Source organism: Arachis hypogaea, chromosome 10, assembly GCF_003086295.3.
Source record: "Arachis hypogaea cultivar Tifrunner chromosome 10, arahy.Tifrunner.gnm2.J5K5, whole genome shotgun sequence".
In the NCBI taxonomy this organism is placed as follows: Eukaryota; Viridiplantae; Streptophyta; class Magnoliopsida; order Fabales; family Fabaceae; genus Arachis; species Arachis hypogaea.
Genome location: NC_092045.1, coordinates 23,695,836 through 23,767,924, shown reverse-complemented (window position 1 = coordinate 23,767,924; position 72,089 = coordinate 23,695,836). Strand labels below are relative to the sequence as shown.

The 72,089-nt window shown below is 33.2% G+C and overlaps 4 protein-coding genes across 21 annotated transcripts; all 4 read left to right on the top strand.

The window, feature by feature from the left end:
• Positions 1-9,534: 9,534 nt before the first annotated feature.
• On the top strand, positions 9,535-13,689 carry LOC112715388 (phosphoinositide phospholipase C 6). Of its 2 annotated transcripts, none has more exons than XM_025767144.3 (9): positions 9,535-10,073; positions 11,005-11,201; positions 11,301-11,436; positions 11,594-11,857; positions 11,951-12,162; positions 12,256-12,373; positions 12,721-12,873; positions 12,958-13,044; positions 13,244-13,689. In XM_025767144.3, the coding sequence occupies exons 1-9, from the start codon at positions 9,735-9,737 to the stop codon at positions 13,538-13,540; spliced, it is 1,803 nt and encodes a 600-aa protein (XP_025622929.1). In that variant the 5' UTR covers positions 9,535-9,734; the 3' UTR covers positions 13,541-13,689. The 2 variants fall into 2 exon arrangements, with proteins under 2 accessions (XP_025622929.1, XP_025622928.1); XM_025767143.3 differs by having other exon boundaries at positions 9,543-10,073; positions 11,948-12,162.
• A 10,927-nt stretch (positions 13,690-24,616) lies between these two features.
• Positions 24,617-31,119, top strand: LOC112715387 (phosphoinositide phospholipase C 6). 4 transcript variants are annotated; one of them, XM_025767139.3, is made up of 9 exons: positions 24,617-25,193; positions 26,870-27,066; positions 27,210-27,345; positions 27,558-27,782; positions 28,060-28,262; positions 28,993-29,110; positions 29,732-29,884; positions 29,989-30,075; positions 30,586-31,119. In XM_025767139.3, the coding sequence occupies exons 1-9, from the start codon at positions 24,879-24,881 to the stop codon at positions 30,877-30,879; spliced, it is 1,728 nt and encodes a 575-aa protein (XP_025622924.1). In that variant the 5' UTR covers positions 24,617-24,878; the 3' UTR covers positions 30,880-31,119. The 4 variants fall into 4 exon arrangements, with proteins under 4 accessions (XP_025622924.1, XP_025622926.1, XP_072060812.1 ...); XM_025767141.3 differs by having other exon boundaries at positions 24,618-25,193; positions 26,956-27,066; XM_072204711.1 differs by having other exon boundaries at positions 24,820-25,193; positions 26,965-27,066.
• A 2,992-nt stretch (positions 31,120-34,111) lies between these two features.
• LOC112715386 (uncharacterized) lies at positions 34,112-40,187 on the top strand. The gene is made up of 4 exons (XM_072204710.1): positions 34,112-34,858; positions 34,949-35,049; positions 35,153-35,267; positions 36,825-40,187. Exon 4 carries the CDS (start codon positions 38,814-38,816, stop codon positions 40,185-40,187), a length of 1,374 nt encoding a protein of 457 aa, XP_072060811.1. The 5' UTR covers positions 34,112-34,858; positions 34,949-35,049; positions 35,153-35,267; positions 36,825-38,813.
• A 21,760-nt stretch (positions 40,188-61,947) lies between these two features.
• Positions 61,948-67,357, top strand: LOC112715385 (ABC transporter B family member 17). 14 transcript variants are annotated; one of them, XM_072204706.1, is made up of 14 exons: positions 61,948-62,488; positions 62,644-62,759; positions 62,963-63,083; positions 63,268-63,327; positions 63,833-63,981; positions 64,490-64,544; positions 64,656-64,843; positions 65,692-65,809; positions 65,911-65,957; positions 66,069-66,234; positions 66,361-66,456; positions 66,531-66,648; positions 66,851-66,908; positions 67,084-67,357. In XM_072204706.1, exons 4-10 carry the CDS (start codon positions 63,315-63,317, stop codon positions 66,099-66,101), a joined length of 603 nt encoding a protein of 200 aa, XP_072060807.1. In that variant the 5' UTR covers positions 61,948-62,488; positions 62,644-62,759; positions 62,963-63,083; positions 63,268-63,314; the 3' UTR covers positions 66,102-66,234; positions 66,361-66,456; positions 66,531-66,648; positions 66,851-66,908; positions 67,084-67,357. The 14 variants fall into 14 exon arrangements, with proteins under 14 accessions (XP_072060807.1, XP_072060801.1, XP_072060810.1 ...); XM_072204709.1 differs by lacking the exon at positions 66,069-66,234 and adding an exon at positions 65,309-65,588 and having other exon boundaries at positions 61,977-62,488; XM_072204705.1 differs by having other exon boundaries at positions 62,008-62,358; positions 63,816-63,981.
• The last annotated feature ends 4,732 nt before the right edge of the window (positions 67,358-72,089 follow it).

The window sequence follows — 72,089 nt, the reverse complement described above, 5'->3', positions numbered from 1 at the left end:
TGTAATAGACTAAAATAAAAGTATCCACAATACTAATATATACAATAATCTTAAAGAGAAATGTACAAAATAGAGCAAAATAACAGAAACTAGGAGATAAGTGTCTGAAAGTGTTCACCACACATAGCTATCCACCGACGTAACAGCGGTGACCTCCCCACACTTAAGATGAAGCATCGTCCTCGATGCTAATGCTCGGGCTCATAAGGTGGTTGGTATGGTAAATAAGGATTAGGGGGTTGTTGCCAAGAAGGTTGGTCAATCCCTTGAGGCTCCTCCCATCTTTGATTGTTCCATCCTTGATGCATGTCACCATTGTAGTTCCCATTTCCTACAACATAATTTGAGCCAAACTCAGCCAAAGTGAGGATGAGAATTCATAATGGCAAATAAAAACAAAAGCTACAAAGAATAAGCAACAAAGTCCTAAACCTAACAAAAACTACCCAACAAACAATCCTCCCAATAAAAAATTTGGTTGTCACAAGTACAAACCCCAAATAAGAATTAACCGGAGTATTTGAACTCCGGGTTGTCTCACGATGAATTGCAATGAAGTGTTCTATTATTGGCTATGAAGGAACAAAGGGGTTTGGTTGATAAAGGGCAAGAAAGTAAATGAACAATTAACTAATAAAAGAAAAGAAAAATACTCTTGGCTAGACATAGGTAATTGAGGTCACCATCCTTGTCTACAAACCATATATTGATAATTATGAGAGGCCAACCTATTAAGTCTACTTTCAAAAGCCTTAAGTACGTAATATCTACTCCTAGGCTTGAAGTACGTCAAATAGGCTTGATCACATCAACCCATAAGTCCCAACCTATCTACTACTTAGATTAGTAGTGGGTTAGTGTCAATGAGTATCAAATTGATCACCAAGGGTTCTCAATCACCAATTCATTGAGATCGACGAGAATTGAGATAACCACGGAAATGCCACTGAGTAGCCTAAGAATTGAACTTGGTGAAATCAAGCAAAGCTGAATCGAAGAAGTTGCAAGTTCAATTCTAGGTTCAAGTTGAAGATAAAATATTTTCTAAAAATTTGGGCAGCATTCTGGCAGTAAATTAGACGTTCCTGGATGGCATCAATCAGCAAAAACAGCAGGATAATTCAATCACATGAAACAGAAATAGCACGGTATACCAACATCACTTAACAAAGCATGCAACATTCAAACAGATAAACACAAACGGACCACTTATCAGTTTTTCACAAAATTTATACTGTTCTCAAGCTTATAAAATCCTCTTTGATTTGAAACAAATCTCATCTTCATCCAAAATTTGAGGTTCGAGTTATGGACTACCAAAGTTCGTAAAAATCAAGTTTTCGTTTAAAACCTCAAACCTCCATTTTCTTTAAAATTCAACTTACCATTTTTATATCCATCAACACAACCTATCTATATCAATACCACAACAACCACCATAATAAACCATACCTCAAATCAATAATAACATACATACACTTTCCAAATGCATCAACCAAAATTATAACTTACCAATTCTAGGCTCATATGCTCGTACTCAAGTCATTAGTTATCAATTCATCAAATCACCAACTAGTCAACAAGCACCAAAATCAACACAACATCACTTTACCATTACCACAATAATCCTTCCATAACTACCATAACCCAATTCCAGAATATCATATATCAACCTTGCAAATATATCAACAAATTTGTCATCCACCTATCTAAGACATTCATATATTCTTTCAACAAGTTCATAGTCATAAATTCATCAATTCACATCCTGTTATCATCATCCACAACAATAACCCAATACACAACTCATAGTACAATTCAACAACAAGGATACTAAACATTAAACGCTTCTTTACATTCCAACTTATCCTAGGGTCATCTAGCCTAAGTTTTCACAGGGTATTATATATTAAATACGTGAAACCTAAACCATACCTTGGCCGATTTTCACGTTTGGTCCAAGGCAACACTTAAGCCCCACACATAGCTCCACAATTCACAAAATCACCAAGAATTGACACCAATCTAAGGCCTCCAATGTCCACAATTTCAAGTTCCAATTACATACACACTACCTAATACAAATATACAACACATATATACCCAAACTCAATATCTATTGGACAAATTCAGAAATTAGATAGAGTTATAGTTTCTTCATGTTACCCAAGCTTTGTAAAAGCATGAGTGAACGTTTTCCTCAGACTAATTGGATCCTAATACATCAAAAAGTAAAGAAATTCAACACCACTATATAATTTTTCAAAAATTGGAGGGAAGGAGGGACTGGAGTGTTAGAGTAACTTACCAAAGAAATTATTCCGATAGCATTGTAAAGCTCGACGCATTGGTCACATAGCCGCAAATGGTGCGGCAATCGGAGCTCGAATGAAGAAGTTATGGTGGATGAAAGTGGGAGTTAGGTTTTTGGTCTTCACCTTCCTCCTCCCATGGCTGCTAGACCGAAATGAGGAATGGAAGGGAAGTGATGAGCTAAAACTCATTTAAGTATTGGGTCCGGTTGGGCCCGGTTTAACCGGTTTGACTCGTTCGGCCCAATTTTGGGCCAAATTTTTCGAAATTAGTGTCAAATTTTTCGTTTTGAAGAGCTCTATCCTATTTTAATATTAGATTTACATTTCTAATTTTCTAATTAAAATTCGATTTATTGACTAATTATTTACTAATTTTAGTGGGGTTTACAAAGTCCAACCGGACAGCCATTACTTGCTCAGTCCAACAATCCTCATGGGATTGACCCTCACTCACCTGAGGTATTACTTGGATAACCCGATGCACTTGCTGGTTAAGCTGTGTAAAATCCTAATTCGCGCACCAAATTGCTATTTTTGTTGATTACTTGATTTTGGAGTCTGATTGCCAAGCTAGATCTTTTGTTGCTGTTGCATCCTTTTTTTGTTTTTTTATTTTGTTTTTGTTGACTATAATGATTATGAGTTGTTGTTTTTTATTATAATGATTTTGGAATAATTTGTTAATTTTTTGGATTAATTTTAAGCTGTTGATTATGATTTGTGATGAAGAATGTCTCTGTTTAGATGAAAAATCTCTTATCATGTTATTTCTTTTGATGTTGGAAAGCATAAAACTCAGAGCATCTCAGTTCCATTGATGAAATATTATAGGTTGGATTTATATATTTGAAATTATATATAAATTTTTTAATAATTTTATTTAATATTTAATAAACTGGTTGAACTAGTAAACCAATAAATCAGTGACTTTACTGGTTTATTGACCGATCTGGTTCTCGCAACCTTGGTAGTAATTTATCTCTTTTTCCTCGTCACCATCATAAGGAATTTTCGTTAATTCATCATCAGTATCGTCTTCATCATCCGGGTTAGCTTCATAAGGATCCATCATAGGATCCCTTACAGAACCCTCATGACTTTTAACATTATCTTCCATCATGTCGGCATTACTGTAATGACCCATATTTTTAAAAAATCTAAATATAAATAAGTAATAATTTATTTTATTAATTGAAGTCTCTTATTTTTTGGAAACTAATTTACTGAGAATAATTAAATTAATTTTTTTATTATTAAAGTTTAAATTAATTATAATTTATTCTATTAATTTAAACTATTTCTTAGAAACTATTTTATTAGCCAAATTAAATTAATTTTTATAATTATTATTATAATTTGAATTTAGATAAATTAAGATTATTATATAATTTTTTTATATTAAGATATTTTATATAATTGATTTTATAATAACTAGAGTTTAAATTAATTAAGATTTTTATATAACTTTTATTATAATGAGATATTTTGAGAAAAGATAAAAACTATTATTATTATTATTATTATTATTATTATTATTATTATTATTATTATTATTATTATTATTATTATTAACCACTATAATTAGAATAAGGATTTTTTTAATAATAATATTATTAAGTTCAAAATCTGCTGATATGAATAAATATTGGTACTTTTTGGTAAACTTAACTTTACTAATGCTTCATCGTATATCTTTTGTCATTATGTTACTAATGTCATTTATATTAGTAACTAATATATATTTAACCCTATATATATATATATATATATATATATATTACTTGTGTTTTAATATATTCAGTTTTTTTAAATATTCGTTTGAGATATTTATAACTTGAACCGCTGACTCAGTAGCTCCAAAACTTAACACCTAGCCTATGATCACCAACAATGATAATCATAATCCTTCCATATATTTCCCTTGGCCAAATTCCATAAGAAAATATATTCAAACATGGCTTGTATGCACGCACGCACACACATTAACTTGACATATATTAACATGACACATATTTTTAATAAAATTAATCACTATCGTCATCTTTTGCTTCATTTAGTTTCTTTCATCACCGAATCATAAGAAAATAAGAGAAAGAAAGAGAGAAACCGAGTGAGAGAGAGCGGGAACGTCATGGAAATATAAACTTTCGGGCTTCAATTTTTTGCGATCTGTAACTCCAATAAAAAATTAATCCGATTAAAGTTTTTGTATCTTCTTCCTCTACATATTGGTGTTACTTTTGTTCGGTAGAAGTTGACGGTGACGTAGCTCCCCTGCTCCTTGAAGTTCGGCCTTTTGGTATTCTTGGCGGAAGAATCGATTTCTGACATTTTTTTCTTTGGCATCTTGGTCAAAAAGTTTCTCCAGAGCTTCGAGTATTTTGATTTTGTAAGGAGGTAGGGTTTCAGTAAATTCTCACCGATTAAATTTATGTTGGATAAGTAAATGGTTGTTGTGATTGATTATTGATTGAGTTTGGTTGACTTTATATTGAATTTTGTTGATATATTATTATATGTGATTAAGCTTGTAATTCGGTCATATTTGTACTGCCCAAACCGTGATAATGAGATTGATTTGAGGTTGTTTGTATTAATTTTTTAATAAAATGGGTGAGATTTAATGGCCGAGAAATTAAATTAAAAGTTGTGAAAAATCGGTAACCAAAAAGCTCGAAAAAGGATTTAAAATCAAGTATATATTTTGAAAGATCATAAGAAAAGATTTTGGTTTTGAAAGAGTGTTTGTCACCAATACAAATATTATTTTCGAATATAAAAATGTAGTTTGATAAAAGATAAGGGGTTAAAAGATAGTAATTATATAAGTTTTGGGGGTACTTTGAGTAAAAAGTAAAAGTTTCGGAGTAATTCTGGTATTTTATAAGAAATCAGGATTATTTATAATAATATAAAATTAAATTAGTAATTTTACTAAATATGAAATTAAAATTAGTAACTTTATTAAAATATTGGGTTAAAAGATAAAATGTTTAAAAGCTTGAAGATGGAATATGATTCTTGAAAGCTTAAAGAATAGAACATTAATAATAAGCAGGTTTTGATATAAAGATAATAATGTTAATACTCTTTTATTATCAATACTAGCATTATTTGTATTAATATAATATATTAGTCTTTTATTTAAAATATGTTATTTTATTTATGATATAATAAAAGGATAAGCATAAAACTGTCCTAAAAGTTTTAGAAAGATAAATCTAAATTAAGAATCTTTGATTCACTTTCCATAAGACACATAGGAAAAGGCGAGGAAATAATGCGAAGATAATTTATATTATAGAATGATAAGAAAGAAAAGAAAAAGAAAGAAAAAAGATCAAAGAAATCTCTACCACAGTAGAGTAGAAAGTAAATAATAAAAGAATTTAAAGAATCTCTACCACAAGAGAGCAGAGAACATAAAAGAAAGGAATGTATTAATTAAAGGAATCTAAAAAATCTCTGTCACAGAAGAGAAGAGCACAGAAAAGAAAAAAATGTATTAACTGAAAGGATCTCTGCTACAGAAGAGAAGAGGACAAAAATAAAGAAAAATTTTTAAAACACTGTTTACCACAGGAGAGCAAATGCGACCTTGCTTGGGCCTTAATGCCAAATGTATAGTGGGGACGCCCACATACTAAAAATTATTTTCCAGATGTAAGCATATCGAAATACATTTAAAAGTCACACTGTATGCGGCCTGACTGTAAGACTTATATGAACACTATATGCATCTAGAAAGTCTGATAACGGTTGTTCAGATGTAAGCATATTGAAATACATTTAAAAATCACACCGTATGCGGTTTGGCCGCAAAACTTATATGCACACTGTATGCATCTGGAAAGCCATATCTGGGACTTGTGCCCGAGTAATGTCGGGAGCAAGTAGGCAACCGACATATGAGCTCATGACCTATGTAGGACTAGACATGCATCATGCTTGTTTGTACATATCTTTGTGCTATGTAACTCTGTGATTATGTGTGTGCTGCATGACTGATTGACTTCTGTATTCTTTTATTATTTATGCTTGTATGTATTCTGCTGTTAGTTGCGGTTGGTTAATAATAGTAAAATGAACTTAACTTCTAACCCCGAACCTACTAAGAACTCCCCAATTCTTACCCCCTATTTTCACCCCTTTTAGTTACAGGTGCAAAGGCTTATTGTAAAGCTGCGGGACCACAGAAGAATATGTTTGCGAGTTGAGTTGTTGTTAGAATTTATTTTTTCCTCACCTTGTTAGTTGAAATTTTATTCAAAGGGGTAAGTTTTTGTGATCGGTTTTGTATATATTACTATAAGGTATTAATAATATTGAGTATGTGAATATGTGTATTTGTTCTTGTTGGAAAAGTTTTAACTTTATAGTAAAAATGTTGACAGATTAACGCATAACGGCATAAGGGCTCAATACTAAGTAGATAATAAAAGAATTAGGTTAGTAACGCCTTAATTTTAGTACGATCATGACGTGCTGGAAGTTGGGTCGTTACAATTACCAAGTTCAATGTTCGAGTCCTCATGAGTACCTTCAGGTGGCATATTTAGATTGACCATCATCCTTTTAATATTTCGTCTAACAGATCCACTTAAAGGATTATCATCGACAGTATCCGCAGATAATCCTCGTCCACCAACTCAACGAGAAACACAAATAATTTCAACAGATGAACATTTGTCCATCGGTTGTGCCACAACTTTATAAGACATACGTCCACGTCGTCACATAACAGATACCTAATTCAAAACAACGAAAATATTTTTCAAAACCGTAGTCTAATAAACATAATAACAATAGAGCAAAGACAACTGTAACATGCCTTTTATAAATCAAATTGTCATCTACTTCGGTTGGATATTTGTAGTAAATTTTTTTCACTTTTTTTGCATGTTGTTGCCCAGCGAAATGCAATATCAAATTCTTCAACGCTGTTAGACTATTGACTTCTGGTGCCATGTACGTAATTATTTGTTGTCCAAACTTAAAAATGATTTGAACCTTTTTTATTATACACTATTTCACCATCATAATGAATAGATAATAATGGATTTATTGACATTGTAGAGAAAAATACCAAGATGAGGACTAAAGAGGAGGACAGAATTGTGATTTTGAGTTTTGCTCTCCACAACCTTCTTTTATTTTAGAAAGTTTACTTAAAGTTCGTCGGAAATCAGACAAACTTTATTAAAATTATAGAGTTCATTGGGTTGCGGCAAATTTACCTTAAATAAAAAACAATGCGTATCTAAAAATTTAAAGTTTGAATAACAAGTTTTTTAGAAATAATATTTTTTTAATTTATTTCAGAAAATAATCCTATATTTTAATTTTGTAGATTGTGGCGAAATTAAAATTTGTTTTTTATCTTAATTTTATAGTCACTATTAGTAAAATTGAAGAAGAAAAAATTATATCACAATTTTGCTAGTACCGCCATAAAATTGAAAAACGAAAAAGTAAAAGAGCTACACTAACACTGCACAATTTCTACCATTACGTATATCACAATTTTGCTGCCAAAAAAATTTTTTTTTTACTTATTTCATTTCAAAAAAGGATAGAGCCATGAAGAGATAAAATAAAAAAATATCGTTGCATCTACTTAGCCTTCTTTCTATCCAGATGCATAATTTCTCTATTTTTATCCAAAAAATTTTGTGTTTTTTAAGTTTTCTTAAAATTAAAAAAATCACAGAAATTTTAATAACAAAGAACATAAAAATTTATAAAGAATAACAAAATTTGTGAAATTGAACACAAAATAGTTACAAAATAAATTCTTAAATTCGATCCTTTTTTTTAGAATTATAAAATAGTTCTTTTTCTCCTCTTTTTCACACTTCGGTAAAAAAACTCTTCACTCTTTCTGTTCTCAGTTTCGCCCTGTGTCATGGAGGAATTTAATTCCGCAATTCATTCTATTTAAATTCACACTTTATATATTTTTTCAATATTTGCTATCAATAAGGATATAATTATTAAATTTAGAATAAACCACAAAAAATACACTTGAATAATTTTGTCACGGATAAAAATACACTTGAATTTTGTTATCAACAAAAATATTCTCAAATAATTTAAAAACGCGACAAAAATGTCCAACATTAAATATGCATTCTCAAAAAATATTTCAGAAATTGAATTTTAATGCGATTTTTTACAAACATGATTAAAAAAAATGAGATATTTTTATCTTTAAAATTTAGTGATTTTTCACTGAGTATATATTTTTTTGTGAATTTTTTTGTCAATAACAAATAATATTTTTAAAAAATCACAAAAAATATATAGTTAGCAAAAAATTACCAAAATTAAGAATAAAAATATCTAAATTTTCTAATTATTCTTGCAAAAAATTGCATAAAAAAATTCAAACTTTAAGACATTTTTTATACATATTTAATATCGAATATTTTTGTTATGTTTTTAAATTATTTGAGGGTATTTTGTTGATACAAAATTTGGGTGCATTTTTGCCAGCGACAAAATTATTCGAGTGTATTTTTGATAGTTTACCCGAAAATTTAAAATGGTTTAAGGACTCAATTAAAAAAAATATAAGAATTTAATTAAAAATTTGATAAAATTAAAAAATTGATAAAATAATTTAACTATATACTAATTATTATTGTTGTTGTATTTATTAATTAAAGAAGAGAGAATAGAAATTAATATGAAATAGTATTGACAGTAAAAAGAGAACTAGCTAAGAAATACAATAAATGTTCATTAGAATAGAATTACAAAATTAACTAACATTATACATGATAAATGCTAAAATAAAGGAAAGAAAACTTAATTTAAAACAATGATTTGAATCCTCTAAATTTTGAATTTGTACTTTAAAGGATAAAGTGTGATTTTCTATTCTTGAGTTTTGAATGATTTCTCTCATATTTATTCTTAATTCCACCTATGAAATAAATAGTGAGAAATCACACTTTACTCTTTAAAGTGAAATTCAAAGTTTAGAAGATCCAAATCCTTAAAACAATATGTGTTGTATTTGTATGCTAACCTCCACATTTTAATAATTTTAAAAATTGAAAAATAACTTATTTTTGAAAAAAGATTGAATAACTTTTTTTTTTAATTTCTTTTGACTGCAATTTGCGCATGAACATGTCCGAGTATCCATTATCCAATCACAGATCAAAGGAGAATGGCAAGGTAGGTAGTACCAATAAAATATATTTTATAAGAAGACAAAGAGGTTTTAAGGTTTTGACCGTTTTGTTGCCAATCAAAACAGAAAAAGAAAAAAAGGAGGGCTGTGTTTCCAAAGTTGACTCACTTCTAATTACTCTTTAAGTCTTATAAAGCTTCTTCACTTTATCTTCTGTATCCTCTGTTTCACTTCCAAATCATTTGAGAGAGGGTGATATTGATTATTAGCAGGGCAAAATGGTTAAGAAAAAGGAGATGAAAAAGGAGATCTACAAGTACAAGGTGTTGAATTTCTTGACCAGAAAATTTGAATTGAAAAAGCAAGAACCATCTTTGGACATTAAGGAAGCATTTCACATGTTTGCAAAAGGTGGAGAATACATGTCAAATGATCAGCTTCTAGGGTTCATGTTGGAGCATCAAGGTGATAAGAACTGCACCTTAATGGATTTGGAGGTGGTTTTGTTGCAAATTGCTGGGAATTCCAACACTACGAGTAGGGAACAAGGGCTCAGCCTCATGGAGTTCATCAATTTTCTGCTTCTTGATGATTTCAATGGTCCATTGAAAACTGAGGTATATGATCTTTTATCTTTCTAGGTATATGTTTGAATTTTGATGGATTAGATAGATGAGTGAATTAGAAAAATTTTGCAAGCCTGTTATTCATCTGCATTAGTTTGCTATTTTAATTGTTGTACACCATAGTAAGAATCAAAGAATGCCGATGCTCCTTGTATTATATATTTATATGCTAAACTAAATATTTAAATTTTTATTTATTACAAATATTATATTATTAAAAATATGGTCAATTAGAATAAGAAATTACTCTTATAAATCAAAATCAACTATAAAAAACATAGTAAATATATGATCAAGATATGCCATATGCCTAAGTAGTAAGGCGTGTATCACTCTTGACTTAATAGGAAGCGTTTAAGTAACATAAGAATACTACATTGTTATCCGATTATATACTTGTATTTGTAAGACTCCTAAACTAGTGAATGGTTGGGTGAAACACTTTTTGCTGGTGTGACGGTATATAATTGGATAACTACGTACTTTTTTGTTCTTTTTATACATTGATAGTATATGTAAAAATTAAATTCATAGTTTTAATACTTTTTAACTTAACCATGTTTTCAATGTACCATGCTATGTTTTCCACTTGTTGAGGGAAGTGCAATATCACAACTTTCAGAGAATGGAATGATTTATTTATTGTAGGACAAAATGTTGCAACCTAACTTGCAACAAAAACAAAAAATGTTGGTGTGATTGCAGAAACAAATGAGCTCTAAAATTTCTAAGAGTTACATAAAAACAAAAATCAATGATAGAACAAAACTTACATGCTTAGCTTACATAATTTACTACTTTGCTTATTATTGTGTTTTACTGTTTTCTATAGCTTTTCATAATGGATTTGCTCTGAGCCATGGTATTTAAGGTAAATGGTTTAACTTCTTTCTGATAATGTATAAATCATATGACATTTCAGGTTCACCATGATATGAGGGCTCCCTTGTCACATTACTTTATGTACACTGGACACAATTCCTATCTGACTGGGAATCAACTCACAAGTGATTGCAGTGACAAGCCGATTATTGAGGCTTTGCAACAAGGAGTTCGAGTGATTGAACTCGATCTGTGGCCATCTTCCAATGAAGATGGTATTAAAGTAGTTCACGGAAGGTACTATAAAAACTGATCTTGTGGAGTTATTAATGTAGTAAAGGAAGAACAAAAGTTCTTATACTTTTGTTTGATGAATTTCTTGTCATAACTGAGCAGGACTCTTACCACTCCAGTTTTACTAACCAAATGTCTGGAATCCATAAAGAAATATGCTTTTGTCAAATCTGATTTTCCAGTGATACTAACTTTGGAAGACCACTTAACATCAAAACTTCAGGCCAAATTCACAGAAGTAGGTATTCTTTTTGATTCATTCCCACCTAAACAAAGAAGAGAGAAGAAAAATAAAGAGAAAGAGAATTCATCTAATCATCTAGTTAAATAGGGAGCAATTCTTAGCTATTGATTTTTCATCATGGATTTAATCTTTGTTCTTTATGTCTATGCAGAAAGCAACTCAAATATTTGGAGACATGCTTTATTATCCCAAGACAGATTACTTGACAGAATTCCCTTCACCAGAATCATTGAAAAATCTAGTTGTTATATCCACCAAACCTCCTAAAGAATATGCTCATTCTAATAGTGTTATGGACAAGGGCAGCAATAATAACCATATGCAAAATGAAAGCGAACTGTCCTCCGGAGAAGAAGAAGAATTATGGAACGTGGAATTGCCAGATTCCATGGCTCAATTGACAACTGAGGAGAATGTGAGAGAACAATATATATTCATTTTTTTTTTAAGAAAAAGAAAATCGATTTGCTAGTTTGTTTCATTTATGTTTGTCTTTAATGCACAGCAGAATGTAAGTGATGAAGACACAAATATATGTGATTTCAAACCAAGCCAGCAAAATGCACCTGAATACAAACACTTGATTGCAATCCATGGTGGGAAATCAAAAGGTTCTGTGAAGGATCGACTGAAAGCCGATAGCGAAGTAGTTAAACGGCTAAGTTTGAGTGAGAAGAAACTCAAAAGTGCTTCTGAATCTCATGGAAAAGACATTATTAGGTATCTATAAAACTTAATTCAAGATTACTTGTAGCTGAAGGTTATTCTTATTTCTGTAACTGATTACTTGATACTCATTGTTATGCTTTGCAGGTTCACACAGAAAAATATACTGAGAGTCTATCCTAAAGGAGAACGCATCAAATCCACAAATTTTCGGCCGCATTTAGGGTGGATGTATGGAGCTCAAATGGTGGCATTCAATATGCAGGTTAGAAAGTTATGTCCAAGCCAAAATACATGAGAAGCTAGTAGAGAAACTTATGAAACATAAGTTTCTTCTTTCGGCGTTTTGTCTATTTTCATGCTATTTCATGCATTACTTATGAATTAGTATGATTTCTGGGTTTGATTTATGATCAGTCATATTATGATATGAATCTGTCCAAAATGGTGTCAAGGAATTTATTGCCAAAAGCATAACTTCTTAGGGATAAAGTTCCAAGAGTTTGGTCCAACAAATATCAGAATTCACATCACCAATTTTCATACTATGAAAAACTACTGGAATAGTGGAATGTAAGCCTTTTCAGTCATTCAATGTTTGTTTTCCAATAGGGGCATGGCAAATCGCTATGGTTGATGCAAGGAATGTTTAGAGCAAATGGAGGATGTGGTTATCTTAGAAAGCCCGAATTTCTGACCCGAACAAATTCACATGAAGACGAGTTTGATCCTAGAAGAACATTGCCAGTGAAGCAGACATTAAGGGTGAGTATAAGTTTATGATTCCTTCTATAAAACAATAAAATTTGGTTATTTCATGAAATCTTAACATTTTCTTGTTCAAAACAGGTAAATGTTTACCTAGGTGTTGGGTGGAGATCCGATTTCGGTGCAACACACTTTGATCTATTTTCTCCTCCAGATTTTTACACCAAGGTCAGTTTCATAATTCTCAATGTATCTTAGTAGCATAACTGATATTTCACCATTAAAATTTAATGCTATGCTTCATCATTGATCATGAATATTGTTGTTACTAACAACAAAGTATGTTCTTTGATTATTTCATCTTTTACTTTGGACTATACACCATTAGATACTTATTTATGATTAGAAGTAATCAAAATTTTGACAGGTATGTCTTGTTGGGGTGCCAACTGATTGTGTAAAGAAAAGAACAAGGGTAATCAAGGACAATTGGCTTCCTGTTTGGGATGAAGAGTTTGAATTTCCTTTAACAGTTCCTGAGCTTGCTTTGCTGCGGATCGAAGTAAAGGATAAAGACAAGGGGAAGGATGACTTTGCAGGGCAGACTTGTTTGCCAGTATCCGAACTGCGACTCGGATTCCGGTCAGTCGCCCTGCATGACAGGAAGGGAAAGAAATTTAAATCTGTGAAGCTTCTAATGAGGTTTCAGCTTGAAATATTTTGAATGAATTGTGGGCACATAGTTTATCTAAATGTATTGTGTAGTCTTAGGTTAGGATGCTTGAAAAGAATGTTGATATTTAACAATGAAAACAATATGGTAATACTAATATATTGAATTTGGATGTTCTTGTTCATTAAGATTTTGTCACACATGATTGCTGTTTGTTTGTGTACTTGTCATTTGTCACATGTTCTTTAACTCTGTAGCTTTCTAACATTTATTGTCACACAACAAAAAATATGAAACAGCTTTTTCGCAATTTATGGTAAAGAAGTATTCAAAGTTTCAAATGCATAATTATTAGTGATCACCATTAATCTCTTTCATGACAAAATTTTAAATGTAAGTTACAGAAGACAAAAATAAAAAAGAAGAAGATAACCAAAACAATAACAATATCATAGAAGAACATGATAATAAAACATAAAAAGAAAATTAAATATTGTGAAAAAATAGAACCGAAAATAATTTTTTTGTTGAAGAAAAAGAAAGAAAAAACTAAATAAAATAGAAAGAGGATGAAATAAAAGAAAAAAATCACGCGATCTTGGAAGCTACTGCAGTTGTCGCACAAATTTTAAGGAATCTGATGAGTTTGGAAAACTCCAAATTAATATTTGTGATGAACAAACATTATTAAAATATTTAATTGCAAAATTATTAATTTAATCTTCATTTAACATATGTTAATTAATAATTTTATGATGCAGGTTTCTAATTGGGCCGGAAAATAAAATGTTGCTAGCCCAAATTAAAACCAACAATCAGCCTTGTTACATGTTTTCTATTATGTGGCTGAATTGTTGTATTAAAAAGCCAAGCTCAATGTTTGTTGCAACTAAGCCCATATTTGATTTTGATGAAAGCCTCCTATGCTTGATCTGGAACAAAATTCACCAGGAAAGCAAATGCTACAAATTGGGCCAGATTTAATGTTGTTATTAACAAGCCCAACATTAATTTTTTGAAATGCTTCCAAGCCTAGTCCGAAACCAAGAAAGCATACAGGCTTCATGCTTTCCAACGGATTCCATTGCTTGCTAAGAATGGATTTCAAAACTTAATATGCTAGCATTAGAAACATGAGAGAGAATTTGACTTTGATTTGATGGGAATCATTATGATTAATGCTATACGCTACTCAAAGCAAAGGGAGTAAAAGCTATCCATCATATGCCTCATTTCATTTAATTGCTTTTACTTTAACTTCACATTCTCTCTCATCTCTTTCTCTCTTCTCTTCGGTCATTTACCAGGAATCCATGAAAGCAAAACTCACCGAAAAGAAGAAGTTGCATGCGTCAAAGACCATCAAGTTAATGATGGCAAGAAAAAGGAAACCAAAAGTATGTTGTGGCTAAGATAATCACCAAATGTGGTAAGATTTGGTGAGGTAATCTCGGATCCTTCATACTCAAAAAGAAGGAAGAAGATTCGGCCAGCAAGGTGAGATTCTTGGAAGCATGGCTTGTCTCTGATTCTACTCAACCACCACAGGAAGTAGCTAGAGTGGCGAAGTGATGGAAGAGGCAGAGATTGGAGCAGATGAAGCCATCATCATCATGAAGCATCAAGGGCCAGAAATCCATCTTAGAGAGGAAGCCAAGGATGGAGCGCTCGGATTGATGAAGAGTGATGACCAAGGAAGGACTAGAGGTATTTGCATGTTGGTTTTAGCATTAGTTACCTCTTCTCTCTCTGTGGCCGAACTGGTTTTGTTTTGAAGGAAAGGAAGCGAAGGTCGGGTGTGTGTTTCAACTGTGAAGACTTCACTTCTCTATAAAAGGGGTGAACAGTCATGGTTTGATTCAAGGAGTTAGAAGTAAGCAGTGAGAGTGTAAGGCACAGAATTCTCATAGCTAACTAAGCTTACAGATTTTCTTCTCCTTCAATATATTCTATTTTGTAATTTTTCTGTTTAATTTTGTCATGTCTTGAGTCTCATGGAAAAAAGCAAACAGTGAAGTTTGTATGAAAAAGTCATAGAGCGGAAAAAGGCAGAGAGTGCAAAATTAAAAGAAAAAGCCATAGATGTCTTAGAGTTCCTTTGTTCATCTATGTTGTGTTTTATGATTCTGTGGGAATCCCCTTGTAAGTTGGGTTAGCACTTTACAACTTGTAATCTGGATGATTATAGTGAAATTACATCATTGTTGTGATGGAGACTGGATGTAGGCTGCACTGCACTTAGCAACTGAACCAGGATATATCTAGGTGTAATCTTCTCTCTCTCCTACTTCACTTCTGTTTCTACTGTTCAAAAAAAAAAATCAAAATTGTCTCGTGCCAAGTGACGAGACAAAATGAAAATGTCTCGTGGCTAGGAACGAGCTAAAAATAGAAAAATCTCCTCTAAGTCCAGCAAGTGTAGTAAGCAGAAAAGGGGGCTAAGATTCAACCCTCCTTTCTCTTAACCACTGAAACCATCAGAATCTTATTAAAAAAATCTACTTTTAACTTCTTTTAATGCATTTATTTATTTAAAATGATTAGAACCATTTATATTATCAATGGTTTAGATTGCGTTACTTTTCTCTCTAAAGTAAATGAACAACTTTAGATGAGGCAAATCCATTTTTCAAAGATTTCACCATTAAATCAATCCTAATGGCTTCAATGATTTCTCATATAAAACAAAAGATAATGGAAGGATGTTTACAGATTGGATTGGAGGAAAATGAGTGGATTTAAGTGGACACGAACCAATCTGAAGTAATTAAAGCCGAGTGGGATTAATTTAGATAATCGGATATCCAATTGAAAATAAAATATAAAAAATAGAAAAAAATTTCTATAAATAATATGTAATAGGGTAAAGTATATTTTTTGTCTCTGAAATTTGACAAAAGTTTTAGAAATACTCCTAAGTTTTATTTTGTTTCAATTTTGTTCTATAAATTTTTTATTTACATTAAATATACCATCGACGGCTAAATTTTTAAAAAATTTAAGACCAGTCTAACAATAATGCATGAAAATTATGCTTCATTTGCTTGTGTTGAGGGTTGTTCTTATGAAATTATTGTTGAATTGGTCTTAAATTTTTTGAAAAATTAGTCGTTAAGGGTATATTTGATGTAAATAAAAAACTGTTGGGATAAAATTGAAACAAAATAAAACTTAGGGGTATTTTTAAAACTTTTATCAAACTTCAAGGACAAAAAATATACTTTATCCTATATAATAATAAAAAAGATAAATAAAAATAATACATCATTAAATTTATATTTAAATAAATATTATAATTTGACATTATCTAAATTTTGAAGTTTAACAAAATTGTATATATACAATAATATTTTATTTTTAAAACTAATATGATCTTATTCGAGTAATCGAGTTATAGTTCAAATTCCAAAATCAATATCTAAATCAATTAAAGTCGAATTTTAGTAGATCTAATCTGATTGTATTAAATTATCTATTAAAAATAAATATAAATTGGGTCAAATTAATTTTAGTAGGATAAAAGTGGTGAACACTAGATTAAAAATTTTGATAGAAGTTTGTCTCATGATTTATCTCAAATCATAATTTGAGTTTCTAAATTGAGTAAACAAATTCTGTATTGTTGTGATAAGATAGTCTGAGGTGGATGTCCATTTCTACAAGCCACATGTTTTCAAAAAAAATCTTATTTAATATAGTTTGAAAAACTACTATCATATACGCCTATAAATATTGATGAAAACACACACAAAAGCAATAAAATACTCTTCTCTCTCTTTCTCTAATTATATTCCTTTATTTTATTTGTTACTTCTTTCTTATTTATTTATTTAGTTATCTTACAACACGTTATTAGCACGAAACTCTAACAAAATTTTAGGAAGACTTCAGGTAACAAATTTTTATTATATCGAAATGCTTTTGATATATCTGGAAACAATTATTTATCATGGATACTATATGCTAAAATCCATCTTGAAATGGATCTTGAAGATACCATTAAAGCTGAAAATAATACATCCCAAAAGGATAAAGCCAAAGCTATGATTTTCCTTCATTGTCATCTTGACGTATGATTGAAAAATGAATATCCCACATTAAAAGATCTTGCAGATCTGTGGAAAGACCTTGAAGAAAGGTACAATCATGTGATACTTCCTCAAGCCCGATATGTTAGAGAAAACTTTCTCGACCTTCCATGCCTCGAATGTGCTCTTGCAGTAGCAATCGAGAAAAAGGATTTAAAAAATATTCTGAGCTAATTTCTTGCTTTCTTGTTGTTGAATGCAACAAGGAGTTGCTCTTAAGAAATCATGAAGTGCGCCCAGATGGCGCCGCCCCATTTCTTGAAGCAAATGCAGCAAATTATAACCCCAGAAGAGATAAATGACAAGATTTTGATAACAAGAAAAATTATGGAAGGAAAAGAAATCATGTTCACAAGAAAGGATCTCACCAGAAGTGGGATAAAAAAGAAATAATGGGCAAAGTGAATCAATTAAGGATAAATGCTTCCATTGTGGTGGAAAGGGTCATTGGTCATGTACCTGTCGTACTCCAAGGCACCTAGTTGATCTTTATCAAGCATCATTGAAAAGGGATGACAAAGGCAAGGAAACAAATTTTGTTTCAAATGATAAAAATTCTACCACTCATTATGATGTATTTAATTTCTTTAAGCATTTTGAAGGAAATATTGGCTATTTGATTAATGATGAAATAGTTTGATATATGTATGTGTTTGTTAAGTATTCATGTGAATAATTTTACTATGCATGTACTTCTACTCATTTTATTATTATTATTATCATTTGTCTTTGAAGAAAAATGGTAAGGACATATTCTGAAGATATTTGCCTTGCGGATAGTGCAAGTTCGCACACTGTTCTTAAAAGTGATATATATTTTACCCATCTTGTGCCAAAAGAAGAATATGTTAATACTATTATTAGCTCAGACAATGTGATAGAAGGCTCCAGAAGAGCTATAATTTTGTTTCTTGGAAGAACAAAATTCTTAATAAATAATGCACTATTGTCTACCAAGTCTCGAAGAAACTTGTTGAGTTTTAAAGATATTCGCTGAAATGAATATCATATTGAGACTATGAATGAGGGAAGTCATGAGTATTTATGTATCACAACTCATGATTTAAATAAAAATGGTATATTAGAAAAGTTGCCCTCACTTTCATCTGGGTTGTATTATATCAAGATTAGTACAATTGAATCACATGCCACTGTAAACCAGAAGTTTACTAGCCCAAGTGAATTCATAACTTGGCATGATAGATTAGGTCATCCGGGAACAACCATGATGCGGAGAATTATTGAAAACTCCCATGGACATTCACTAAAGAATCAGAAGATTCTTAAATCTAGTGAATTTTGTTGTGTTGCATGTTCTCAAGGAAAGTTAATTTTAAGACCATCACCAGTAAAGATTGGATTTGAGTCCCTTGAATTCCTAGAAAGGATTCAAGGAGATATATATAGACCTATTCATCCACCATGTAGATCTTTTAGATATTTTAAGGTCTTAATAGACGCATTTTCGAGATGGTCACATGTGTGCTTATTATCTTCTTGCAACCTAGCGTTTGCGAGATTACAGGCTCAAATTATTCAATTAAAAGTACAATTTCCAAAAACTCCAATCAAAGCAATTCGTCTTGATAATGCTGGTGAATTTACTTCCCAAGCTTTTGATGCTTATTGTATGGCTAATGGAATAAGTGTTAAATATAGAGTAGCTTATGTTCACACACAAAATGGGTTAGCAGAATCACTTATTAAATGCTTCCAATTGATTGCTAGACCCTTACTTATGAGAACAAATCTCCCAACCTCGGTTTGGGGGCATGCTCTTTTACATGTCGCAGCACGTATTCGTTTGAGGCCAATAAGTTTCTATCAGTTCTCTCCTATGCAATTAGCTTTTGGCCAGCAGCCAAATATTCCCATTTAAGGATATTTGGGTGTGTGATATATGTTCCCATTGCACCACCTAATCACACCAAAATGGGACCCCAAAGAAAATTGGGGATATATGTTAGATATGATTCTCCCTCTATAGTGAGGTATCTTGAGATACAAACTGGAGATGTATTTAAAGCCCGATTTGCAGATTGTCATTTTGATAATCAAAATTTCCAACATTAGGGGGAGAGAATAAGCTTCTGAAAAAGGAACCTAATTGGAATGCATCATCGTTGATGCATTTAGATCCTCGATCAGGGCAATGTGAACTAGAAGTTCAAAAGATTATACATTTGCAAAGAATAGCAAATGAGTTGCCCGATGCATTTTCCGATACAAAGAGGATAACCAAGTCGTATATACCAGCGGAAAATGCACCAATTTGAATTGATGTCTCAGTTGGACAAATTGCTACCGAAGCAAATACATGCCAAAAGCGTGGCAGGCCTCCAAAGACAAAAATTCTCGAAAGAGAAAAGAGGTAAATACTATTCCTGTTGAAAAAGACATAGTAAAGACACCTGCAGTTGTCCAAAATTTTGATATAACGCTAGAAGACGTTCAGGTACCTGAAAATTGTGAAAATGACGAGATCTCGATAAATTATGTCTTTATAGGAGAGAAATGGGACCGAAATAAGACAATTGTCAATGAAATATTTGCATATAATGTGGCATTAAATATCATGCTTGAAAATAAGGATCTTGAGCCAAGATCAGTCGAAAAATGTCGACAAAGAAATGATTGGCCAAAATGGAAAGAAGCCATGAAGGCTGAATTAGACTCACTTGCAAAACGTGAAATCTTTGGACCTGTAGTCCGTACACTAGAAGATGTAAAACTTGTTGGATACCGATGGGTATTTGTGAGAAAACGAAATGAGAAAAATGAAGTTGTACGCTACAAAGCTCGACTTGTAGCACAAGGTTTTTCTCAGAGGGCAGGTATAGATTATGAAGAAACGTATTCCCCTGTAGTGGATGCGATAACATTGCGTTATTTGGTCAGTTTATCTGCATATCATAAACTACATATGCATTTAATGGATGTGGTAACAGTCTATTTATATGGCTCATTAGATAGTGATATCTATATGAAAGTCCCTGAAGGATTAAAGATATCTAAACCATTCAATGAATATTCACAGGGGTTATACTCAGTTAAATTGCAAAGATCTTTATATGGTCTGAAGCAATCTGGACGAATGTGGTATAATCATCTTACTGAGTATCTGGCCAAAAATGGATTCAAGAATGATGATTTCTGCCTCTGTGTTTTCATAAAAAAATTGCATATGGATTCATTATAATTGATGTGTACGTTGATGATTTAAATATCATTGAAACTCCTGGGGAGATTCCAACAATTATAAAAATTCTAAAAGAAGAGTTTGAGATGAAAGATCTTGGAAAGACTAAATTTTGCCTTGGCCTGCAGATCGAGCATACAAAAGGTGGGATCTTTATTCATCAAACAACATACACAGAAAAGATCTTGAAGAGATTTTATATAGATAAGTCACATCTATTAAGTACTCCAATGATCGTAAGATCTTTAGATGTGGAAAAGGATCAATTCCGTCCTAAGGAAGAAAATGAAGATATTCTTGGTCCTGAAGTACCATATCTTAGTGCCATTGGAGCGCTAATGTATCTTGCTAATAATACGTGACCTGACATATCATTCGTGGTGAATTTACTAGCAAGGTATAGTTCTTCTCCAACCAGAAGACATTGGAGTGGAATCAAGCAAATCTTTCGATATCTTCATGGAACGGTTGATATGAGATTGTTTTATCCCTATGGATCGAAGTCACAATTAGTTGGCTATGCAGATGATGGATACTTGCTGATCCACATAAAGGGAGATCTTAAACAGTATGCCTGTTCACATATGGTGGAACAGCTATATCATGGAGGTCCACGAAACAGACGATTGCTGCAACATCCTCTAATTATGCCGAAATACTAGCGATACATGAAGCTAGTCGCGAGTGTTTTTGGTTCAGGAGTTTGATCCAATATATTCTGTCATCATGTGGACTGATTGATCATAAGATAGCTCCAATTGTTCTGTTTGAAGATAATATAGCATGCATTGCTCAACTTAAAGGTGGATACATTAAAGGTGATAGAACAAAGCATATTTCTCCCAAATTTTTCTTCACTCATGATCTTCAAAATCAAGGGACAATTGATGTCCAACAGATCCGCTAGCAGATTTGTTTATAAAGTCACTCCCAAAATTCTCCTTTGAAAGATTAGTACATGAGATTGGGACGCGCCGATTTCGAGACATTAAATGATGTCGACAAGAGGGAGAAACTGTACTCTTTTTTCCTTGGTCAATTTTTTTCCATTGGATTTTTCTTGACAAGGTTTTTAATGAGGCAGTCCCTATCACAAAAGATATTGTACTCTTTTTCCTTCACTAAAATTTTTTTTCCATTGGGTTTTCTTTAGTAAGGTTCTAACAAGGCAATAATCCTAAATGGTCATCTAATGGGGAGTGTCGTGATAAGATAGCCTGAGGTGGATGCCCATTTCTACAAGACACATGTTTCCAAAGAGAATTTTATTTAATGTAGTTTGAAAAAGTACTATCATATACGCCTATATGCCTCTGATGATAACACACACAAAAGCAATAAAATACTCTTCTCTCTCTCTTTCTCTAAAATTATATTCCTTTATTTTATTTGTTACTTCTTCCTTATTTATTTATTTAATTATCTTACAACATGTATATTAATATTATGTGTTATAAAAGACATTTAAATTTAATAACAAGTGTAAAACTCATATGATTAATTAAACCGGTGTTATTTTGACTAGTAGATAGTTAAAGTTGTCCTTGATTCGTTTTTTAAATTAGTCTTCAATTTTTTTTAATCAAACTGGTCCTTCAAAATTTTAAATTAACCACGTTGATCTTTTTGTTACTTCCTTTATTGACGACGTTAAAATTTACTAATGTGACACAGTAAATAAATATTTAGGAGTCTTAATTAACTATTAACATGATAAATTTATGAAATTAAATAAAATCAAAACTTAATTGAGAAGAGAACTTTAGGTATTAGAATCACTCAATTTGCGATAAGCTAAATATGACATTGTAACCATTGGACAATATACTTCCCTACTAAAATGACTTAAGACTATAAAAAAGGTTTTAACCTACCTTTCTAGAAGATTTTTTTTTCTGAAACTTCACAGATCATCTCTTTCTTTTGCTCTCCTCTAATTCTTCTTATTGTTCTTCGTTTTGTTTAACAATTTCAAACAAAAAGATTTATGAAATTAGCATTAGAGTGTTCTACTAGAACACCCAACAACAAATTTAATTAATCCTTATTCACTTTTAAAAGAGTTCATTTATCCTCGTGATATTATTGAAAGTCACAATACTTATTTTTTACTACTATTTCTCATCTTTAGTTCTTGTGTTGCTTATTTACTATTAATAAAAGTATTTTTCTCACAAATTTACTTACCTTTAATCTCTCGTAATAATCTTTCTTTACTTAGAGCTGGTTTGAGAAGTGGCAAAAGCTACTTTTTTTGACTTTTGAATTATGAAAAGTTACGATAAGTGTGTTTGGCACCATTTTAAAGAAGAGCTTTTGACTTTCCGAAAAGTTAATTTATAACTTTTGGAAGAAGTAGAAATAGATAACTTATCTCCTTCTCCGTAAGTCATTTTATCACTTCCGTGAAAAAAAATTGATTTCAAAACAAAAAAATCTACTTTCATTCTTGATTCTATGAAAAAATATTTCCTGTTTCTGCTGAAAATACTGGCCCTCCACCACCATTTTCACGCAAGGTTCCATCTTCTAGAAGCACTGGTCTTCCACCATCATCTTCACGCAATGTTCCATCTACTGGAAGTGTTGGCCCTCCACCACCATTTTCACGTAATGATTCATCTGCCGGAAGTATTGACCCTTCACCACCATCTTCCATCTTCTGTTCAATCTGAACCAGCATATATTCCTTTCAGGTATTTTTTTTTATCATTTTATCATTCTATTTTATTATTAAATTTGTATTGAACATTGTGTATGTTATGAAATCTGAATTTTAATTTTTTTTTACATGTGATTTTAATTTTATTTTTTTATATGTGATTTTATTTTTATACAATTTGGTATTATTTTTATAATTTTTTTTTATGTTCTTTCCCAACAAATTCATGAAAGTGGCTAGTCCGGAAGAAAATTTAAAGCTAATTGGAATGAACGAAATTATGTTATATTCATAAAAATATGTAAAGAAGAGATGGTGACTGGAAATAGACCTGAAACACATTTTAACAAAGTTGGTTGGGCAAATTTAAAAATAAAATTCTTGAAAGAGACTGGTTTAAATTATGAGTCTAACCAATTTAAAAATAAGTGGGAGGCTATGAAAAGAAAATGGGAACTATGGGCTAAACTAAAAGGAAAAGAGATTGGTCTTGGTTGAGATCCTATTAAGAAGACCATACAAGTAAGTGATGATTGGTGGGATGCTAAGACTCAGGTATGTTGCATTTTTTAAAATTATTTCAGAAATATCAATTTTAATATCCATTCTCTTGTATTTCAAAAATATCAATTTTAAAATCAACCTTTAATAATGGAAAGTATTTGTTATCATCGTTATTTTAATATCTATTTTCTTATGTTAAAAAAATTGTATTTTTTGAATTATTTATCCAAACGCTACAACTTTAAAATAAGGACTTCTATAGTTAAAAATCCAAATACAAAATAACTTATTTATAAGCTACTTTTAATAAAGGTCCTTATACTTTAAGTTCTTTTTCCAATACTTTAAGTTCTTTTTCCAAAAGAACTTATTCAAGTTATTTACCCAAACTGGACCTTAAGCTATTTTCATAAATCTATACCCAATTCAACTATCCGTAAAGATTAGCTATGATGAGAAATTGAGAACAATCTTCCTGGAACACTTTCATTAGAGCTGTTACATAGACATAAAAGAAAAAAAAAATAAATTAAACTTTAGTATATAACCTAATTAGATATAAAATAAAATAATTAACCATACTACATTTATAAAAAAATCAATTATTTTTATAAAATATATATTAAAATTAAGTAAATAACACATAAATATATACAAATAGTCAAATATATAACAACTTAACCTATAATATTTTTGTTAAGAGTAGACAATTACACACAAGCATAACCCAGAGACAGAAACACGCATGTCAAAGAAAAACACGCAAAATGGAAACAATATCGCGCTTCAACCGGCTTCCATTTATAGTCTCTCTCTCTGTCTCTGTCTCTCTCTCTCTCACAAAAACACATCCATATAATATAACCACCATATTCACTGCTGCAGCAGCAGCAACAATAAACAACAGCTTTGATCGAACGACAGCGTTTCATCGCGATGGCCACCCACACATACACCTACAAGCAATTCAGCTGCTTCAACAAGACCTTCACCAACACCGAGCCCGGACCTCCCTCTGACGTCCTCCACGCCTTCCACTCCTTCTCCTCCGCCGGCGCCACTTCCATGTCCGCCGACAACCTCCTCGGCTTTCTCACCGATCACCAGCGCGAACCTCAATGCACCTCCGACGACTCCCTTCGCATCATTCAATCGCTCAAAGGAGATCACAAAACCGACGACGGACTCACCCTCGACGACTTCTTCCACTTCCTCCTACGCGACGATCTCAATGCTCCCATCAAATCGGAGGTCACTTCTTTCTCTCCACCTCTTTCTTTCCCAAAGAAAAGAAAAGAAAAATTGTTAGGAAATATATTTTTTTTCCTTACACACTTTTTTAACAAAATACTCTGTTACTAACATAACATTTTATAATAAAATAATTAGTAATTTTTTCGTTAGAATATAATCAAACTTATTTTTGACGAAATAATTAAATATTTTTATGAATATTAAATATGTATTTTATGCGATAGCTAATTTGTAACTAGCATGAAAATTTTCCGCTTCCTTTAGGATATCAGAAAACTTGCATTATTAAATGAGTTAAATTTTAATAGAATGATAATGTAAATATTTTAGTACAAGATAAGATACAGTCAAACTTTTCTTTTCTTCCTTTTCTGGAGGGACATACTTGGATGTGCTTGCATAGTGCGTTGGAGATTAATCCGTATTTTTACTTGTGTTATTGTTGATGAATAAAACAGAATTTGGTGAAGCAAGCTAAGTTTTCTGGATCATATAGGATATTGTTTCTGTTGTCTGGAGTGATTGGTTGTTATTTACGCTTTGGTGCTTAACTAATTAACTGCCCCATGTTACGTACCAATGGCTTCAGAGTTCAGATCAGGGTGTCTGTCAATGAATTTTCTTGTTTAACTTTAATTCAATCAGAAATTGTCTCACATGAGGATTTTTTTTTTCCTGCTTTGTTTTCCTCATTCGGATGAATACATATTTTTTTTCCCTGGTTTTCAATTATCCGAATTTTCATTCAATGCCTCCTGTTTCCTATACAAAAGAAGCAGAGAAAACAAATGAGACAAAGATTGGTGAAATATTAAAGGACTACAGAAAACTGGGGCCCATGTAAACCACTTTGAAAAGAAAAATAATAAATGTGCCACCCTTGGAAGTATATCTTCTTTTTGTAATAGAAGTTTAAAGAAGTTTGTAATATTAAGAAAACAAGTTTTTAACTTTTTATTATTAAAAGAAGGTATAACATTTTGATATATACAAAAGTAGTGCAAATAATACATCTCTTACGAAAATGATTTTAGCTTCCTTCCTAGCCTTTACTTTTGGTTTCATTTCCTTAATTTCTTTGTTGCTTGGCCCACTGGTCACTTCTTTTTCCTTCTTATCCTCATCAGTGACAAAATTGACATTGTAAGTTATCAAATATCTTACTAACATTCATGAATTTGTGACTTGTGAACAGTACACCATGTATGGTCCATATCTTTTGATAGCACTTAGCTTGTCAGACTGAATTTAGTCAAAATTACTTGCTAAACAGTAAAGTAATTCTAACAATTTTAATGCTTGGTTTTCATCCCCCCCCCCCCCCCCCCCCGGTTCTGACTTATGAGCTTGTATAATTGTTTAAAATTACTGGTTCATTGTCCTTATCTTTGTTAAGGTTAAATTTATATAAGAAGGCAAACAGGAAAAAAAAATTGTAAACTAAGGAAAACTGGTCTATAACTATAAAAGAGAAGGTCGTTTAAGTGTTTAAAGGTATGTTTGTGAGTTTTGATTTTAGAAATAAAGGAAGCGAAGAGAAGAGAAGGAAAAGTATAAAAAATAGATAAGCTTTACGTTTTAAACTCTCCCCTTCCTTCCCTTTCCCTCCAAATCAGAACTCGCAAACACACCCTTTGTCTCTTATTGACAGATGGAATGATGTGATATTCCAGGTACATCATGATATGAATGCTCCATTGTCACATTATTTCATATTTACCGGGCACAATTCCTATCTGATTGGGAACCAACTAACCAGTGATTGCAGTGATGTGCCAATCATAGATGCTTTGGTACGAGGTGTGCGAGTGATTGAACTTGATTTATGGCCGAATTCAACTAAAGATGATGTTGAGGTTTTTCATGGAAGGTGCAAGCTGATCCCCACTTCAATATTGTAAAAGTTGGAAGACTATTTCCTTCTTATATTTATATCTTTATCTTGCCGTTTTGTGAGATACATGATTGCAACTGAATCAAATTACTTCATCAAATTTTACTGTGTTTCTGCAGAACTCTTACCACTCCCGTCTCACTAAGGCAATGTTTGTGGTCCATAAGAGAGCATGCGTTTGTTACATCTAAGTATCCTGTCATTATAACTTTTGAAGACCACCTTACTCCTGATCTTCAGGCTGTAGTTGCAGAGGTAGGTATCCATTTTGAGAAATACTTCTTGAACATAGTCATCGTCATAATTCGGGCTTGTGTATTGGTTGGATGGATTATGTTTTGGCATAGAGTACAATGAGCTATGTTAAAATAGTACTAGTTCTCCACTTGTGCTTCCTACTCAAGGATGAAGTTCATGTCCCTATTTTGTTATGAACTGAATGTGAATTTCGATCTTCATATGTGCAGATGGTGACTGAAATATTTGGAGAACTGCTTTATTATCCTGAGACAGATTTGCTGTCTGAATTCCCCTCCCCAGAATCGTTGAAAGGTCGAATTCTCATATCAACTAAACCACCAATAGAATATCTTGATTCCAAATCCTGTGACGAGGAAGATAAAAAACCAAAATCAACTGACAAAGGATCACAATCACCAGATGTTACTAATAAAGTGGAAACTGATGACAAAGTGAGTATAGAGATGAAGACTAATTTGGTTTTTCTCTTTGGTAGATCAAGGGAGCATTTATTATGAATTTGAACTGCCTAAATGCCCCCAACTACTGAAGTGGTAGTTTATTTATTGAGTAAATGTTCTTTTCGGTCGTTGACCATTTCTCAAGAACCGCTTAGACCAGTTATTTGGATAGTTGGATACCGATTAGGAATTTTCGAATTGTGGAGGGGGCACTTTGTCATTTAGGCCAGGGACCAGAAATGACATTTCCTCTGATTCATTTTGTCAGGATGTGGAAGATTTGAATGAAAGTGATGAAAAATCATACAAGGAGAGTGCACCTAAGTATAAACGTCTGATTACAATTCATGCTGGCAAATCAAAGGGTGATTTTCAGGAAGACTTGAAGGTTGCTGGTAAAGTTAAGCGTTTGAGCTTGAGTGAAAGTAAACTTGAAAAGGCTTCTGAATCTTTTGCACCTGACATTGTAAGGTAATTTTCCAAAATGTTGTGCTCAATGTAAATTCAGTTATTTCAAGTTAGATAAGTTTATGATATTTATGTTAGCTATGGTAGTTAATACAGTTAGAGTAGCTTTAGCTTAGGCATTAGCTGAATTAGCATAACTTGTATATAATGATACCTCTTGTACATTCACAAGTGTGGTAATTCATTCTCTTCACATGGTAGAATCAATACAGTTATTCTTTGTGCTTCACCACCACTTGATACCGTGTCTGCATGGTATCTGAGCCTATCCTGTGTTTGTTAGTTGGATCATACATACATGTCTAGTAATGTAAACTTCACGATTCAAATATCCAATCTTTAGTGTGAGGAGGGCTTATTAAAAGCCTCATATTGCTTAAAGATATGATCTCATTGATGTTGAAACGTGTTAGAGAATATTCTTTCTCGTCACTTGAGTTAACTTTTGAGGTTGAGTTTTATTTAATAATATAGGAAGCGTTTCAAATATTCAAGAAATATTGGTATTCTAGTGGCTTTAACCATTACTCTCTATAATAAAATATACACATGATTGATATCAATAGCTAAAAGCCTGAAACTACTTGAACACTAGTATTCTTTTGGAATACTTGAAAATTTTTCAATAATATAACTGTTTGTAACTCCAAAGCTTATAGTTGCTTTTTCTTTATGGTTTAGACCAACCAAAAATGAGACATGTTTCTTTTTTTTTTCATTAAATTCTTTCTAGGTTCACCCAGAAGAATATTCTGAGAGTGTATCCAAAGGGAACACGCATAACTTCCTCAAATTACAAGCCACACATAGCATGGACGCATGGAGCTCAGATGGTTGCATTTAACATGCAGGTTTGGACTTATACAGTATCTATTTTCCACTCTAGTGAACCGGTCTTTCGGCTTTGTTTAGCATTTATTACGTGTGTATGTACATTTATTTCTATCTTGCATTTGATAATTGTGATTACGATTACCAGTAATGATAATTACTGGTAATGCTATATTGATTTCCTTACTCGTGTGCGCTAGCCAGATAAAAAAAAAAAAAAACAGCCTGGTACACAAGCATCTCTTGTTAACACAAAATCTGGGAAAGAGCCACATTCAAAGGGTCTAATCTACGCAGCCTAAGCTGATAATTACATCAGTTGTTGTCTCTATGGTTTGAACCGTGATCTTGAAGTCACACCGAGACAACTCAACAGTTGCTCCAAGATTCTACTTTCATATTTTACATTGAATAAGCTACCATTTTGGACCAAGAAAGATTTGATTGCTGAAAATTCTAGTTATAAAGATGTACACTAACTTGATATCCATTAGTTCGACAAAATTATCAAATTCTTTTATGTTTTTTAGCACACCCTTTTGTAAATTATGTGATATTGTAACTTGTAAGATTCTTCACAAGTCACTCAATTTTCAACAGTAACGCTGAGTGCTGACATCTGTAACTTCCTTCTTCATTAGGGGCATGGCAAATCACTTTGGTTCATGCAAGGGATGTTCAAAGCAAATGGAGGGTGTGGCTATGTGAAAAAACCTGATTTTCTTGTCGAAAAAGGTCCGAATAACGAGGTTTTCGATCCTAAAAGAACATTGCCGGTGAACAAGACATTAAAGGTGATGGAAACCAATTAATTCCTTTGTTTCTAATACTTGGTGACAACTATCATCTGAAAAATTACTTTACTACTATCTTCTGAAAGTCTTCATTCACCCTTTAGGTAAAAGTCTACTTGGGGACAGGTTGGAGCTCAGATTTCAGCCTAACGGACTTCGATTCCCATTCACCACCAGACTTCTATGTGAAGGTATGAGTTTGCTAATTTGATTATACTCCAAATTTTGGAACACTAATCAACCAGCCACAGTTGAGATAGTTGAACATTTGTTTCTTGACTTTCTGTGAAAAGATCGTCTGACACCTTATTCCATATACTTCAACATTGATAAATGAAAAATGTTATGTGTATCTTTTCTATAGAAATCCTGCCAAGTTACACTCGAGCTCCCGTTGAATGAGGCGTAGACTCCATTTAGATTGAGTCCACATCTCATCTATCGGTGAATAGACTGTGACTCACCATGATATCTCATACTATATTTGCTGTTTGTGCATCAAAAGTCAGTCACCAAATTAACCACTTTGTATTTGTATATAAATAAATGTGTCATTTAATTTATTTTCAATATGTATTTTATATTTCAAATGGCTGATGTTTAGTGCACACATTGCAAAATTTTAGATCATCATGGCTAGGATTCTGAATAAGTGATACATAAATATTACATTTAACATCTTTTTAACCAAGTTGTAACAGATTGATATTGCTGGAGTACCTGCTGATAGAGCGAAGAAGAAAACAAAGACAATTAAAAATAACTGGTTTCCCGTGTGGGAAGAAGAGTTTGAATTCCCATTAAGTGTCCCAGATCTGGCTTTGCTACGTATACAAGTTAAAGAAGAAAATAGAACTGAGAAGGATGATTTTGCTGGCCAGACATGTTTGCCAGTCACAGAGCTCAAGTCTGGATTTCGTTCAGTCCCTCTCTATGATGAAAAGGGCGAGAAATATAAATCTGTCAAGCTTTTAATGCGGTTTCAATTCAAATGAATTATTATATAATATATAATAATGACCTAAATTATATAGTGATAGATATCGGATATGTTATTCATCATTGTTTATCCTTCTGATCATGTTACATATATAATAGATATATATTCAGGGCATTAGGCAGATGGATTGGTTTTTAGTGTGAACTTGACCTTTTTAGGCATATATTTGATCGACAGATAATTGAATTATTTTGAAATGTTACGTGGAATTTAGTTGGGATTGTGAAGAGTAAAATTCATATTTTTTCCGAATAAAATAAGATTATAGAATTATATAGATGGTTAAAAAAGCAAGTTGATATGGTGGTAGTTTGGAATTTTAGTCAAATTAAATGTTAGCTAGTTGTAGTAATCTTTGATTTAATCAAGGATAAGGAATATGGAGGTCCGGTAGCAGAGGAGTATCGGAGTTTTGAGTGGGATAAGACGTGGATGGTTGTGGTTTTATGGTGATGGAGGAGAGAAGATGGAGTTGATGATTCTCAAAGAGAGAAAGAAAGATGGTGTTAGAGGAATATTTTATTTTTGAGTAAAGACTTAACTCAGCTTTTGTCTAGTTTTACGAAAAATAAAATATTTATTGTCTAAAAAAAAGATATTTTAGTCCTTAATTTTTTTATTTTAAGATAATATAATTTTACTGTTAAAAAATTTGTTAAATAATAATAAAAATTAGTTTGTGGAAGATTTTATTTGTAATTTATAAAAATTATAAACTCTTACAAACTATTAATAAGTTTATTTTTGCAAAATTCTTTTATCGATAGTGATTAAGTGGATAAAGACCATTATTGAAAATGATATCATAAAAAAAAAATAATTGTAATACGAAAATTTTTAAAAGAGAAAAAATAGCATCGAACAAAAAACAAAATAAGATAGCATATATTTGTATAAGTGATGATGACAGTAGAGAGGATAACGATGATGATAAAATATCGTAACATAATAAAAATAATAAAAGTAGAGGTGATAATGATGAGGACGAAGAAGGTGGTAATCGTAATGGCCATAGTTGGTTATATTGTTGAAAAGAACTTTGTGAGGGTTTAAAACCCCCACAAATTACAAATAAAATTCCTATAAAAATAATTTTCGTTGCTATTTAACATCTTTTTTAATAGAAGATTCAGTTTGTTCTAAAATAAAAAATTGAAAATCGAAGTGTTCCTTTTTTTGGGAGAAGGGACGTCTTATCTTTCGTAAAAATAGACAACGACAAGGTTGAGTCTTTATTCTTCATTTTTTAATTATTTTTTTTCTTTTGTCATTTTTATATGTCTATGTATTTTGTTCATTCTCACCGAACACAAGATAGGAATAATTTTTAAATTCTATCTATAACCAAATACTAATCAGAAATAACAAAAATATTTTGGGTCTCTTCTAATATATTTTTAGCATGTACCAATGACACTTCTCATATCTTTTACTATAACTTGCATAAAATTTGTCTCGCTCTTATTCGTAGGTAGTAGAAAGTTAAACTCTAACTCATTCCTGCGAATACTCACCTCTGCGAGTATTCGCCTCTGCGGGTATCTGTCCCGTTCGTATAATTATTAAAATTCAACAAATAAAACTAAATTTAAAAATTTATATTGTTGATAGTATTTGATGGGTATGAGTGGCTTAGAAGAGGGGAGGTTGAATTTAGGCCTCATATTTACTTTTCTTTTTACTTTAGACCGGATGAAACTTTAGAGAATATGCTAAGCCTGCTTTTGTTGAAAGCTCAGGAGGCACTTTACTTTCTCTCTTGTCGATAGAAGAGTCAACAAAATTGTATGAGAGTAAAGTGGTTGTTACATCTTGCTAGTTAGAATAAGCAGGAGACAATTTTATTTTGTCTCTTGTCGATAGAGGAGTCAAAACAAAATTGTATGAGAGCAAAGTTGCTGTGATGTCTTGCTGGTTAGAATGAGTATGAGTCAATTTTATTTTGTCTCTTAGAAAATAAAAACAGAATCAACACAGAGAAAGAAAAGTGACACAGTCATATATCCTAGTTCAATCACCAAGTGCAATGTGACCTACATCCAGTCTCCCCTACAACAGTGATGAAATTTTCACTATCTTTCAAAGATTATAAACACCAATTTTCTTAGGATTTAACCCAATCATACCTGGGACAAACCCAACTTTTACTTAAGCTAGATTTAACTAGGTTCACTCCCTAGATTTTCAAACACTAAGTGCTTATCCAACTTAGTAAGGGAATCCCCCCAAGATCATGAAAATAAAACAGAAAAATGTATAAAGAATTTCTGAAATAATTATTTGACTTTTCTCTAAGTCTAACTCTTTTTATCTTTTTTTCTCAATGACTTTTTCCTTAATTCCTCATATTAATGCCATTTTTCATTAAAACAAAAAAGATAAAATTGAGAAAGCAGAATATTCAATAGAGAACTTTGTGCTCTCACTCCTTGAATCAACCTCAAGCCATTTATCCCTTTAATAGAGGAGTAAAATTTTCAAAATTTGAAACTTGGCTTAAGTAATTTTGACTTCTTCTTCCCTAACTCAGCAGCAAAAGTGGCACAGAAGAGAGATAGAATAACAACAGTGATTAAACCATACATGCATCCATTCCTATTATCTTTTCTTTCATTGCATCCATTCCTATTATCTTTTCTTTCATCCTTTTTCAAATACAAGCATGCTACATATACAAACATTTTTGGCTTACAAGTCTTACAAGTCGGCACAAGCCCAACAAAACACACGCGCATTACATTCCTACATTCAAGAGTAAATACACGCACGTTACTCAACCTGTAAGACCTAGAACTTTCGAAAAATATTACTATGAGTTAATTTCAATTTATATATTCATTAAAAATTTTACTTTTAGAAATGATTTCATTAAAAATAATTAAATCAAGTTTTGATAATTAAATTAAAAATTTTACTTAATCTTATAATTATTGAATAATTTTATATATTTAAATTATACAACTTAACAATCTTAAAAGAATAAGAATTTCACACGATTTAATTAAATAATTGAAATTTTGGAATTTAATACTCTAATTTTTATAAACAAAAAATAAATTATATTATTTCTAATTTTAAAATTAAAATATTTGATTAAAAGTAGATTAGTAAATTAATAATTAAGTAGTACTTTTTTAAAGTAATTTTAAGAGATCATATTAGATTTCAATTTTTATAATATGCTTTAACTTTATTAAAATTGACCAAACTTCAATTTATCCAAAATTCTTAATTTTACTTTTATCCTAAATTAAACCCTAATTCCCAAATTAATCTCCAAAAATCTTAATCCTTCTAACCTAACCCTAACCACCGCCAACGTTTCCCTTTTTTGACCCAACCCAGCAGCTGTAAAAAAGAAAGAAAGAAAGAAAGAGGAATAGTGAGAGTAAAGAGGGGAGAACGGGAAAGCTGAGAAGAGGGGGAAGGAAAGGGGACGGCGCCAGCGGGGCTGGGAGCCGCCGTCACCGTCGAGTCACTCAGAGAGAGAGAGGAAGAGCGCGCCAAGGGAGGAGCTGCTACCGCCGACCTGGAGCTCGCCGCACGCCCCGCCGCGTCGCCGTCTCGCCGCGTTCAGCTTCCCGCCGATTGGTCCATGAACCGCCATCAAGGAAGGAAAGGGGAAGAAGGGAACTGTCGCGGAACCTGTCGCCACCGCCGCCACCGTCATCGCCGTTTAGCTGCGGAGGAGAGAGAGGAAGGTTGCGAGGGAGCCGCCACGTCGAAGTTAGATCTGTCGCCACCGTTGAGGGTGTCACCGTCGCTACTCGCCGCTCTGAGCTGCACCGCCGCGACTGTGATCGCCAGAAACGGTGCTGTCGCCGTTAGAACTGCTTGAAGATTGCCGCTGCTTCTTCTGACTCTGTTCAACCCGCTGCCATCGCCGGGAAGACTCTGCCGTTGCCCGCCGGAGCTCCACGCCGCCGCCACTGCCACTGCCACCAGAAACCGCTACTAAGGCCTAAGTCAGTTTGGTAAGCTCTAATCTTGCCTCAGATCTTCTTTTCTGTTAAGTTGCTTGTACCGTGAGTTGTTACTGAGGTTGTTTGCATCGGATTATATAGTCACCACTACTGCAGAACCATCAGAGCTTTCGGCTGTTATTAGAGCTGCTGTCCAGTCAATTTGGAAGCTGCTACTGTGTCGTTCTATTCTGTTTATCATGGTAAGATTATTCGGTTCCGTTCTTGTTTATCGCAATACTCTATTATCAATTATATTCTAATATCACTCAATATCTATCCCGCGTTAATTCTAAATTATGTCAGATATGTGGTTGTTGTCGTGATCCCTGCGGTTGCTTGGGAATTTCTGCGGTTGCTGCCGATTAACATGAGAATAAGGATTTAATGGGTTTAATTATGCAACTTGCGACTAATCGAGGTAGGGTTTTTCTTAAAATCTATTTTACCTTACAGAGTTGTTACAAATAGATATTAATGTGAGAAACAGATGTCTATGATTATGATTGTCTTATAAATGTGGTTGTTTGCTGGACTGAATGACTGATTGCTTGATTGCTTAAGTAGTTTGTGATTGCTGAAAAGAAATTAGTTTGAAAGGTTATTTAGTTGAATTATTATGAAAAATGGTTTTCTTGGTTTTGAAGTTATTTTTGATAATGTAAACGAACCGGCTTTGGAAATGATTTGGTATATGAAACTGAATTAATTTTGGAAATGGTTTAATTTTGAGTTAGTTTGACTTTATAAATGATTTAGTATTTGAGCTGGTTTGATTTAAAAAAAAAGATTTATTATTGGTACTGATTCGCTTTAAAAACAATTTGATATTGAAACTGGTTGAATTTTGAAAACTGAATGAGATTTGGAAATGGTTGAGAAAAAGGTTTGAGGAAGGTTTAGATGGAACCCGAAAAGGGTGGCAGAATCCAAATTTTAGAGGAGATGCTGCCGAAAGTTTTATAAAATTGGAAGTTTTATTCGAAGTAATTAATTAAAAAGACTTGTTTTTAAACGTTACATGTTTTAAGATTGATTTGTTTATTAAAGAAAGAATCATGTTTTGAATTGGGATTGTTAATGAACGAAAGGGAAAGAAGGATAATGATGATTTTCTTTGAAATATGGTTTTGAATGAATTTGAGAATGAGATTTGGATTGATGAATGTTGAGAATGTTGAGATATGGATTGAGAATGTTGAGATATGATCTTTGAATTATTCATATGGCTTGAGAATTTGAATTATCTGAGATACGAGGTTCCTTGAATAAAGTACCATGGTTTGCCACCACGTGTACCAGGTTAAAAACTCGATACTCTGTTGACGCTACGACGTAAGTGTGACCGAGCACTATATAAATTCTCGGGAATGTTACCCCCATTGAGCAATATCGATTATTTGAGAAAATGCTATGCATAGACTCTTAGGGATGCACGTCGGGGGACAGTCTAAGGACAATTCAGACTTGTCGAGTTGGCTGGATAACCGACAGATGAGTCTCATCAGCCATAGGACAGACATGCATCATATGCATATGTATGCTTTGCTTGGGTTTGAACTTGTTTTTGTTTGTCTAATTGTTAAACTGTTCTTAACTACTACTTGAACTATTTGCTTTAAATGCTACCTTCTTGTGCTTTTCTTGTCTGTCTTGCCTGTGTTTGTCCTGGCGTGCCACATTTGAGAATGAATTTTGGTGCTGAATTAATGATTGTGTTGTTTGATTGCGTGGTTGGTTTCTGTTTGAGATTTTCTTATAAGAAAGGAAAGGTTTCGGATTTCTGAAAGATTAAACATTATTTCTTTAAAAAGGTTTTGAACGCTTACCTATTAGTTTTTTAAAAGATTTATAAGAAAATGATAATCACTGAGTTTGAAAACAGTTCTCTTATTAAATATCTTCTTATGACACCTTTGAAACTCCGTGGTGAGACTGTGTGGTTAGGTTCTCACCCCCTACAACTTTACCTTTTCAGGAACCGGAAGAAGAAGCATTAAGGAGAGTTGTACTACGTTTGGTTATATGCTGTTGTATTAATTAGATTATTTTTTTCCCTTGTCTTTGTTATTACAATTTTATAAGAGGGATAGGAGTTATATATATATATGTGTGTGTGTGTGTGCGCCTTAAGATAAAGTATTTATTTCCGGTTTTCAAAGAAATCAGCGATACGGTGTTGTGTCACAGGCTCCTATTTTAATATTAAGTATATAAAGTAGTCGTAATACTTCTTACTATCAGAGTGGCGCAGATGGAAGCGTGACTTTCTGGTAGTGAGGGTGTTACATTATGGTATTAGAGCGGTCTTTCCTGTAGAGCCTTGGGAATGGATTGATTATGCTTCAATTGCACACTCTGAGAGTCTGTCATGTAATAGGTCTTGTTTGAATAACGAGAATTAGAGTTTTATGCACATGACGGTCTATTGATTAATGCTATTAGTCTTGCATTTCATAATTCCTGGTATTAAGTTTGACCAGCTTAACTCTGGTGAATTATGTATACGTAAGCACTAATGGGTTATCATAGACGATTTGCGAGTCACAAATAACGCGAGTGGCGGGTTTTGGGAACGTTAGAAACTAAGTTCTAGAAATTAGTTCCGTTTCGACGTATAATCTTTATTCGTGCTTGACGTTATCTTTTTCTTTATCAATTGTATTAGAATCTCTAGTTCTTGATTTTTTCTTGGAATGTGTTTTAAATATTTTTCTACCATGTCTTGTCATTCATATATATCCTTGTTTGATTATGTTTCTAATTGTTACTTGAATCTTTAAGGAACATTCAACTTTAACATTGTTCATAAATTTGGTATTTGTTGATTAATTATTTGAAATCTTAAGAGTTGCGATTCATAATAAACTGATTATGCGATTTAGTTGTCCTGTTTTGTGTTCTACAACTATTGTGTGTCCTGCTCGGATTACCATCTTTGGTTTTATGTTTCTTTGTAAAAATGATAGAAATTGACCTTGTTTTGATAAAATGCATCAATTCTAGTAGTTTTTTTCTACAATTTTTATTTTAGGATCTCTTTTGAAAATAGTTTTACATTGGTCCTTTTTCTGTTTAATTCTAATTGTGACTATTAGTTGAATTCTAAATACGGCAACCTTTAATTTTATAAATACTTCCTCGCAAAAATGAATAATTTCTATATAAAGTTAAAGCATGTTTCTATTTAAAAGTACTACTTAGTCTTTATTTATTTTTACAAGAATACCTTACCTTAGCTTTTCTCATTTGAACATAATTTGATTCTTTAGCAACATTATATATATGAAAATTAACTAAGATGAAAATTAAACAAGAGAATTATGAATCTCTTTATGATGTCTGGGAGAGGTATAGAGAGATGCTAAGGAAATGTCCCTCGGAAATATTTTCAGAGTGGGTGCAGTTAGACATCTTCTACTATGGGCTTACAGAAAAAGTCCAGATATCTCTAGACTACTCAGCTGGTGGATCTATACACATGAGGAAGACAATTGAAGAAGTTCAAGAGCTCATAGATACAGTTGCTAGAAATCAGCATTTGTACTTAAGTAGTGAGTCCTCCATGAAAGAAGAGGCGAAGGCAGTATCCACTGGACTTAGTCCTCCAGAACAAGTTGCTGAACTCAATCAGCAATTATGTTATCTAATAGAACAGCTAGCAGAATTTAAGGAAACGCTACAAGAAACCAATGATGCTAACCAAAGTATGGAAAAACAATTGAATCAAACAAAACAGCAGTTATCCAGACAAATAACAGAAGGATGTCAAGCTGTTCAATTAAGGAGTGGAAAGACATTAAATGTCTCAACTCAAGGCAACATAAAGTCAAGGAAGGAACAACTGATAGAGGATGAGCAAACCACTGCCCAAAATCCTTCTGAGGATAGTACGAGCCCAGAGAAGAATAATTCTGTCATTCAAACGCCAGAAAAAGGTGAAAAATTAGCGTTAAACGCCTAGTGGATGCCCACTTCTGGCGTTCAAACGCTAGAAAAGAGTGAAAAACTGGCGTTAAACGCCCGTCCAACCCCTAATCCCGGTGTTCAAACGCCAATGAGGGATCAGACACCTGAAAGTGCTGATAGTAACCCTCCTAAGAAGGCTTCTCCAACCACCTCTGTAGGAAATAAACCTGCAGCAACTAAGGTTAAGGAATATAAAGCCAAGATCCCTTATCCTCAGAAACTCAGCCAAGCAGAACAGGATAAAAAATTTGTCCGCTTTGCAGACTATCTCAGGACTCTTGAAATAAAGATCCCGTTTGCAGAGGCACTTGAGCAAATACCCTCTTATGCTAAGTTCATGAAAGAGATCTTAAGTCATAAGAAGGATTGGAGAGAAACTAAAAAAGTATTCCTCACTGAAGAATGCAGTGTAGTCATTTTGAAAAGCTTACCAGAGAAGCTTAAAGATCCCGGAAGCTTTATGATACCATGCACATTAGAGGGTACTTGTACCAAGACAGCTCTATGTGATCTTGGGGCAAGTATTAACCTGATACTTGTATCCACTATCAGAAAGGTTGGTTTGACTGAAGAAGTCAAACCAACCCGGATATGCCTCCAACTTGCTGATGGCTCCACTAAAATTCCATCAGGCGTAATTGAGGATATGATTGTCAAGGTTGGGCCGTTTGTCTTTCCCACTGACTTTGTGGTGCTGGAAATGGAGGAGCACAAGAGTGCAACTCTCATTTTTGGAAGACTTTTCCTAGCAACTGGACGAACCCTCATTGATGTCCAAAAAGGGGAGGTGACCCTGAGAGTCAATGAGGATGAGTTTAAGTTGAATGTTGTCAAAGCTATGCAGCACCCAGACACCCCAAACGACTGCATGAGCGTTGATATTATTGACTCTCTAGTGGAAGATGTCAATATGACTGAGAGTCTTGAATCAGAGCTAGAGGACATTTTTAAAGATGTTCAGCCTGATCTGGAGGAACCAGAGAAAACAAAAGAACCTATGAAAACTCCTCAGGAAGAGGAGAAGCCTCCTAAACCCGAGCTCAAACCACTACCACCATCCCTGAAATATGCATTTCTAGGAGAGGATGACACTTTTTCCGTGATCATAAGCTCTGCTTTAGAGTCACAGGAAGAGAAAGCACTAATTCAAGTGCTAAGGACACACAAGACAGCTCTTGGGTGGTCCATAAGTGATCTTAAGGGCATTAGCCCAGCCAGATGCATGCACAAGATCCTATTGGAGGATGATGCTAAGCCAGTGGTTCAACCACAGAGGCGGCAAAATCCAGCCATGAAGGAAGTAGTGCAGAAAGATGTCACTAAGTTACTAGAGGCCGGGATTATTTATCCTATTTCTGATAGCCCCTGGTGAGCCCTGTCCAAGTTATCCCCAAGAAGGGAGGTATGACAATGGTTCATAATGAAAAGAATGAACTGGTTTCTACAAGAACAGTTACAGGGTGGTGTATGTGTATTGACTACAGAAAGCTCAATACAGCCACCAGAAAAGATCATTTTCCTTTACCATTCATAGACCATATGCTAGAGAAACTAGCAGGTCATGATTACTACTATTTTTTGGATGGCTATTCAGGTTACAACCAAATTGCAGTAGATCCCCAGGACCAAGAGAAAACAACATTCACATGTCCATCTGGAGTATTCGCCTACAGAAGGATGCCATTTGGTCTGTGCAATGCACCTGCAACCTTTCAAAGGTGCATGCTCTCTATTTTCTCTGATATGGTGGAAAATTTTCTGGAAGTCTTCATGGATGACTTTTCAGTATTTGGAGACTCATTCAGCTCCTGTCTTGACCATCTAGCACTTGTTTTAAAGAGGTGCCAAGAGACTAACCTGGTTTTAAACTGGGAGAAATGTCACTTTATGTTGACTGAAGGAATTGTCTTTGGGCACAAAATTTCGAACAAGGGAATAGAGGTGGATCAAGCTAAGGTAGAGGTATTTGAAAATTTATCACCACCTGCTAATGTAAAGGCAATCAGAAGCTTTCTGGGGCATGCAGGATTCTATAGGAGGTTTATAAAAGATTTTTCAAAAATTGCAAAACCTCTGAGTAATCTGCTAGCTGCTGACACGCCATTTATCTTTGATAAGGAGCGTCTGCAGGCATTTGAGACTTTGAAAGCTAAGCTGGTTACAGCACCAGTCATCTCTGCACCAGACTGGACATTACCATTTGAACTAATATGTGATGCCAGTGACCATGCCATTGGTGCAGCGTTGGGACAAAGGCATGACAAGCTTCTGCACGTCATTTATTATGCCAGTCGTATTTTAAATGACGCACAGAAGAATTACACAACCACAGAAAAAGAGTTACTTGCAGTGGTTTACGCCATTGACAAGTTTAAATCTTATTTAGTAGGATCAAAAGTGATTGTGTACACTGACCATGCTGCTCTTAAATATCTACTCACAAAGCAAGATTCAAAACCCAGACTCATAAGATGGGTGTTGCTTTTGCAAGAGTTTAATATAGAAATAAGAGACAGAAAAGGGACAGAGAACCAAGTAGCAGATCACCTATCCCGAATAGAACCAGTAGAAGGGGCGTCCCTTCCTCTTACTGAGATCTTTGAAAACTTTCCAGATGAGCAACTCCTTGCCATCCAGGAAGTACCATGGTTTGCAGACATTGCAAACTACAAGGCTGTGAGATTCATACCCAAAGAGTATAGTAGGCAGTAATCAAAGAAATTGATTTCGGATGTAAAGTACTATCTTTGGGATGAAACATATCTCTTCAAGAGATGTGCAGACGGAGTAATCTGTAGATGGGTGCCTAAAGAAGAAGCACAGAAGATCCTCTGGCATTGCCATGGATCACAGTATGGAGGACATTTTGGAAGTGAGCGAACAGTCACAAGAGTCATCCAATGTGGCTTCTACTGGCCTACTCTCTATAAAGAGTCCCGAGAGTTTGTATGTAATTGTGATAGTTGCCAAAGATCTGGCAATCTGCCTCACGGTTATGCCATGCCTCAACAAGGGATCTTGGAGATTGAGTTGTTTGATGTTTGGGGTATTGACTTCATGGGGCCTTTCCCACCATCATACTCAAACACTTATATTCTGGTGGCAGTGGATTATGTATCCAAATGGGTGGAGGCTATTGTAACACCCACTAATGATACTAAGACAGTGCTGAAATTCCTCCAGAAACACATCTTCAGCAGATTTGGAGTCCCTAAAGTACTAATCAGTGATGGGGGCGCTCATTTCTGCAATAAACAGCTTTACTCTGCTATGGTTCGATATGGAGTTAGCCACAGGGTGGCAACTCCATATCATCCACAGACAAATGGGCAAGATGAAGTCTCTAATAGAGAACTTAAAAGAATCCTGGAACAGACTGTGATTGACCGTAGAAGGGATTGGGCAAGAAGCTTGGATGATTCTCCATACCAGCTTGTGTATGGAAAAGCCTGTCACTTGTTAGTGGAACTGGAACACAAGGCCTATTGGGCAACCAGATTCCTAAACCTTGATGCCAAGTTAGCTGGAGAAAAACGATTGCTCCAGTTAAATGAGCTAGAGGAATTCAGGCTCAATGCTTTCGAAAATGCAAAATTTTACAAAGAGAAAGCAAAAAGATGGCATGATAAGAAGCTGTCATCCAGAGTCTTTGAGCCAGGACAGAAGGTTATGCTGTTTAACTCTAGGCTCAGATTATTCCCCGAAAAGTTAAAATCCCGGTGGAGAGGACCATATGTGATTACAGGTGTGTCACCATATGGATATGTAGAGCTTCATGATAATGACTCTAACAAAAAATTTATTGTTAATGGACAGAGAGTCAAACATTATCTTGAAAGCAATTTTGAGCAAGAATGCTCAAAACTGAGACTTGACTAAAGCTCAGTAATAGTCCAGCTAAAGACAATAAAGAAGCGCTTGCTGGGAGGCAACCCAGCCATTAACAAAGCTTATTTGTTAATTAAATGATAATTTTACAGGTTCATATTAATTATCTTCAAGGTAAAATAGCAATTGCATGAGTTCACAGAGTTACAGAAGGATTCAGAGGATAAAACAACAAAAAGAAGCTCACTGATGCAAAAAAGCCAGTAAAAGCTGTTTTGGATGTTAAGCACCCAAAAGAGGCATCCACTGGGCGTTTAACGCCAGTAGAGATAGCTATCTGGGCGTTAAACGCCAGAAAAAAGCAGCTTCTGGTCGTTTAACGCTAGATTTACAGCGTCCTGGGCGTTCAGAAAAATGCCCAGTGATAAAGGAGTTTCTGGCATTTAACGCCAGCTATAAGCAACACCTGGGCGTTAAACGCCCAGACCAAGCACCAACTGGGCGTTAAACGCCCAAAACATGCAGCAGTTGGGCGTTTAACACCAAGATTGTGGAAGGGAGGAAGTTTTTGTTCCCAACTTGATTTTTTTTCAAATTTTCATGTTTCCATCCATAATATCTTGCATAAACATATTACAAATCCTAATTTTTCAAATCCTTTTTCAAAGATATCAAATGTATCTTAATTCTAAACATAAATATTTTTCAAATCCTCTTCAACTTCTTTTCAAATCTTTTTCAAAACAAATCTATCTCTTTTTCCTCTCAAATCTTTTCAACTTATCAATATCTTTTTCAAATCTTCACAATATCTTTTTCAAAATTTAGATTTATCTTTTTCAAATATCTTTTATATCTTTTCAATTTTAAATTACATCTTTTTCCTATCATACTTATCTTTTACAAATCATATCTTCTATCCTATCTTTTTCCAAAAATTTTCGAAAACCCACCCCCTCCCTTTAAATCCACGTTCGGCCTCCCTCCTCTCCTTCACAATTCGAACTTGGCTCTCCCTCAATCCCTCTCCTTTCCTTTCTTTTGCTTGAGGACAAGCAAACCTCTAAGTTTGGTGTGTTTATCCATGATCACTAAGCCAATACCCACTAAGATCATGGCTCCTAAGGGAAAACAAACCACTCCAAGAGGCAAGAAAGAGAATATTCCAAAATCACTTTGAAATCAAGGGAAGTTCTTAACCAAAGAACATTCAAACCATTACTACAAAATAATAGGTCTAAGGTCAGTGATCCCGGAAGTTAAATTCGATTTGAAAGAAGACGAATATCCGGAGATCCAATAGCAAATTCGAAACATGAGCTGGGAAATCCTAGCTAATCCTAAAACAAAGGTGGGAAGAAATATGGTTCAGGAATTCTACTCTAATCTGTGGCAAACAGACAGGTAGAGAATAGCTGGAACCGCCTTCTATGACTACTGAACTCTAGTCATAGGGAAGATTGTTCACCTCTACCCTGATAAAATAAGAGAGATCTTCAAGCTGCCTCAATTGCAAGATGACCCAGATTCCTTTAATAGAAGAATGATGAGAACAGATAAGAGCTTGGACAAAATTCTAGAGGACATATACCTCCCTGGAACCAAGTGGACAACCAACACAAAGGGTGTCCCAAACCAACTCAAGAGAGGAGATCTCAAACCAGTCACCAGAGGCTGGATAGACTTCATTGGGCGTTCTATACTGCCCACTAGTAACAGCTTTGAACTCACCATCAAAAGAGCAGTAATGATCCATTGCATTATGTTGGAAAAAGAAGTGGAAGTTCATCAGCTGATTTCTTGTGAGCTTTACACAATTACAAACAAGAACTCCAAGGATGCCAAATTGACTTATCCAAGCTTAATCTCTATGCTATGTAAAGATGTTGGGGTAAAGATGGGAGTAAATGAGTATATCTCAGTCGAGCAACCAATCACCAAAAAATCAATGGAAGGACAACAAGTGCAGGACGACCCCATCAAGAGGAAAGCACAGGAGTTCCTCCCGAAAATCCCTCAAATTGAATACTGGGAGCGTCTTGAAGCATCTGTTACCAAGTTGCAAGAAGCTATGGACCAACTAAAGAAAGAACAGAAAAATCAAAATAGCATGCTTTGCAAACTGCTTGGGGAACAAGAAGAGCAAAGGCATGAACTGAAGGAACTGAAGCATTAGAAGCTATCTCTTCAAGGGCCGAGCACTCCACAGACTAAAGGAGCATCCACCTCCCAAAATAAAGGTTGTTGAGTCCTAATCTTAGCCTTAACTCTGTGATAATTGTTCTTATTAGGAATTTACCTTAGAAGTTATATATGAGTAGTAGTAATTAGTATATCTATTTTGATTTTATCTCTAATTAAGCTGTAATTTATTTTTCTCATCATCATCAAACATGAATAAATTAGCAGATTTTTAGAATAAGGAGGCAATATTTTTTCGAGTTTTTAATAAAGAAAATTCTAATTATTTATATGTGGTGGCAATACTTTTTGTCTTCTGAATGAATGCCTAAACAGTGCATATTTTTTATATTGAATTTTATGAATGTTAAAATTGTTGGCTCTTGAAAGAATGATGAACAAGAGAAATGTTATTGATGATCTGAAAAATCATGAAATTGATTCTTAAAGAAAGAAAAAGCAGTGAAAAAAAAGGAGCAGCAGAAAAAGCCAATAGCCATTTAAACCAAAAGGCAAGGGTGAAAAGGATCCAAGGCTTTGAGCATCAATGGATAGGAGGGCCCAAGGAAATAATTCCAGGCCTAAGCAGCTAAATCAAGTTGTCCCTAACCATGTGCTTGTGGCATGCAGGTCCAAGTGAAAAGCTTGAGACTGAGTGGTTAAAGTCGTGATCCAAAGCAAAAGAGTATGATTAAGAACTCTGGACACCTCTAATTGGGGACTCTAGCAAAGCTAAGTCACAATCTGAAAAGGTTCACCCAGTTATGTGTCTGTGGCATTTATGTATCCGGTGATAATACTGGAAAACAAAGTGCTTAGAGCCACAGCCAAGACTCATAAAGTATCTGTGTTCAAGAATCAACATACTAAACTAGGAGAATCAATAATACTATCTGAATTATGAGTTCCTATAGATGCCAATCATTCTGAATTTCAAAGGATAAAGTGAGATGCCAAAACTGTTCGGAAGCAAAAAGCTACTAGTCCCGCTCATCTAATTAGAATCTGAGCTTCACTTAAAACTCTGAGATATTATTGCTTCTTGATTCCTTTTTATCCTATTTTATTTATCTAGTTGCTTGGGGACAAGCAACAGTTTAAGTTTGGTGTTGTGATGAGCGGATATTTTATACGCTTTTTGGGGGTAATTTCATGTAGTTTTTAGTATGTTTTAGTTAGTTTTTAGTATATTTTTATTAGTTTTTAGGCAAAATTCATATTTCTGGACTTTACTATGAGTTTGTGTGTTTTTCTATGATTTCAGATATTTTCTGGCTGAAATTGAGGGAGCTAAGCAAAAATTTGATTCAGGCTGAAAAAGGACTGCTGATGCTGTTGGATTCTGACCTCCCTACACTCGGAATAGATTTTTTGGAGTTATAGGAGTCCAATTGGCGTGTTCTTAATTGGGTTGAAAAGTAGACATCTAGGGCTTTCCAGAAATATATAATAGTCCATACTTTGCTCGAAGATAAACGATGTAAACTGGCGTTTAACGCCAGTTCCATGTTGCATTCTGGCGTTAAACGCCAGAAACAAGTTGCAAATTAGAGTTAAACGCCCAAAATAGGTTACAACCTGATGTTTAACTCTAGAAATAGCCCAGGAACATGAAAAGCTCAACTCTCAGCCCCAGCACACACCAAGTGGGCCCCAGAAGTGGATTTCTGCACTATCTTTCTTAGTTTACTCATTTTCTATAAACCTAGGTTACTAGTTTAGTATTTAAACAAGTTATAGAGATTTATCTTGTACCTCTTGACATTTTTAGATCTGGACTTTGTACTCTTTGACGGAATGAGTCTCTAAACTCCATTGTTGGGGGTGAGGAGCTCTACTGTGTCTCGATGGATTAATGCAATTATTTCTGTTTTCTATTCAATCACGCTTGTTTCTATCTAAGATATTCATTCGCACTTCAATATGATGAATGTGATGATCCGTGACACTCATCACCATTCTTAATCTATGAACGCGTGCCTGACAATCACCTCCATTCTACCTTAGATTGAATGAGTATCTCTTGGATTTCTTAATCAGAGTCTTCGTGGTATAAGCTAGAATCCATTGGCAGCATTCTTGAGAATCTGAAAAGTCTAAACCTTGTCTGTGGTATTCCGATTAGGATTCAGGGATTGAATGACTATGATGAGCTTCAAACTCACAAGGGTTGGGCGTAGTGACAGGCACAAAAGGATCAATGGATCATATTCCAGCATGAGTGAGAATCGACAGATGATTAGCCGTACGGTGACAGCGCACCTGGACCATTTTCACTGAGAGGATGGATGGTAGCCATTGACAACAGTGATCCACCAACACACAGCTTGCCATAAGAGGAACCTTGCGTGCGTGAAGAAGATGACAGTAGAAAAGCAGAGATTCAGAAGACAAAGCATCTCCAAAACTCCAACACATTCTCCCTTACTGCGTAACAAATAATCATCTCATACTCTTTCACTTTTTACAATTGAAACGAAAGAACCCCATTGGTATCCTGACTAAGAATAATAAGATAACCATAGCTTGCTTCAAGCCGGCAATCTCCATGGAATCGACCCTTACTCACGTAAGGTATTACATGGACGATCCAGTGCACTTGCTGGTTAGTTGTGCGGAATTACATAGTGTGAGTGTAATTTTCGTGCACCACTCCACTCTGTTGCCACTGCCACCAGAAACCACTATTGAGGCCTAAGTCAGTTTGGTAAACTCTAATCTTGCCTCAGATCTTCTTTTTTGTTAAGTTGCTTCTACCGTGAGTTGTTACTGAGGTTGTTTGCATCGTATTATATAGTCACCACTGCTGCAGAACCATCAGAGCTTCCGGCCGTTATTAGAGCTGCTGTCCAGTCAATTTAGAAGTTGCTATTATGTCATTCTAGTCTGTTTATCATGGTAAGATTATTCGGTTCCATTCTTGTTTATCGCAATACTCTATTATCAATTATGTTCTAATATCGCTCAATATCCGTCCCGCGTTAATTCTAAATTATGTCAAATATGTGGTTGTTGCCGTGATCCCTGTGGTTGCTTGGGAATTTCTGCGGTTGCTACTGTTAACATGAGAATAATGATTTAATGGGTTTAATTATGCAACTTGCGACTAATCGAGGTAGGGGTTTTTCTTAAAATATATTTTACATTACAGAGTTGTTACAAATAGATATTAATGTGAGAAAAATATGTCTGTGATTATGATTGTCTTATAAATGTGGTTGTTTGCTGGACCGAATGACTGATTGCTTGATTGCTTGAGTGGTTTGTGATTGCTGAAAAGAAATTAGTCTGAACGGTTATTTAGTTGAATTATTATGAAAAATGGTTTTCTTAGTTTTGAAGCTATTTTTGATAATGTAAATGAACTGGCTTTGGAAATGATTTGGTATATGAAACTGAATTAATTTTGGAAATGGTTTAATTTTAAGTTAGTCTGACTTTATAAATGATTTAGTATTTGAGCTGGTTTGATTTTTTTTTTTAAAAAGAGATTTATTATTGGCACTGATTCGCTTTGAAAACAATTTGATATTGAAACTGGTTGAATTTTTGAAACTGAATGAGATTTGGAAATGGTTGAGAAAAAGATTTGAGGAAGGTTTGGATGGAACCCGAAAAGGGTGGCAGAGTCCGAGTTTTAGAGGAGATGTTGCCGAAATTTTTATAAAATTGGAAGTTTTATTCGAAGTAATTAATTAAAAAGATTTGTTTTTAAGCGTTATATGTTTTAAGATTGATTTATTTAGCAAATAAAGAATCATGTTTTGAATTGTGATTGTTAATGAACGAAATGGAAAGAAGGATAATGAGGATTTTCTTTGAAATATGGTTTTTGAATGAATTTGGAAATGAGATTTGGATTGATGAATGTTGAGAATGTTGAGATATGGATTGAGAATGTTGAGATATGATCTTTGAATTATTCATATGGCTTAAGAATTTGAATTATCTGAGATACGAGGTTGCTTGGATAAAGTACCATGGTTTGCCACCACGTGTACCAGATTAAAAACTCGATACTCTGTTGACCCTACGACGTAAGTGTGACCGGGCACTATATAAATTCCCAGGAATGTTACCCCCATTGAGCAATATCGATTATTTGAGAAAAGCTATGCATAAACTCTTGGGGATGCACGTCGGGGGGCAGTCTAAGGATAATTCAGACTTGTCAGGTTGGCTGGATAACCGACAGATGAGCCTCATCAGCCATAGGACAGGCATGCATCATATGCATTTGTATGCTTTGCTTGGGTTTGAACTTGTTTTGGTTTGCCTAATTGCTAAACTGTTCTTAACTGCTACTTGAACTATTTGCTGTAACTGCTACTTACTTGTACTTTCCTTGTCTGTCTTGCCCGTGTTTGTCCTGGCGTGCCACATTTGAGAATGAATTTTGGTGCTAAATTAATGATTGTGTTGTTTGATTGCATGGTTGGTTTCTGTTTGAGATTTTCTTATAAGAAAGGAAAGGTTTCGGATTTCTGAAAGATTAAACATTATTTCTTTAATAAGGTTTTGAACGCTTACCTATTGGTTTTTTAAAAGATTCATAAGGCAATGATAATCACTGAGCTTGAAAATAGTTCTCTTATTAAATATCTTCTTATGACAACTTTGAAACTCCGTGGTGAGACCGTGTGGTTAGGTTCTCACCCCCCTACAACTTTACCTTTTCAAGAACCGAAAGAAGAAGCATTAAGGAGAGTTGTACTGCGTTTGGTTATATGCTGTTGTATTAATTAGATTATTTTTCTTCCCTCGTCTTTGTTATTACAATTTTATAAGAGGGATAGGAGTTGTATGTTATATATATTATAAGATATTATGTAAAAAGGCTTGTATATGAATCTATGCCTGCTTGTGTTTTTTTAAGATAAAGTATTTATTTCCGGTTTTCAAAGAAATCAGCAATATGGTGTTGTGTCACAGGCTCCTATTTTAATATTAAGTATATAAAGTAGTCATAATACTTCTTTCTATCAGAGTGCGCAGCCGGCAGCGTGACTTTCTAGTAGTGAGGGTGTTACACAACCACTTTCTGTTTCCAAAGCGTGCTACTCACCATTATGAACGACTCTTCTTCTTCTTCCTCGATGAAAACCACAACTGTCATTTTTCTTCGTGTTTCTCCTCCCCCTTCTCTTCTTCCTTCTTCTTCTCCTCCTTCTTTGTGTTTCTCCTCCTTTTTCTTCGCGTGTTTCGTCTTCATCGTTGTGTTTCTCCTCCTTCTTTTTTTGATTTTGTAACATTATATATTTTTTTCTTCTTTATTTGATTTTTTCCTCCCAAAAAAAGTTATGAGAATATGAAATAAGAAGAAGCAGCAGAATATGAGGAGGAGAAAGAGGAAGAGTTCTAAATTATGTAGAACTCATGAGAATAAAAATACACCCAAATATCTTCATTTTACACCTAAATATCTTTGTATTACACCCAAATATCTTCGTTTTTACACCCAAATTTGCTCCAGATACAGAAATGAGTTATGTTACGTGTACACTAAAATCAGCCACCAAAGTCAGCAAGGGCTGCAAAATACACCCAAAATACACCACAGAAGGGCTGCAAAATACACCCAAAATACACCATATTAAAACAAAATCATGTATTTTTTATTTTGCAACATTATGTATTTTTTTCTTTGTTTGATTTTTTCGTCCCAAAAAAAATATGAGAATATGAAATAAGAAGATGAAGAAGAAAAAGCAGCAGAAGATGAGGAGGAAGAAGAGGAAGAGTTCTGAATTATGCAGAACTCATCATAATAAAAATACACCTAAGTATCTTCGCTTTACACCTAAATATCTTCGTATTACACCCAAATATCTTAGTTTTTACACCCAAATTTGCTGCAGATACAGAAATGAGTTATGTTACGTGTACACTAAAATTAGCCACCAAAGTCAGCAAGGGCTGCAAAATACACCCAAAATACACCATATTAAAACAAGCATAAACTATAGAATGTAAATACAACTATAAAACCATCATAAAAAATAACAAAAACCAGATTCATGAATCATAACTAAACAGAAACTAAAACAATTCAACTAAAAGAATAAGACAATTCACCCTCCGTCAGATGAAAAGTCATAAACTGTAAATACACCCAAACTTTTATAAAAATACACCCAAATATTCCTAATCTACACCCGAACGTCTGATATAAAATGGACAAGATTATATTAATTCTAATCAGAACTAGTACATTAGATTCAATTTAAACAAGGAAGAATTAACAGCAAATTTCACAGGAAAAGTTCACGCACTGGTTCATCTGACAATCTGAAGTTGAATTATCTATTATCTTTAGAAACGATTTCAAAGCTTGATGTAAAAAAAGAATGGAAATCGAGAATAACGAAAAAAGAGAACAGAGAGAGAAAAGCACGTAAATGAAAAGGGAGAAAGAGAAGGCAAGAAATTCGAAAAAGTAAACGAAATCCTTTCAAATATTAAAAATCTAAATCTGTTAGAGGCGCGTGAAACATATGTGTATAACAAGCGCGTTTGAGCATAATATCAATTAGAGAACTTGTAAGACTTGTATAGCAAAATCACTTGTATGTAGAGATTAATCGTTTCAAATATCTTTAAGGATATGAGCCATTTATTTGTGCTTTGGCTCTAAATTTCTTTCTTGTCCATGTAGCAAAGCTCCATAATTAACAAATTAATCATACACACACTTGAGCTTTTAACCTAATAGTTAATGTTTGGTCATCATCAATTAATTATTATTTCTTCAAGCCAAACAGTATTCATTTGCTAAGTTAGAGAAACTGTATTATTTATATGCTATGTTTGTTAGGAAATTAGCTGAGTTTGTAGTAGATAATTGGTTAGACAAGAATTGTACATAAGCTTAGTAGATGATGTAATTGTAGTTGGTTTTAATTGAGCCATTACTATTTTAGAAAGCTCTTTTTCTCTTTTCACTTTCTCTCACCCTTTCTGTTACGTTCTTCACCATCTCTTACTTGATTCATTGTTAAGCTCACCAAATGAATTCGGAACACAGGTTTTTCTAATGGTGTGGTGAGTGTGGAGTCATGGTGTAGAGATCAAGCTTCATTCGCTATGTTTTTCATTTCTCGCTCAACGAATCGACGGAATATTTGATTCTTGCTAAAATTGATGGCTAATCAAGTGGAGCGAGTTCAAATGCAATAGTTGGAGAATTAGATCTTAAAATATTGGCTCAATTGATAGCTCAAATCAACGTGATTCAAGCATCTGCGTTGAAGGTTCCTATGAATCCGAATCTAGATCCTTCAAATGAGTTCTACCATCATCCAGGAGAGAGTTCATGTACTCCTCTAATTACTAGTTTGTTAGATCATCACAACTATGATTCATGGTCTAGAGCAATATGGAGAGCTATTAAAGGAAAGAACAAAATCAGTTTTATTGATGGTTCACTTCCCTAAACCAAAGGGATCCTAACTTTAATGCATGGGATAAGTGTAATACCTTTGTGCTTTCTTGGTTGAATTTGTCATTGAATGTTGAAATTGCTCAAAGTGTCATGTGGATTAGTATTGTATCTAATTTGTGGCAACATTTGAAGATGAGGTTTCATCAAGGAGATAAGTATCGAATTACAGAATTAGATGGAACTCCTTTCTATGAAGCAAGGAGAGCTAAACGTCATCTCTTATTTTACGAAATTGAAGGCAGTTTGGGAGGAAATGGAGAATTTTTGACCTATTCCAAATTGTTAGTGTGCTATCGAATGCTCTTGTTTGAGAATAATCAGGAACTATAGGCAGAATACATATGTTGTAAGATTTCTCAGGAGACTGAATGATCAATATAGCGTCGTCAAGTCATAGATAATGCTTATGGATCCCTTGCCTAATATTGAAGATCTATTTGCTAAATTGCAACAACAAGAGAGACAACTACTTAACATGAATATTGTGGATTCCAAAGCACTGTTTAGTGCATTTGATCAACAAGAGAACCGTGCCAATTTTGCCGATGGCCAGGCTCAAAGAGGAAGGGGTCGAGGCAAAGGCAATATAGGCAGAGGCAATGTCAGAAGAGGCAGAGAAAATTCATCCAAGCTATGTTCTTATTGTGGTAAAACTGGTCACTTAGTGGATGTTTGTTATAAGCATGGTTATCCATCACATATGAAGTAGCAATTTAATTCTAATATTACCAACAATATCACCGCAGCTGTTGAAAATGATGAAGACAGCAATACAGTCAGCTTGTACAAAGAAAATGTTGAGGGACCAAGTACAAACTTTACTCCTGAGCAAAGGGAGTCACTGTTGGCTCTGTTGCAGCAACATGAAGCAAAAAGTCAACCAATTCATAGTGTGAACTAAGCAGTTACAGATCAAGGTAAAAGAGCATGCATGATTTCCTCGAAAGGTGGTACTCAATGGATCATCAATTCAGGGGCTACGACTCATGTCACATATTGCATCAATGCATTTCAATGCCATAAAAATATAAAATTAGTCAGAGTTAAACTCCCAAATAAATAAGTTGCCATATCATACATCTCAGGAATAGTCATTTTTTCTTCAACATTATATATTACTAATGTCTTGTACATACCAGATTTTTCCTATAATCTCATGTCTGTGTCATAACTTATTAATTTCCTAGATTGTAAATTTATTTTTAATAAACTTGGTTGCAAGATATAGGATCAGACTACTTTGAAGATAATTGGAGCAACTAGTAAGAATCTCAGGTTATATACAATAGAATCTAAACAGCTTCTCCACACACGCACTTTAGCCATGAATAATATAGCTCTAAATTTAGACTCTAGTCATGATTTAGATATAGACTCATGTAGTATGCATAGAACAGTGATAGGGGATACCTCAGCCAAGTTATGACATTATAGATTAGGACATGTTCCTTATGATAAGCTAGAAAGCATGCAACAATTGTACATAAATTTTCAACATTTGAATAAAGTTCGAGTTAAAGAAACTTGTGATTCAAGCCATTATGCTAAACAACAACGATTCGAAACAACACTTCACACACACATGCATATTTTGGTTTGTTGCATATGGATATTTAGAGACCGATTGTTGTTCCCTCAGTTAGTGGCTATAAGTATTTTCTCACCATCGTGATAGTCGATTCACTTGGATTTTATGCATGAAAGCAAAGTCAGACTCTAGTGCACTTATATAAAACTTCATGCAATTGGTTCAAACTCAGTTTAATAAAATAGTTAAGTGCATTAGATCCAACAACGGAAAAGGGTTCCAGCTAACTCAATTTTATGCTTCTAAAGACATATTGCATCAAACTTCATGCATAGAAACTCCACAACAAAATGGAATTGTGGAAAGGAAGTACCAACATCTTTTGGAAGTGACTCGGGCTATGCTCTTTCGTTCCTCAATTCTATTGTGTTATTGGGATTTTGCAGCATCCTATGCAGTCCACATTATCAATAGGCTGCCCACACCCGCTTTACACAACAAAAATTCATTTGAAAAAGTGCATAATTTTCTACCACATTTTCAAAACATTAGAGTCTTTGATTGTTTGGTCTATATTTCCACTTTAATTGCGCATAAAAAAAAAGCTTGATAAATGCGCTAAGAAAGGAGTTTTCCGTGGTTATAAACCAGGAAGAAAATGTTTTGTTGTTTTGGATTTACAGAGCAAGCAATTGAGTGTATCTAGGAATGCTATTTTCTATGAAAATATTTTCCCTTTCTCAAAAGACACTAATTTTCAGCTTGTTGCACTTTCACAAATCCTTACCTCATTTCATCCTCATTTCAACACTTGCAAATATGATGAGCTATATTTTTCTCACTTGGCACGTCACTAAATTCATCAGAATCGCAGGCACAATCTTCTAGTATTATACCAGAAAATCACTTATCTCCTTTGAATCACACATTTTCTCACACAAACACTCAGCACAATAAACCCTTTCAAAGATCTAATAGACTTCGGAGGCGGCTGCCACATTTATGAGATTACTATTGTATGCAATCTTCTCATGTTTCTGCTACTTCTAGCTCTTCTTTAAGGTATCCAATATCACATTATATCTCATATGACAACTTGCCTCATGCATATCAAAGAATTTGCATTAGTTGTATCATCAATGACTGAACCGACACACTATGATGAGGCAATTGCTCATGCTTGCTAGAGAGATGCCATCTCTACCGAATTGCATGCCTTGGACGTGAATAAGACATAGAAACTCACTATTCTACCCGCTGGCAAGAAAGTTATTAGGTGCAAGTGGGTATTCAAAATCAAATACAACTCGGATGGGAGTATTGAGTGACATAAATCTAAACTCGTTGCTAAGGGTTATACCCAAATTTCAAGATTTGATTTCTTTGATATATAGAGACTTGTGGCAAATATGGCGACACTGCGTATTCTTTTGTGTTTGGCTGCAATCTAGCGATGGTACCTCTACCAATTGGATGTTAACACCACCTTTCCTTCATGGTGAGCTTGATGAGGATGTTTACATGTAGCTGCCACCAGGTTTAGATGTTCCCACTGCTGGTCTGATCTGCAAATTGTAAAAGTCACTTTATGGTCTCAAGCAAGTGAGCAAACAATGGAATGCCTGACTCACTGCTGTGCTCATTCAGCTTGGTTACACTCGATCCAAGCATGATTACTCACTCTTCACTAAGTTCTGCGAGGCTGAAGTTACTATGGTTCTAGTCTACGTTGATGATCTAATTTTGACAGAAAATTGTATGCGAGAAATTGATTTTTTCAAGCAACAACTGGATGATGCCTTCAAGATCAAAATATAGGAGAACTTAAATACTTCAAAGGTTTTGAAATTGCTCAAAGCCACAAGGGCATTGCTGTTAATCAGAGAAAATATGTCTTAGATCTTCTCAAAGATTATATAATGACTAATGCCAAGCCGGTTACCACTCCCATGGACTATTCGATCAACCTTGGAAAAGACTCTGGTCTAGCTTATGAGGATGTCTCAGCTTATCGCAGACTCGTTGATAAATTGGTCTATCTCACTAGTACTAGACCAAATATTTTCTTTACCATTGGAAAACTCGGTCAGTACTTGGATTATATTGCCTAACACTAGCACATCATCAAGCTGCAATGAGGATGCTTAAATACCTCAAATCCTCACCTGCCACGTGTTTGTTCTTTTCAACCACTTTTGATTTGTCATTATTTGGCTACTCGGACGTTGATTGGGCTTCATGTCCAGATATATACTCGCCGATCGATCTCTAGTTATTGCTTTTATCTTAGCACTTCACTCGTCTCCTGGAAGGGTAAGAAACAACCCACCGTTGCTCGTTCTTTTTTGGAGATTGAATACCGGGCTCTTACACTAGCAGTTTGTGAAACACAATGGTTTTTTTTCATTCTCAAAAATTTTGGTTTTTCACTTTCCAAGCCCTTTCCTTTGTATTGTGACAGTCGTTCTACCATGTACATTATATTTTAGGATAACGAAACACATTGAGATTGATTGTCATGTAATAAGAGAACGGGTTCAATCTTGCTTGGTGAAATTTCTGCAAGTCTCTACTCGTGAGCAGTATGCTAAATTTCTTACAAAATCTCTCCCTCCAGTTTTGTTCTCCAAGTGGTTCAACCAGTTGGTTTGTTAGACATCTGCAACAATAAATCCCTTATGCAGGGGCGATGTTTTTAGTCCTTCCTTTCTTCTTCTTTTGAACACATACAACAGAGATTGATGAAAACACTAAGTTTGTCAAAGTAGGTTTTGTTTTTTTCTTTGCTCAAATTCAGTGTTTCTAATCAAGGGGATCCAGAGGAAGAAGATCCCAAGTAGTTCTTTACTTCCTAGAATCCATACAATAGAGTTTGATGAGTACATTACTTTGGTCAATCTTTCTTTGACTAATGTAGTGCATTTGATCAATGAGATTTGGAAGAAAAAGCTTTGGATGGTGAATTTTATTGGGTTGCTTTGGTTATGTGGCAAGTTGGCATGAATGCATCATCACCAACTTGAGGGACTATGTTTATAGTATTCATTTGCTAAGTTATAGAATCTGTATTATTTATGCTATGTTAGTTAGGCAATTAATTGAGTTGGCAATAGATATGTTAGAAACAAGTGACTAAACTGGAGAAAGAATGATATATTATTGAGTGTGTTCAAGTTGTCTACTCAAGTTGTCTAGAATGATACAATATGAAAGGATATTTATAGGTACTGAGAGAATCGTAATAATAAGGACGTAATCTCCTATAATAAATATTTAGATGTACTAAATAATACTAATTGATCCTAATTGATCCTAATAATATTCTAACATCCCCCCTCAAACTCAAGTGACAACTTGAGTTTGAAACTTATTTAAAACAACGAAATAAAGAGAAAAAAAAACTGCATAAATTGATAAAACGGGTGCAGACGAAACTGCCGGAAGGAAGCGCAGACGGAACTGCCGCTAGTCTGAAGGAAGCACAGACGGAACTGCCGCTTGTCTGAAGGAAGCGCAGACGGAACTGCCGCTTGTCTGAAGGAAGCGCAGACGGAACTGCCGCTTGTCTGAAGGAAGCGCAGACGGAACTGCCGCTTGTCTAAAGGAAGCGCAGATGGAACTGCCAGAAAGAAACGCAGACGAAACTGCCACAAGAAAATACAGACGAAACTGCCACGAGAGAAGGCAGACGTAACTGTCACAAGAAAACGCTGACGGGACTGCCACGAGAGAATGCAGATGTAACTGCCACGAGAGAATGCAGAGAGAACTGCCACGAGAGAATGCAGACGGAACTGCCACAAGAGAAGACAGACGGAACTGCCACGAGAGAAGGCATACGGAACTGTCGAAAAAGAGCGAAAACTATATGATTTTTTCATGAGAATAGGTAAGCAGCGGATGACAATTGTGTTTGATCATACGACTCGAAAAAAAACACAAGACAGAAAAAATAGGCTAGTCGGTAAGGTGAAAAAGTATCAAAGGAGTGACAAAAGGGAAAGAAGAATGACATAGAAAAAAAAATACAAAAGGTACGGTGATTTCACCGCAAGGGAAACAACCTATCCTCTTCAAGGAGGATACCATTGCTCTGATACCATGTTAGAAACAAGTGACTAAACTGGAGAAAGAATGATATATTATTGAGTGTGTTCAAGTTGTCTACTCAAGTTGTCTAGAATGATACAATATGAAAGGATATTTATAGGTACTGAGAGAATCGTAATAATAAGGACGTAATCTCCTATAATAAATATTTAGATGTACTAAATAATACTAATTGATCCTAATTGATCCTAATAATATTCTAACAAGATAGTTAGTTAGACAAGAATTCTATATAAACTTAATAGATACTGTAATTATAATTAGTTTTAATTGAATCATCACTATTTTTAGTAGTATTTTAGAAAGCTCTTTTTTCTTTTCTCTTTTTCTCTGTAACGTTTTTTTGTCATCGCTTACTTGATTTATTGCTAAGCTCACCAAATGGCTTCGAAACACATATTTTTCTCATATTTAACTATCATTACATACATAACATAAATTAAAATAAAAATTTAAATATAATACAATATTATTAATTATTTTACTAATTATTTCACATATATTATATATTAAAATTATATAACAAAATCAAATCTTAGCTTTTTATTAAATTGATGATAGCATGGAAATTTTAAGGTGGAGAGTGATGCTAGACTTGAGAGCAGAAAGTAATGTACAGGTTTGAATGGGATGCCATACCCTCTAAGTGAAAAATGAATCCATGTTGATGGGTGTCTTTCATCACATACATCCGCGCAAGGTGGAGAAATCACATCACAATTCAATTCAATCACTTACATTACATGTACTGCTGCTTCGCTTCTTTATTTATGGTAGAGCTGGGGTAGTGTTTGTAATAGATCAAATGTTATTAACTAACGAGCTAACTGTAATAGTTATTGGGTATTGACAATGCACTACATTTTCTAGCTACATAATAAGGAAAGATTTTAAAAAATGGGTAAAAGTGTTGCTGGTGGTTGTGATCATGCTAGTGGAAGTGGTGTTGTCCTTCTTGTGGATGTGTTAAGGGTTTAGGTGGTCATTGGTCAAGGGACATTGAATTTGGAGAGAAAGAAGGTGTAATTTTATAACAAAATATATATGTGTGAATTTTGCATATTAAAGTGGAAATTATTTATAGAAAGTGAAAACTCATCAACTTTTACTCTTTTAGTGCATGGATAGTTTCATACGGTAGGAGGCTACTCCTCTTGCATGTGCATGATTCACGATAGTGAGGAGCTTTCGGCTTGCTCCCTAAGTCGGGTTAGAATAAGATCTGTTTTGTTCCTTGGCCCAGGTCGGGTTGGTTTATAATTAATTTGTCTCTACAATAATTTTTTATGTGCGTCATACATAGAGCTAAAAGTGAATTAAGCTAACTCATGAGTCAGTTCGATTTCGACTCGTTAATAGTTTGATAAGTTGAGCTCGTAAGCCGGTAAATCGAGCTTGAGCTTAGAGTTGAGCTCATAAATGAGTTGAACTTGAGTTTAGATAAGCTCAACTCAGTAGCTTGTCAGTTAGCTCGATTATATATAGGTAAATCTCTCGTGACCAGAATATTAATGGCTAAAGATAACCAAGAATTGACCTTCAAATAAAATAATGACACCTGTTGAATTTGGTTTCACAACTTTTCAATATTTCGAAGGGTGGTTAATAGTGTGTAATAATTACTAAAAAGTTATCTTGTGGATAAAATTGTCATTTGAGATTATTTTAGATGTTGTTGAATTTTGGACAAAAATATTATTGAGTCATTATACAAAATAAAATTAAAACTGCTCAAATATAAGGTCTAATAATTTTTTGGCACAACTGTAAAATAAAGTTTATTTCTTTAATAATTTATTTCTTAATTTGTTTTTATTTCTCTAAAAGAAAATAACCGTAAAAAAATATTATGATACCCTAAAAATTTTATTAAGGGAACAAAATTAGTATTTTTTTGCGAGATATATTTGTAAGTTTTATTTTTTATATTTGTTTAAAAAATGGTTGGATTGTGAGAGTGGTCGGGTTTTTTTAATAATTATACAAAAAATTAATAACGAATTAATATAAATATATTAATATTTGTAAAATACATGTTATAAACATTAAAGTTAGTCACCAGTATAAAATATATATTAAAATATAAATACATATTTATTATTTATTATATATTACTGATTTTACAACTAAAATATGTTATATCTCACTTTTTCATTGTAATTAAAATTAAAATTTTTTCTCTAAAATTAAAGAGTTCTCTCCTTTTTTTCTCTTCCTTTTTCTTTCTCTCTCATTCCTTCACTCACTTTATATCTTATATATCATTATCAATTACTAATTATAAATTTAACAATCAAAATATACAACATGACATTCTCTAATTACATTCAAACAAAATTAAAATTTTAAAATTGAATATAGCTATATTATATATTATATTTATATATTACTAACTAATTTAATAAATAAAATGTGTCATATCTTACTCTCTTATTAAAATTTAAAGAAAATATTTTCCTCCAAAATTACTAAATCTCCTTCTTACGTTCTCTTATCTATCTCTTTTTTTTCTATTTCTCTCTTTCCTTCGCACTCTATATATCATTTATATTTTATATTAGAAATTTGACAAATCAAAATGTACCACCAAATATTCTTTTATTGTAATTACAAACTCCTACTCCCATTCTTCTTTTTTATCTTTCTCTCTCTTTTTTTCTCATTCTCTATTTTTCTCTACCATTTTGTTCTATAAAAAATAAAAATTAACAACCTAATATAATTTAAATAAAAATTTTTATTATATACATATTTTTTTATTTAGCTTTAAATTTTTACTACTTATCTTTCTAATCTATGTTTTTACTTTTTTTTTTCAAATATTTATTGTATATAATTTAAAAAAATACTAATATTGTGATTAAAAGTTAGAATTGATATAATTTTTTTTATGCTAATATCTAATTATATTTTGAGCAATGCTAGGGGGCCAGCAATTTGTGTGATTTAACGCCATCAACTAGTCATCAATGATAATTTGATGATGTGAGATTGGTGTGAGATTTCATCCAATGGCTCACCTTTTTCTGTTGGTTACATGCTGGCCAAAATTCAATAAAACTGATGGCCCCCTAGACTTTTCCTTATATTTTTATATATATAGAGTAACAAATATTATTTTTAAATAACAAGCATAAAAATTAATTATTTTTATTTTTACAACAAACTTAACACCTAATCAAATATAAAAATATACAAGTTAAATTCTTTCAAATTTTAGATAACGAATATTAAAATTAATTATTATTAGAAAATTAAACTCTTTCATATAAAATACTAAAAAACTTATTGTTAATTTTGGACGCTAAAGAAAAATTTTATTTTATTACAATAAAAGAATATTTGGCGGCATATTTTGATTTGACAAATTATTAATATAAAATATAAATTATATATAGAGTGCGAATGATAGAGAGAAACAGAAAAAAGAGAGATAGATAAGAGAATATAAGAAAGAGGTTTAGTAATTTTAGAAGAAAATATTTTCTCTAAATTTTAATAAGAGAGTGTCATATGACACATTTTAGTTATTAAATTAGTTAGTAATATATAAATACAATATATAATATAGCTATATTCAATTTTAAAATTTTAATTTTATTTGAATGTAATTAGAGAATGTCATGTTGTATATTTTAATTGTTAAATTTATAATTAATAATTAATTAATAATAATATATAAGAGAGATAGAGTGAGTGAAAGAATGAGAGAGAAAGAGAAAGGGTGAGAGAGGAGCAAAGAATTCTTTAATTTTGAAAAGAAAAAATTTATTTTAATTGCAATAAGAAAGTGACATGTCACTACTAGAAAACTTGTTATTACAGACGGAAATTTCCGACGGATTTTATCCCACGGAAATACAGAGGGAATTTCAGAGGGATTTTTTGTCGAAAAACAAAAAAAATAAATTAACATAAATTACAGACAAAAAAAAGAATCCGTCGATAATTCCGTCGAAAAAAATAAATTTTTTTTTTGTGGAATGATTACAGACGGATTTTCCATCTGTAATTAAATAGACAAAACACACATTTTATTAAATTATTACAGACAGATTTTCCGTCTGTAATTTAAATGAAATCCGTCGAAAATATTGAAAACCTAGTTTTATCACACTCCATTCACACCGCAATCCATTCACCGAAATATCCATTCAATCTCTATACCTAGTTTTCGAACGCTGTAGAAGGCTCATCCTCCAACTCTTCGCCCTGCACCCCGCCGCCCACAGCCACCGCAGTCTCTGCCGCCGCTGCAGCCACACAGCCCCCGCATCAGCCCTCGCAGCTCCCCGCAACCCCCACAGCCTCGTAGCCCCTCAGCGGCGCATCCACCGCAGCCCCTACACAGACACAGCCTCCACCGCCACCGTAGAAGATCCGTCGCCGTCGGATTCCGAGCTTCTTTTCGTTCCAGATCAGCGCTTTCTTTGTCAGATTCCCTTCGCGCAGCTGGTAGATCGCAAACCCTAACTTTTCTATTCGTTCGTATTTTATATTTTTCTTCAGCCGACGCTTCTTTTGCTCGTTACTCTCTCACGAAATCGGTGGTGGTGGTGCTGAAATCAAAGGACTTATATCTTTGGTGAATTTTGATACCCTACTATGCATTACTTTTTCTTTTGTGTGTGATAATTGATAACATTAGAGGGCCTAGTGGCTTTACATAAGTAATTCAGATTATCTTTATGTTCTTTCTTTTCTAATTTTTCTGGTGATTTTTGTGGCTGTTTCATCAAGTTTTTGATCAACCAGATTCGGGAAGCCAACCAAATGGTGGAGGAGTTTATGCTTGCTGCTAATGTTTCGGTTGCAGAACAAATTCTTAAAAGTTTTCCTCTATGCTCATTATTAAGGTTGTTTCCTGATCTGATTTTTTGAAATTAAGTTTTGGTATCTCAATATTCTTTTGGTATCTTTCTCTAGAACATGGTATGTGATATTGAGAATCATCACTTTCACAAGCATGTGAGGCTGTTGGTTAGAAATGCTAACCGACTTTACATATGAAAAGAAAGGTTAATTGCTATCTTCTAATTGTTTGTTGGTTTTTGTTCAGGCGCCATCTAACACCAACTAGAGAGATGCTTGAACCTTTGCTACGTACTGCTGCTGCAGTTGGCCTGCACTTGGATGTCTCGTCCTCAAAAGCATTGGCTGATTCTCTTGACCATGCTGTGGTAAATGGCTTTTCCTTGATATTTTTTATTCTACTTATCCATTTTTTTTTCATTGACATTTCGGTTTGCACTTTTTATATATGATGATGATGTCTAGTTGTATTGCTTTTTGGCTTTGTTAGCTCAAGCATTTGATATATTTGATCTTTAAGGTGTTCTCTCTCTTATCCAAACACTTTTTCAGGGTGATGATCCTTACTTCAACAAGTTAATCCGCATTCTAGCAACTAGATGCATGACTCAGGTAAATTGAATTTTTATGAGATCTCAGATTTTGGGATTGATCAAAAGAAGATAATTATATAATTGATGTATAGATTCATTTTTTATCTTATACAAAAATCAACTTTCATTTAGAGGAATAAAGTAATAAGATCAAATTCTAAACTTATTGGCGAAAAATTTCTAATATCTTGTTAAATCATTTTCATGAGAAAGTTAAATTGTTATGTATATAGGCACAAAAATGATTATAGTTAAAATAAAATAACTAAATTTTGAATAAAATATAACAACAAGAGCCATTTGTTAGTCCATACTCATCTATTTAACTAAGAATCTGACCAAGCATATATAAGTCTTTTTCAAGTATATATTTTAGTGCATTAGTGACATATGTAGCTTAATAAATCTCTATTAGGGGGGAAAAAATAAAAAATAGGGGATATATCTTTCATTTCATTCTCTCCAAAGAGAGCATCAAGTGAAGGTAGCAATAATGGGAAACAATAGCATGTTTCGTTATGCAGATGGTGTGGACAAGTTGTTAATGTTGTTTGGAACCATCGAAAGCATTGGTGATGGATTGCAGAACCCTCTTATGATGTATATTCTTAGTGATGTCATCAATGCTTATGGAGATAAGAATTCCAAATTGGGTATGCATGATGTGAACAAGGTGAGAGCTTGTTCATTTAGATTTAAATAATCTATATATAATTATTCTCTTTTGCCATACATATATTTAATTTTTCATGTGATATGTTTCATCTATTCTAATGTAATATTCATCTTTGTAGGAAATTGCTTTTTGTTAATCTCTTAGCATTTATTCAATTTAGAATTTACATTTCTCTTGTGAGAAATTCAAGAAACAATTTTTTTTTTCATTAGCTCTTCATTGATCTAAAAAAAAAGAATTTCAGCATAAGGCTTTCTTCTATGAGTTTAAGTTTTTGGGACAAATAAATTTAAGACAGATATAAAATAATTTGTATGTCTTTGTTCAATAGCATGAAATATTGTAGAGAAATCACGATATAGTATTAAAATTTTATACGAAAAAGTCTACAGTTTAATTTTCTTATCCTTTATTCCGAAAATTTTGATTTTTAGGAATATGATTAGGCAACAACTTTTGATATTTCCTGACTTCACCTTATTATTTATTTATGTTTTAATTTCAGTATGCATTGAGGCTTTTATTAGTTGCAATTGGTGTTGGACTTTCAGCTTTTGTAGGTAAGCTGCATAATTCAGAATTCACAGTTACCTTGATTTTGCAAAGCATAATTCAATTTGGAAGTTAAAGATAATAATTCCAGCTATCTATTTTGCTTTATGCGACTGCAGAAGGAATGTGTTGGGCAAGAACTGCAGAGAGACAGGCTTCAAGAATGAAAATGGAATATTTGAAATCAGTGCTGAGACAAGAAATTGGATTCTTTGATAGCCAGACAGCTGGTACTTCAACAACTTACCAAGTTGTCTCACTCATCTCCTCAGATGCCAATACCATCCAAGTTGCCTTGTGTGAGAAGGTTTTACTATTCACTTCTGATCTATTATGCTTTCCCCAAACTAAACTTGCTATCACTGCTATTTATATCATCACTTATATTTAAAGTCAACCCTCAATCGTTTCTTAATAAAAATATGAAAACAGATTTATTTTTCCATATTTGAAAAAAAAAATGATAAATTCATCTTTCATTATTTAAAAATTTATACATGTAGAGAAGGATTAATAATACGTCTCCTTATTTTTTTTATAAAACAAAAGATTAAAGGATGAATAAATCTTTGACTATTATTCATAAAGATATATAAGTATCTAACTAAAATTAAAGTGTGAATCAAAAGACTCATCAGAAGATAACATAGAACTGCAAGCAAAGGGTCCAAAGCTAGAGATAGGTTCACCTATTATTTTTACAGAGGCTCCTAAAATGATTAAGACTGCTGCTTCTGTTCCATGTTTTGGGGTTAATTCTGGTTTGGTCAAGCCTGGTGATGTTGGAAGGTACTTCAAACTCTTTCATTCATCTCTGCTTCTTTTAACTATTAATTTTCTCTTTTTATTTTTTATTTCTATGAATTGTCCAGACAAACTTTAGTTAATGATATTAGTTGGATAAAACTCTTTCTAGTGATACTTAATAATTTGAAACATACATTGAAAATAAAGCTTGTCAGAGTTTGTAGTTTAAGTTAGAGAGGGGGGACAAATCCGTGGGGGACAAATCCGTGGAGTTAGAGGCTGTTCTCAAAGAAACTGTGAATTTGGTAACATAGATCTGAATCACTATCATTTATTGGGTCTCTTTTGGTCTAATTGTTATCCTCATTGATGTTTTTTTTTGTTTTTTGTTTTGATGAATGAATGTAGGAGAACATACCTATTGAGGAGGTTTTTGAGAACCTGAGATGTAGTAGAGAAGGTCTCAGCAGCAAGGCTGCTGAGGAAAGACTCGCCATTTTTGGCCACAACAAGCCTTATTTTACAGGTAAGCCTCCTGATTGGCAAGACTTTGTTGGTATTATCACTTTGCTTGTCATCAATTCAACCATCAGTTTCATAGAGGAAAACAATGCTGGTATTTTACAGATAATGCTGCTGCAGCTCTCATGGCTCGTCTCGCTCCAAAAGCAAAGGTGTGGGATTCAGTGTCATTTTCTTATGTCCTTAATATTTGCATTGGATACTGGTATTGGATAAAACATGCATTGGATAAAACATACTGAATGATCTTTCTTCTATTTTAGAATGACAATTACAAGCCATTGATTGGTTCTTGAATTAAATAGTGAGAGGAATGTTGGATGAGGATTTTTCTTATCAAACTTTATCCATCACTTTTATAATTTTTCGGTCAAATTGAGAACTGAGTCATGGACTGTCCTTCGAAATGGGATTGCTTAATTTTCTAAGGTTACTTACAAACTCTCGATAACTTTACATAGATATGGTATTTTAATTATAACTTCTCTGAAGAAAAATATTGTAACCGGTGTTTATTTGATCCTTTTCAAATGCTTTTATTCATCTTATTTGCAGGTGTGTCTGGATCAATTAGCAGTCAATATTTGGAGTCCATGTGGAGCACAGTGGTAACTGGGATAGGTTCTTGGTCCACGGAGGTCAAAAGTACAAGTAAGTTTCTATTATTGAGTTGTAAAGATTTCAGAATTAAATTATTGTGACTATAATTGGAAGTTTCCTACCAGGTCTCCTGGGAATGCTTTTGTTGAAGGCGATGCTTCTAGTGCCAGCTACTTCCTCGCAGGTGCAGCTGTTACCGGTGGGACTATCACAGTTGTAGGCTGCGGCACAAGTAGTTTACAGGTATGTGAATCCAATGAACTCTTATGGCATGAATCCTGGTCAGATTATATTTTTCAGTGGAGACATTTTGCATTTCGCTTAAAAATGACCTGAGCTTCTCTTAACTTGATCCTTCTCTTAACTATAATTTCCCTAGTGTTGTTGAATCTTACGATGAGTTGTATTTGCTGAACCGTCTAAGGGTTTTTTGGCGTGTGTGCAGAATCATCCTGCTATTGTTGTGCCTAGGCTTCCTACTGGTTTGAATTTGTTTAGCCTAGGTGAGTTCTTTCAAATGTTCTTTTTCATTTCGCATTCTGTGAAGAACCCTTTAATTATTTTATTTTTGTTCTGATCTCTGTTTCCTTTTGTTGTTCTCTCTGTTTTTCTATGTTTTGATTCTTTGGCATAGATTGATTTACTCCAATTCTAATTCGGATTTTAATTCTATTTCAGTCAGGAGATGTCAAGATTAACTTTCAATGTGGAGCTTGATGCTGCTAATGCAACTTAGTTATCTATTAATATTTTAGATTATTCTATCTTTAAGTGTTAAGTGTAATTTGTGACATTCATGTAACATTGGGATGGTCATCTTATTTTTTTGGGTATTTTTTTATTAAGACAATGAGATATTAGTCAATGATGTTGAAAAATAACATCCAATTTTATAGGTATCATGTAATGAATATTATGTTTATTTATGTGAGTTTTGGCTTTCTTTTTTCAATTTACAGTGTTTGATGGAGTAAATTTAGAAAACAAATCTAAAGTATTCATTTTGCAATGGAAAAATCTAAAAAAAAAATTCTATTTTATCTTACTGACGGATTTATAGACGGATTTTCTGTCTGTAATTAGAACGAGATGATTTTTCAAAGTTCAAATTACAGACGGAAAATCTGTCGGAAAATCCGTCTGTAATTACAGACCGAAAATCTGTCGAAAAATCCGTCTGTAATTACAGACGGAAAATCCGTCGAAAAATCCGTCTGTAATTACAGACGGAAAATCCGTCGAAAAGTTCGTCGCCTTTGGGAAATGGATAGAAAATTTACAGAGGGAAAATTCGTCGGTAACTGCTAAAAATCCGTCTGTAATTTTCCGACGGAAAAAAATCCGTCGGTAAATAATTTTCGACGGGGCTTTTACAGAGGGACAAAATCCGTCGGTAATTTCGTCGGTAATCAAAAATCCGTCTGTAATAAAGACTAAATCCGTCTGTAAATCTGTCTGTATTAATCCATTTTCTAGTTGTGTGTGATACATTTTGGTTGTAAAATTAGTAGTATATAATAGATATAATAGATGTGTATTTATATTTTAATATATATTTTATATTGGTAGCTGATTTTAGTGACTAATTTTAATGTACACATAGCATAACCCTTTATTTAGTGAAGTTTTAGTCTTTCATAAAATAGTTAATTTCATTGAAAAAACTTCTACCGTAAATTTTACACGGAATCAATTTTGCAATCAAATCACAAAAATTTACTGAATAATTAATTTACAACTAGAAAGAAATTTCATTATTTGAACCTAAATTTAAAATAAAAAATTGTAATTGTTTAATTTAAATTTTGATCTTTTTAAATTTATGTTTTTTAATCTCTTTTATACAATTATATGTTGACATGTACTTCTTTTTATATTATACAAAAGATAATAAAAAAATATAATGGTACAAAATATTTACGAAAACACTATTATTAAACATATTATAAATAATATTGTCAACATATTAAAATAGCAAGAAAATACTTTTTAATTATTAAATTTTCTGATATGTTAATTAAGTTATTAAAATTTTATTAATATACCTAATTTTACAAATGTTAATATATTTACATTAATTCATTATTATTTTTTGTATAATTATTAAAAAAATGAACACTCCCACAATCCAGTAATTTTTTAAACAAATATAAAAAATAAAGCTTACAAATATATCTCGTAAAAAAAATAATAGTTTTGTTTCCTTAATAAAATTTTTAAGGTATCACAATATTTTTTACAGTTATCTTTTTTAGAGAAATACAAACAAATTAAGGAATAAATTATTGAAGAAATAAATTTTATTTTATAATCGTGCCAAAAAAAATTATTGAACCTTATACTTGAGCAATTTTTTATTTTATTTTGTATAATGGTCCAATAATATTTTTGTCCAAGACCCAACAACACATAAGATAACCTCAAATGATAATTTCATCCATAAGGTAACTTCCTAGTAATTATTATACACTCACTTAATCCTTTAAAATATTAAAAAATTATAAAACCAAATCTACCAAGTGTCATTATTTTGTTTGAAGGTCAATTCTTAGCCATCTTTAATCATTAGTATTCTGGCCACGGAGACTTTACATTTAATCTATATTATAGCTTTGTGGAGATTGCATTACCAATTTAAATTGTCAAATAAATATTCAAAACTTGATAGCTGATAGGTATAAGATTTAATGTTTTAGTTTGTTAAATATATGGATGCATTTTTTTTATTTTGTTATATTAAAATTATAATATTTTGATATAGAACTATAGATTATATTTCTGTTATTTGAGTCAACTCGTGAGCTCGAGCCAGTTTGTGAATTTTTGGTGAGTCGAACTTGAACTTAAAAAATAGATTCAATTGTTAATGAGTCGGGCTTAAGTTTGGTCTAACTCGACTCAATTCGACTCACTTCTAGTCCTAGTCATAGATATCTAGTCTGAGCCTGAAAATACTTAGGCTATTTATTTATTGGACCTATACAAGAACAAATGGGTTTAATTTTATATAAATAGATTATTTAATTTTAGTTATGTATATATTATATTAAGTCTCATATCTTTAATGTAATATCATTAGTCATTATACTACTAAAATAATGGTTAAATGTGCTCATAATTAAAATTAGATTAATGTGTAACAAATTAAAAATATTATGTACACATAAATTTACAATTAAATTATTTATTATTTATCTATTTATAAATATATGTTATTTTTTTAAATATTATTTTTATTATTTTGAAAGAAATTTAATTACAATTAATTAATTGGTCTGTGCAGACTAGAAGGAAAAAAGGAATTTTCGAATAGCAAAATAAAATAAGTTAAAGATATTAAAAGAAAAAGTTATTCTTGCTTCACGAAGAGTGACAAAAGTGAATGTTGTGCCTGAAAAACTCCTTTGCAAGCTCCAAGGCCTGCGATAAAATTTTTCTAGGCTCTTTTCTCTGGCTTTCGAAGATAAGAGAGTTCTTGAAAAATGTAACTTGGATTAATATGTTCTTAAAATTTTTCTGCAATTTCAAAGCTTCAGTTAGGTGATACCACCATTGCCATGCATGTAGGTTTGGATCTCTGAGAGTAGTAATAGCTATTGCCTACTGGAGATCTATTCCAAATTCTTTAGACTTCTAGACAATACACCAATGATAAATTTTGTTAATTTGAGGCATTCACGAGTAAGGAGAATAAAAGGGATACAGAGAGTTGTGAAAATTATAGAGAGATCAAGTTTATGAGCCATATCATAAAATTATAGAAAAAGGTGATAGAATAGAGGCTAAGACAAGAGATACAAGTAACGAAAAATTATTTTGGTTTTATGCCAAGCAGATCTATTACTGAAGCTACATATCTGTTAAGAAGGATAATGGAAAGATATCATAGTAATAAAAGAGATCTACATATGGTGTTTATTAATTTGGAAAAAAACATATGATAGAGTGTGAAGGGAGTCTTATAGAAAGTTTTGGAAAAGAAGAGAGTAAAGATTGCATATATTCGTGCAATTAAAAACATGTATAATAGAATTACAACTAGTGTAAAGACTTAAGGTGGTGTGATAGAAGAATTTTCTATTGGTATAGGATTACACCAAGGATCATCCTATACTTTTTCACATTAGTTTTGGAAGTACTTACAGAGCATATCTAAGAGCCTGTGTCATGGTTTATGCTTTTTAGCGATAATATCGTCCTTATAGGAGGGTCAAGGAAAGACCTAAATAAGAAGTTGGATTTATGTAGAGAAGTTCTAAAAGTTTATGGTCTACACATAAGTCGTAGCAAGACGGAATATATAGAATATAAGTTCGGCTGTTAAAGGAAAAACCCTAATATAGAGGTGAAAATTAGAAAAAACATCTTACAAAAAGTTTTTAAGTATCATGGGTGCATCATATAGGATATCTTAGGTGCATCATACAGGATAATAGAAAAATTGAATAAGATGTAAATCATAGAATCTAAACAGGTTGATCAAAATGACAGAGTGCATCTGGTTTTATATGTGACAAAAAAGTGCTTTTAAAACTTAAAGGTAAATTCTATCGTAGTTCGCACTACTATCAGATCGGCTATGCTTTATGGTACAGAATGTTGGGTGGTTAAAGGAGAGCACGAATATAAGTTAAGTGTGGCAAAGATGAAGATGTTGAGATAGATAAATAGGCATACGCGATTGAATAGAATAAGGAATGAAGATATAAGAGAGAGAGTTGGAGTAGTACCTATTGTGGAAAAGATGATAGAATTGCGTCTCAAGTGATTTGGACATGTGAGAAGAAGAACGACAGAGCACCCAGTCAGGAGGGTGGATGAGATAGAAAATGGACAAATAGTAAAAGGCAGAGAAAGACCTAAAAAAATTATCCATGAGGTGGTCAAACGAAATTTACATATGAACGATCTTTTTGTAGACATAATATATAATAGAGTTCAATAACATCATTTAATCTATGTAGTCGACCCCATCTAATAGGACAAAACTTCGTTATTGTTATTGTTGTTGTTATCGTCGTCATCGTGGAGGCATTCCCGAGTAAAGTTTCATCTTCATTGTCAACTCGTCGTCTTTGAGCTTCCATACGAAGCTTTTTAGTTTCGGTTGGTATTTCAAGCTCCATGTGTTATTCCTTTTCAGTGAATTTAGCATAAAGATTTTCAATAGGCTGGTGATAGAAATGGTATGCTATGATATAACATGACTTTATAATATATTAGCATGTTTTGTTACTTATTGAAGTCATTGTATTTTCTCCTTGTTCATTTGGGATTTAGTAGATATGTTCTGTAATTTCTATGCTAAAATTATTTTTGAATTTGCTTATTTCACCCACTAAAATCATTGAAGATCTAGTGAATTCATACTAGGTTTTCATTTTGGAATTTATTTATTGCTAGACAAAATAAAGATTACTTCCTAAACCATGAATCTTCTCAAATCCTAATAGATCCCTGTGTCAAGAGTTTTCACTTTACTTCCTTCTCCAATATCTTTCTCCTTTCAATTAGACTCTACCACATCTAAGAGAGCCTACGATTATGTTTGGTTTCGAGGAAGGAGACATATCTAAAAGGAAAAGTTTATGAGCCAGTAATTTTTGTATTTTTTTATCAGTATTTAACTATCAAAACAAAAGTGAATAATTTTCTATCATTAGATATAATCTCACACTATTAAA

What these genes read in the sequence shown, in the direction of transcription:
- LOC112715388 (XM_025767143.3), top strand. Translation starts at nt 9,735, where the DNA reads ATGGTTAAGAAAAAGGAGATGAAAAAGGAGATCTACAAGTACAAGGTG. An exon ending in ATGGTCCATTGAAAACTGAG is followed by an intron (nt 10,074 to 11,004) that starts GTATATGATCTT and finishes ATGACATTTCAG; the next exon opens with GTTCACCATGATATGAGGGC. An exon ending in CATGGAAAAGACATTATTAG is followed by an intron (nt 12,163 to 12,255) that starts GTATCTATAAAA and finishes TATGCTTTGCAG; the next exon opens with GTTCACACAGAAAAATATAC.
- LOC112715386 (XM_072204710.1), top strand. Translation starts at nt 38,814, where the DNA reads ATGCCCACTTCTGGCGTTCAAACGCTAGAAAAGAGTGAAAAACTGGCG.
- LOC112715385 (XM_072204696.1), top strand. Translation starts at nt 63,817, where the DNA reads ATGTTTCGTTATGCAGATGGTGTGGACAAGTTGTTAATGTTGTTTGGA. An exon ending in AAGTTGCCTTGTGTGAGAAG is followed by an intron (nt 64,844 to 65,691) that starts GTTTTACTATTC and finishes GAATGAATGTAG; the next exon opens with GAGAACATACCTATTGAGGA. An exon ending in GTCTCGCTCCAAAAGCAAAG is followed by an intron (nt 65,958 to 66,360) that starts GTGTGGGATTCA and finishes TCTTATTTGCAG; the next exon opens with GTGTGTCTGGATCAATTAGC.
- LOC112715387 (XM_025767139.3), top strand. Translation starts at nt 24,879, where the DNA reads ATGGCCACCCACACATACACCTACAAGCAATTCAGCTGCTTCAACAAG. An exon ending in ATGCTCCCATCAAATCGGAG is followed by an intron (nt 25,194 to 26,869) that starts GTCACTTCTTTC and finishes GTGATATTCCAG; the next exon opens with GTACATCATGATATGAATGC. An exon ending in TTCAGGCTGTAGTTGCAGAG is followed by an intron (nt 27,346 to 27,557) that starts GTAGGTATCCAT and finishes TCATATGTGCAG; the next exon opens with ATGGTGACTGAAATATTTGG.